This window comes from Vigna unguiculata, chromosome 4 (genome assembly GCF_004118075.2).
Source record: "Vigna unguiculata cultivar IT97K-499-35 chromosome 4, ASM411807v1, whole genome shotgun sequence".
Lineage (NCBI taxonomy): Eukaryota > Viridiplantae > Streptophyta > Magnoliopsida > Fabales > Fabaceae > Vigna > Vigna unguiculata.
The window spans coordinates 33949894-34021982 of record NC_040282.1 but is presented as its reverse complement, the minus strand read 5'-3'; the positions used below and the strand labels follow the sequence as shown (position 1 = coordinate 34021982).

The 72089-nt window shown below is 32.7% G+C and overlaps 4 protein-coding genes and 1 non-coding gene across 5 annotated transcripts; 4 read left to right on the top strand and 1 right to left on the bottom strand.

Moving 5' to 3' along the window:
- The first annotated feature begins 2638 nt into the window (after positions 1-2638).
- LOC114180235 (U-box domain-containing protein 28-like) lies at positions 2639-4156 on the top strand. Its single transcript, XM_028066521.1, has one exon. The coding sequence runs from the start codon at positions 2744-2746 to the stop codon at positions 3965-3967; it is 1224 nt and encodes a 407-aa protein (XP_027922322.1). The 5' UTR covers positions 2639-2743; the 3' UTR covers positions 3968-4156.
- A 7688-nt stretch (positions 4157-11844) lies between these two features.
- Positions 11845-23909, top strand: LOC114182366 (RNA-binding protein 1-like). The gene is made up of 6 exons (XM_028069237.1): positions 11845-12101; positions 15463-15599; positions 15727-16021; positions 16133-16194; positions 16297-16378; positions 23478-23909. Exons 1-6 carry the CDS (start codon positions 12023-12025, stop codon positions 23579-23581), a joined length of 759 nt encoding a protein of 252 aa, XP_027925038.1. The 5' UTR covers positions 11845-12022; the 3' UTR covers positions 23582-23909.
- Positions 23910-39327: 15418 nt separating this feature from the next.
- Positions 39328-41974, top strand: LOC114181454 (extensin-2-like). Its single transcript, XM_028067918.1, has 2 exons — positions 39328-40816; positions 41687-41974. The coding sequence occupies exon 1, from the start codon at positions 39340-39342 to the stop codon at positions 40786-40788; it is 1449 nt and encodes a 482-aa protein (XP_027923719.1). The 5' UTR covers positions 39328-39339; the 3' UTR covers positions 40789-40816; positions 41687-41974.
- Positions 41975-59707: 17733 nt separating this feature from the next.
- Positions 59708-59814, bottom strand: LOC114182797. The gene has a single exon (XR_003604233.1). It is a non-coding gene; the product is annotated as a small nucleolar RNA R71 (small nucleolar RNA).
- A 55-nt stretch (positions 59815-59869) lies between these two features.
- Positions 59870-64570, top strand: LOC114180792. The gene is made up of 3 exons (XM_028067083.1): positions 59870-60623; positions 60729-62102; positions 62577-64570. The coding sequence occupies exons 1-3, from the start codon at positions 59870-59872 to the stop codon at positions 64568-64570; spliced, it is 4122 nt and encodes a 1373-aa protein (XP_027922884.1).
- The last annotated feature ends 7519 nt before the right edge of the window (positions 64571-72089 follow it).

The following is a 72089-nucleotide window of genomic DNA, read 5'->3' as shown; positions in this document are numbered from 1 at the left end:
TTCCACCCTACTAAACGTCAACGATAAACCTAACTTAATGGAAAATAATTGAGAAATATTCACTATATAAATTTAATATTAATTAATTATATATACAATTGATCTGGTCAATAACCTATTCATTTAAATTATCCTGTAATATATATATATATATATATATATATATATATATATATATATATATATATATATATATATATGCATATATGGACGGCTTTGAATCCATGCGTAATTATTGATATGTAATATGTTTCTCCAAATTATTTTCAGTTTAAAGTATTTCTACTTATATATTAAAACTAATAAAGTTTACTTAATAGTTAGTCATTCTTTTCAATTCATTAATAATATTAAGATGATTTATATTAGAAAAAAAAATAACAGGACCTTGTAAAAAAACATATAATTTATTTGATACAGATTATAAATATTAAAGCAACAAATAATTTGGGTGGATAGAAGAATATATGCTCATGTTATCATCCAACAGGTTAAATATGATTTTCCAAAAATAAACGTTAATTTCAATTCACAGTGGTGCTTGACTATAATTATTTTGATTATGTCAAACAATAGTAGGTGAAGTTCTTGAGTCAAGAGTGGTTGAGGTTTTGGGTATGTTGTTTATGGAAAACTTGCTTGTGACTTTAGCCGGTTGTTACTATCGAGTTGAGAAGTTGTAAGATGAAGAAAACAAGGCTGGTCAACACAACTTTATGAAATTCCACAAAACCAGAGAGTTTTTGAGAATTCATTGACCACATTTTTTAAGGCAGGTATTCTGGCACAAGCATCACTCCCATGAACTTCTCTCTCTTATTATCATATAGACCAATTCAACTAACTCAACTTCCATTACTGTTTTGGGGTCTATTTACAGTAAGGTTGTTCTACCCAAAATAATTTAGTATTTTGAGAAATTACTCTAATATTCTTAGAGATATTATTTTAACAGTCTGAACGGTACTTAATAATTTTAGAATATAAAAAAAATTAAAATATTAAAAAAAAGTGAAAGTGTGAATAAGTAACTATGGTAGATAATAACATTCAAGTTTATATCTTTTAAGTATTTATTCCTTACTTTTATTCATTGTGTAAGAAGATTATGTGTATCTTTCTCTTTTTTATTTATTTATCATGTTATCATGATTTTCTATTTAAAAAAATCACTTTTCAACCTTTTAATGACTTGGTTTTAACTCTTATAACTATACATTAATCATTCTTTTGAAAATAGAAACAACTTAAAGGACAAGTTACATCCTTTTGTTGAAAAATATAAATATATATATTTATATACAAAGATCATAATTACTCATAATCTCTTAATTACTTCTAATCATATTTATTATTCCAAGACGTTCTGGTTTTGATTTATTTCAAATGAGCAGCAGCAAAAACAGTTTTGAGAAGCAATTAAAGTAATTTGAGTGTTAGCACAATAAAAGGCAGTCATGGGATATATCTTTATCTCTAACATTCGGTATTAGCTCATTTCCCCTAATCAAAATTAGATGCATGGGATAACACAATGGAAAAAACAAATAGAGTTATAAAACCTACTTGCTCTCTTCACTATGGCAAAGGAAAAATTAAGCTTTTTTAGCTCATCAAAACAGGAAAGTAATTAGCCGAAACAAAAGCGTTCCATTACAGAAAATGGTAAAAATTATTGTAATATTCTTATTTCTAAAAGATACTTATTCTCAAGTGGGTAATATTATTCAAAATATGCAAGTTGGTACTATATATTTAGCAATTCTAAGAAAACACTCTGTGAGACTTTGATAACTATACGTTCCCCTTTTTGCTTAGTTTTCATATACTCCTCTCTTGTAAGTAATATATATATATATATATATATAACTTCAATTTAGATGCTTTTAGATGCTAACTAACAGTATTATTTTGAATTTGGATTCTTTGGAAACTTCTTTTGTTGTTCTCTGCTGTATTTTCATAATACATTAATTATTCTTAATTTCAATATTTTAAAATATATTAAGAAAATATTTAAAATATTAATACAATGTATTTTTAATGTCTAATAGATTTTTAATGTCCAATAGATGACAACATTAAAAAAATTCAATAAAAAAAAATCAAAACTCCCATTCTTTACATCATTTTCAGGAGAGTTACCTTCTAAGCTAATTAATACCATTTCCAAATATATTCTACCCCACCTTAAAAATACTTATTGAACACATCAAACTTGGATGTCATATCCTAAACACTCTTAATATTCTCGGTTCTCAATTCAAAGCTATTTATGAAGTGTGACCATGGTTCAACCCTCGTTTCTTGGTTTAATAAATAATGAAAATGATTCATATGTGTTATCACAGAAGAAAATAGAAGAAAGAAAAGAAAATGGATGACCGTTTAAGTTAAGATGACCTAGTGAAACATCTGTACAAAACTGCACCTCAAAATTTTCAAAATATTTGAAGGATTGGTCAAACAATGAAAGATGTCGTTTTCCTCTTGAATACCACCCTTCTCACTCTGTCATATTTTTCCAGTTAGAGTCCCACTGTTATTAGAAACAAAAGTTTGACCAAAGACCACACACCCGTTTAAATGGACCACACACCCGTTTAAATGGACCACACTCTGTGTCAAGTGTGTGTATAATAATATCTCCTCTATCTTCTTAAGCTCTGTGTTGTGCTGTGTGTGAGAAACCAAAGAGAAAGAAGCAGAAGAGAAAACAAAAGCATTGCTATTAAAGGAAAGAATGGCAAAGATAAGGGAGAAGTTATACATCACCGTTCCGAGTCTCTTTCGGTGCCCAATTTCAATGGACGTGATGCAATCCCCCGTGAGCCTCTGCACCGGCGTCACATACGATCGCGCCAGCATTCAGCACTGGCTTGACTCAGGACACGACACGTGTCCCGCCACCATGCAGGTTCTTCCCTCCAAAGACTTCATTCCCAATCTCACCCTTCACCGTCTCATCCGCCTGTGGCTCCTCTCCGCCGAACCTCCCTCGCCGGATTCCTCCGCCGACAACCTGCACTCCCTCCTCCGCCAAATCCAAACCGCCGACGATGACCTCGCCGGAACCCTCTCCAAAATCGCCGAATTCGCCACAACCTCTGGCGAAAATCGTCGGAAACTTGCCTACTTTCCCGGCTTCGACGCTGCCATCGTCCGCGCGCTGGCCAGGTGCAGTTCGCGGATAGACGCGTCTGAAAACGCGATTTACCTTCTCGACTCGGTCCTCCGAGAAAACGGAAATCCAGAGAAAATCCGAAGGCTAATTTTCGACGCTCGCCAACAATGCTTTGATTCGATGATTTTCGTTTTGCGAAACGGATCTACGAAATCGAAGATTGAAACGGTTAGAGTTTTGGAGTTTCTCGCGTGCGATTTTCAGTCCTCAAAATCCATCGCGGAAACGCAAGGACTGTTGTCTTCGGTAACAGGTTTTTTGAAGGACGGTGGAGAGGAGTTACGCGATGCCGTTTTGTTGTTTCTAGGCGTCGTTTCGGTGACTCGCTCCGCGAAGGTGGAACTAGTTAATTGCGGTGTTGTCGAATTGGTTTCGAAATTTTTACGAGAGTGTTCGTCGGCGAAGACGGCGGAGAGGTGTCTGAGGGTACTGGCGGTGCTGGCCACATGCGCGGAGGGGAGGGAGGCGATGGCAGCGGAGCCTTCATGTGCAGCGGCGGTAGTGGAGAGAGTGACGAAGGCGGCGAAGGCCGCGGCGGAGGACGCAGTGGTGGTGCTGTGGAGCTTGTGCTGTTTGAGCGGTAATGTGAAGGTGAGGGATGACGTGGCAAAGCGAAACGGTGTGGCAGTGATTTTATTGGTTATGCAGAGGGGGTGGGAGGAGCACGTGAGGAGCATGTGTGTGGATTTGATTAAGGTTTTGAAGGGTGCGTGCAAGAACAACGGGTTGGGGTTGGAACTAGGAACCTATGACACCAAAACCACTCATATCAAACCTTGCTAGTGTTGTAATGTTGATGAAACCAACTTTCCTTTTTTGGTAAATAGTTGAACCATCTTTTTAGCATGCTAACAAAAGAATGTTTCGTGTTCGTTTCACTCTTTTCTTTTATTGGAAAGAAAGAAACAAAAGAACCAAAATGTATATTGGTAGAGAATAATAATATTCCAATACAACAAACAGATTTGAAATTTTGGGTTTGAAGTTAAGTTTTGCATACGAGAAAGTTTTAGCTAATCAAGAACTTACGTAAACTAAAAATATAAGTTTTTATGACCTAAAGAATGTTTTAAACTTTTGGGTCATGGAGAAAACATCTACACATTCTTTCAACCACAAATAACTTCTACAGTTTTCAATACTTTACACTAATAACACGGAAAAAAAAATGTTGTATGTTAACTTGTGTATGCATATAACAAAATAACTTGGTATTGTATTTTCTTTAAAAGATTTCATGTTCAAAGGAATTGTGAGACGTGGATTTGTAATATTCATTTGTGTTTGTTTCATGTGCTTTGAGAACGAAGGAATGAGTGAATTTGCGGAATTATTACATGATGTTGTCTCGCTTGAGATGAGGAGATTTGTGGTTGAGAATTGTATTTTTACACTAATGTCCTTAGTTTTTACAAAGTTTTATAAGTGTGAGGGAATTAATTAAATAGATTCTACATTTTTCATTAGAATCGATTCCCATTTTCGTTACAATCAATTCTTGATTGTGGTTTGCAAAATAGGGTGATCATGTTGGTGGATGCCACCAATACTTCACTTGAACAAGCGAAAAATGTCAATGACAAATTTGATAGCCTTTGCATTTCCTTATGTAGGGGCTTTGCTCTAGAAGCTTCAAAAATGAAAAAGGTAGGTGTGTTGATCATGTGTCGTAGCATTATTATTATTATATATTATAATATATATATATATATATATATATATATATATATATATATATATATATAATATTAATTTTAACTATAAGGGTAAAATAGTAATCTTACATTTTAATCTATTACAACTTAATTTTTTACCTATCACATCAATCAAATCATTCACAAACTTTCATAAACTTCACTCTCAAATCTATTCGTTTTTATCTCTAAATTTCTTAAAAGAAACAACACAAATTTTACCTTCAAATCTAACTCAAATTCATTTATTCATCCTCGTTTTGAGCAATGAGGGAGATAGAATGTTAATATAATATTGAAGGTGCAAAAGAGTACTTGGTGAAGCCAAGCCAATTTTCCCTCGTGTTGGGGTTAAGTGCATATGTATATCTTTTACAATAATCTAAAAATGCATATTTATGTGTTGAAATAATTAGTTTGGATCTAAAACTTAGTATGCTTTAATAACTTTAGATAGTTCTTTTGTTAGATTACATTTGGGTTAAATGTGTTTTTAATTTTTGAAATTTTATGTGAATTTGGACTTTGTTTTTATGTGAAACTTTGAATCACTTTCATCTTCAAACTTTATTAATGAATGGATAATGTTCTCGTCATCTAATGACGTTAAACATTTGTTGATGTGACAAACGACATTGCATAGTAAAAGTCAATGTGATTGTGTATGCTGGCATTGTGTTTTAGAAAGTACCATATGTGTCTCTCTATGGTGTCTTCACTACAAGAAAATCATGTATTATCGACCGACACAATTCATCGAAAATAACGAAAATTGGTTGGTAATTTGAGTTTATCAACGAATTATTGACGATAAAAAATTTGTTGCTAAATGGTCGTTGTTAAAATTTACCAATAGGTTGTGAAATCTGTTAGTAATTAGTGACAGCGAAACTGTTGATAGTAGGTAATTACTTATTGATTATGGTTGTTAGTAAATTCTATCGATAAATAATGAAAACCCATTTAAGGAGTTGCAACATGGATCAGTGGAAAAACGCAATCATTTTCCTTGATTGTAAATATACGATTAGGAGTAGTATATTTTGTATAGGATTAACCTTTTTTTTTGTAATGAGTCTTTTCATAAGGCCTTGTATTTGGGCTAAACATATATTTCTTTTGGGGTTTATATTTTGGCCATTGTTTAGAAGTTTGATGAATTTAATCAATTATGTAAATACTATAATCAATTAAATCAGGCAACATCTACAAATTTATAGTTTTGAGACTTTTAATGTTATTGTTTATGATCCTTGTAACTAATTGTAATAACTGTGTTTTTAACATTTTAATGCATTGGAAGTCCTTTGTAGAAATTAAAGGATAGTCCTTTCTTTACTTGGTAAGAGTTTTCTACTATAAACTTATTGGAGGAGTTTTATTTCCTAAGGTAAAATGGGTTGAAATTTAAAGTGGCCAATACAATTGGATACATGTTGTTGTGTTAAAGATTGAAGGAGACTCTCTCTTAGAGAAGAAAAACTTCAAGAAATTTTTTGTATATCTTGGTTATTGTAGAAACTCAATTGTTTCTCAAGGTGAAAATATAAGGCCATAAAAGACAAGTGAGATGGAGATTAATGAAAGGCTTCTAGCATTTATTCTTGTATGGATGTTGGTGTCTAAGGGGAACAATCATCTCAACTTTCAGAAGATGATATTTTGTTGATATATGCACCGAAGAATGACATTCAGTTGCATTGACCTACTATCTTCTCAGATGTCTTGATCAAGGCAAAAAGATTATTTACTTGTCATCTTCCTTTTTTTGTTTTTTTATGAAAAGTTTGCAGCATTATAGGATGAAGTTGGAGGGTGAAAATGCAATTATTATGTAGTCCTGAAATAAAATTGGAGAATTTTCTTTACATAAAATAGAGATGATTAAGAGAATCAGCTGATAGTCTTTTAATAACGAGGAACAAGATGTCTTTTGGACAAACAAAAGATCTTACTTAATAACTACAATGTGTTCAATAACTTGCCCAAAAATAATAAAAGTCTGTTATCCTTTTTGAACTCATTTTTATTATAAGTAATTTTTATTTATTTATAGATATAATTCAATTAATTAAAAAGTAGTTAAGTTTAAAAGATGATTAAATAAAAAAATTAATAAATTTAAATAGAAGGCTACTTCAAAAATAATTATTTTAATATAAAAAATATTTAGAGGATGAAAAATTCCTTCTATACTAGTATAGATACTCTTAGACAATATATATATATATATATATATATATATATATATATATATATATATATATATATATATATATATATATATATATATATAAAGGTTTTTTAAATTTTTATTAATTGATTTTAAAATTGTAAAATTTATTTTATTTTCTTGTATCAAAATAAAATATTTGATTAATTGTTTTGAAACATATGAAATTATTAATTATTGTTTCATTTAAATTTAAATTTAGATTCTTTATTTTAATTGATAGAATTGATTTTGAAAAAGTTGTATATTAAAGTATTACAAAATATATAAATAACTTAAAAATATTGCACCAATTTATTTTTTAAAATATGTGAATAACTTAAAAATAATAAATTAATAAAATGTTACTATTCAAATTTACGCAATAGAAAATTTTAATTATATTTATATAATAAATATATTTTAATTTTTTAATACTGTAGTAGCTCGATAAAATACTAGTTTTTTTTTATAATTACTCGTATAGTACCCAATTTGGAGCTAGTGTGTTAAATAGGTACCCGGTTTAAAAAAAGTGTCAATTGCATCCCAATTTTTTGAAAAAAGTGTTTCAATTAGGTCCCTTTCAAACGGAGCTGACTAACACCGTTAGTCAACGTGCCACGTGTAAGTTTGTGATTTTTTTTATTTTTTAATTTTTTTTAAATTTATAATTTTTTTTAATTTTTTGAAAATAAAAATAAAAATGTCAAGTGTTAAGTCCATGTGTGTGACACGTGACATTGTCAGTGCCACATGACATTGCAATGCCACATGTTAGTGTCACTATCAGATGTCATTGTGTTGATTTCGATTTAGTCCCTATATATGTCTTTTTGTTTCAATTTAGTACCTAAGTATATCTGATTCAATTTTGTCCCAAATTTTTTTAAAAATTAAAATATTTTTGTAATCCATTTTTTATAAGATTAAAAATAATTAAGTATAAATATTTTTACAAAATTAAATACTAATACTTATATTGTTTCTCTCAATTTTAGACCAAATTTATTATTTGTAAAATGTAAGGCCCATTAAAAATATTTCCATTTCTCCCTGCCCTATATTTTAAGGGGTTGTCCTGGTAAGTGGGCCTAAGGGCTAGCCCAGTAGATAAAAACCATCTTTCGTTGCCCTAAGCCTCGCTTTTCGCTCATTTTCACAGAACCTAGTTCTGCAGCCGTCAACCCCTCTGCTAGGGTTTATTCACAGTCATGTTGAGCTAAGGGAGATTGCTACTCCATGTAAGTATTCCTTCCTGTTTGTACTGGTCCCTCTTCACCTTATTGAAACTTCAATTGAGAGCCTCTGCTAACTCCATCTCCTAGTTTTGTCCCACTCTGTTTTCAGCCCTATAGTTCGTCCTTAGAAGCCGTTGTGCCCGTGGTCGTGCCGCCAGGATCTCTACTAAGCTTTTCCAGGTACGGGAAGTTAGGGTTTCGAGTTTGAGTTGTCCCTAATCTGTTTTTGGGTTGTCTTTGATCTGTTTGAACCTGCTGGATGTTTGTATGGATAAATCGCTATCTGTGGTGCGTGGGATATCTTGTATGATTGAAGGGTTTGGAAAATTGTATCTGCTGTAGGTGAATCTAGGGCGAGACCTGGTAATCTCGCCCAGGCAAGTCGGACTCGCCTAAGCGAGTCTGGCAGAGGCTCGCCCAAGCCTTTTTCGCCCAAGGTCGCCCAGGCGGCCAACTCTTTAATTTTGAGCGAGCAGACAACTCGCCCAGGCGAGAGGGGTCTCGCCTAAGCGAGATCCCGCGTTGTTTCATGTTCCTATTTTGAGCCCTCGCCTAGGCGGAGGGGGAACTCGCATGAGCGAGAGTGTCTCGCCCGAGCGAGACCCCTCAGCCTGAGCGAGGTGCTGGGCGAGACAGCGTTGTGTTTGGATGTTTGTTTATTTCTGGATGATCTATTTTGGTTGGGTATGAATGTTATGATGAGGGACATGTATATAATGGAGTGTGATGTATACGTAGCATGATTCATGAATTATAAATGATGAGTTTGGTATGAGTATTGACATGTGAGCTAAATGAGATTTGGTGTTGTTAAAGTGGCATGATAATGAGATGAGTTGAATTCTATGTACATGGATGGATTATGATAAGTTGGAATGGGTTGGATCTGGAAATTGAAAGGTAACGACTTTAAAGGTTGATATAATGAGGGTATCTTTGCATGGTGAATATTATTTGATTGTATGATCGTATTTTGTCTGTGTCAGCGCATAATTCCTTGGGGTCTCTAGGTGAGACTTTCAGGGTCGCGCTTCAGTGGTCGGGACGTAATTCCATGGCCCTTGTTAGTGGGTGTTCATGGTGGTTCCCCATCTGTATAACTAGGTAAGGATTCAAGGTAAGGTTGCATCCTGACACTCTGAGGAGTCAGTTAGTCTCACCTAGAGCGGACTGACTCATGTGGTGAGAGTAGCAGGAGGCCTGAAATTCACTAAGGGCTAACCTTGTGGTGAGGGAAAATTGATCCATCATAACACTTGTAAAAAATAGCTCGGGGGTGAGCAGAGGTATCCACTACAAGTGCAAGCATCCGCTGAATCCGACTAAGTTATACGTATCCGGATGAGTCGAGTCGAGTCGTAGTGTATTGAATGAAAGGTCATAACATGCTTGGTTGTTGTATGGATATGGGATGGTGAAATATATTTGATTGTATGATGAATATGTTGTCGGCTCTAGCTTACCCGTTTTGTTGCATGGTTGTATTGTATGTGGCTGTTCTTTCTTGCGATGATCATCAATTTGATTGATGGGAGCAGATGGGCGAGGTTCTCGTGGTCAACAAGGGAATGGTGATTCCGCTGCTTAGCCATCTGGGCTGGAGTTATTTTCTTCGTGATTTCTTTAGGGCTATGGCCCATGTATCGCTTTATGCATTTCTACTCTATACTCTTTGTTGACTTGTTTCTGATTTTCTGTTGGCATCGTGGTGTGCCCAGGTTATAGGGGTTGCGATAAGGACCCCAAGGCTACGCTACTGTACTATCGTTGCGTGACGTTTCCTTTAATTTCGTTTAATAATTAAATGGGACGTTACATATAAATGTTATACTAGTATTTTTTATTAAAAACGACTTTTTAACATATTACTTTATTAATTACTTTTTTTATTAAGTTTGTTAATTTTTATTTTTTTTCCAAAATAGAACAATGTTGTCTCTTACTAATTTTAAACCAAAATTTCTATTGGTATGAATGTTATACTAATTTTTTTTATTAAAAATGACTTAATAAAATGACTTTTACCACTAAATTTTAATATAAATATCAAATACTTAATTTTTTTAAAACTTTTATACTTAATTACTTTTAATTTTATAAAAAATGGATTTTAATTATTAAAAGATATTAGGTCAAAATTGAATCAGATACACATAAGTAGGTACTAAATTGAAACAAAAAACATATATGGGGACTAAATCGAAATCAACACAATGACATCTGATAATGATACTGACATGTGGCATTGTAATGCCACGTGACACTGACAATGCCATGTGTCACACACAGGGACTTGACACATGACATTTTTATTTTTATTTTTCAAAAAATTAAAAAAAAAATTAAAAAAAGAAGAAAAAACCACAAACTGACATGTGGTTAGGGATGTCAACGGGCGGGTAGGGTACGGGTAGTAGCTCTCCCGTACCCTACCCGCTAGATAAATATCTGCCCCGTACCCGTACCCATATCCGTCGAGTATCCATTATGCGGGTACCCGTATATTTTTTTCATACCCGCGGATATCCACGGGTACCCACGGGTATTTACAAAATTATTTAAAAAATAAATATTTAATCATAAATTCAAATAAAATAAAATAAAATACATCACTGTCATAAATTTTAAATAAATTTTAAACTAACTCAAGTCCAAATAATTATAAAAATAAATACAAAATGACGTTCAACACGATGGAAATTCTTTAATTAGTGTTTTGATCAACAAGTCCACTTTCTCCGATTGATTCCTAAAAAATAATCAAATAATAAACCTCAAATGTCACGTGCCAAATATTCTTATTTTGATTCCATCATTTGACAACAAACATACCATAAACGTCACTATCTATATATGGTTTGATGTATATGCCCAATTTCAATAAGGAGAAGAGAAAAATGTTAAGGGATGTACTTGAAAGAAAACAACGTACCAATATTTGACGTTAGAAGAATGAAGACAGAAGATAAGATGTGCAACTTAAAAAAATTAGGACAAAATGTTTTTTACTAATATATATATATATATATATATATATATATCTATAATGGTATTTTTGTGAATTAAAGTTTAACGGGTACGGGTATCCACAGATATGGATACTATGATACCCGTACCCGCTTCGTTAACATGCGGGTATCAAAAATACCCGTACACACGGGTAGCGGGTATCCATTTTTAATATCCATTTCTTATCCATTGCGGGTTTTATCCGCGGATACCTATGGGTACGAATATTTTTGACATCCCTACACGTGATGTTAGTCAACTCTATCGAAAATGAACCTAATTGAAACACTTTCTCAAAAGTTGAGATGCAATTAACATTTCTTTTAGATCGAGTACCTATTTGACACACTAACCCCAAACTGGATAATATACAAGTAATTATATATATATATATATATATATATATTTTTTTTTTTTTATTTTTTTCTTCTTTAATTCAGAGGATTAAACCCTGCGTCATCTCCACATAAAACAAAACACAGGATATAATTAGAAAAACACTTATTTGCCATTTGTCCAACTTAGAGTAGTGAAGTTCCTCAGTCTTTAGTTAGTCCCATCACACAGATCAAACTGACTCAGTTTTCTACACCAACAGCAGCAACACGCAAACTACACCTACGGTTAGGGTTTCCGCCATTCCCCAAATACCCATTTTTCAAAAATTAGGGATTCTTCGGCCATGACGGACGGCTATTGGAATCGCCAACAGGCGCTTCTCCCTCACTCCGGCATGCTCAAGCGACCGCGTTCCGAATATGGTTTTTTCTTTTTCCCTCGATTTTCTTCGTGCTGCAGTTTTGGTTATCTTTTGTGCAATTTGCCCACTTTTTCTTGAATTGTTGTGAAAGTTTGCAATTTTCTGTTTCGTTTGTAAATTATTGGTTAAATTGTTCCATTGGTCCCAAATTTCGTATGAAAATTTGAATTTGATCCCTCATTTGGAAAAAATGTTAAATAGGTCCCTAATTTTGGAAAGTTGTCTCAATGAAGCCCCTTCCGTTAAAAATGCAGAAACAGCGTTAAGAGCACAGTGACGTGGATATGGTGGACTGAAACGTGTCATTTATATTTAAATTTATTGAAAAATAGTTCAGAACCTTCAACATTTAGAAATATCCGAAGTTGGTCTTACCTTGTGGAAATTAATGTTGTCATCGAAGGGCACAAACTTCCTGGCTCCGGTGGAACGAAGCCATGTGAGAGTATTTCGACAGACTGGTAAGAGGATGAGAGCCATGTTGAACTTGAGTGTCTCTGCAGCACCCTTGGCTATGGGTATGCAGTAGCTCATGACTTGAAAAGTTGATCTGTTTCTATACTGGAAAAATTTCCAGCCAAAGAGGGTAGCAATGGTAACCCACCACAATAACAAAATCCAACCCCTTCTCCAATACTCTAATGCAATACATTGGAGGGTCCTGCGCAATCTTTGTATATCATTTCCAGACCTTGTATCAGTCATATTTTGACTCCAATTTACGCTTGCACTGCTCAGTTGTCTGCTGTAATTCATGTATCTATCTTTTTCTAGTAATAACATTTCCTCTCACTCTTACCTCGATATAACCCAGGTTTTCTGGATCTAATTCTTCCATTATTAAGGAAGCATATCCTTCAGCTTGTTCCTTTAGCTTTGATAACTTGTTTGCGGAAGCACTGAGCATTATGAGCTGTTGAATAAGATTAAAAACAGAGCGTATGAACAGACATAATATTCTCTAATTATTTTTTTCTCTTTTTCATGATTCATGAATACATCCTATTTGCGGGATGAATGTGAGGAGCAATACAGTCTTCTCCGCATTAAATTTCCAGCACAAACATCCCACACCCTCGCTTCTGTTCGAAAGTCAAGTTTCCAACACCTCTTCCTCCGATTTCAAAAAACCCTAGACGAACCCTGAATCCCAATTTCGCCCTTTCTCTTTTATTACAACCCTTTCACTTTCAGTTTTATTACACAGCTTAATTACAGCTTAATCCCAAAACCTATTACAGCTTAATTACAGTTTTATTACAACCTATTAATAACAGTAATTATTAAACCATTTCATATTTCCACGTGTACCACATTCAATATGCCACTTCACTGTTCAGTTCCGTTCACCATTTCCACGTCACTGTGCTCTTAACGCCGTTTTTGCATTTTTAACGGAAGGGGCTTTATTGAGACAACTTTCCAAAATTAGGGACCTATTTAACACTTTTTCCAAATGAGGGACCAAATTCAAATTTTCATACGAAATTTGGGACCAATGGAACAATTTAACCTAAATTATTTGTTGTTGGTTGTCGCAATTTATTTGGGCGTTAAGTGCCAATATGCTTGCGCGTTAAACGGTGCTAATTTGTTCGCTTGTTCTAGCTTATTAGGTTCTGTTGTGGTTTAATGGTGTCTGTCTTTCTTTGGTCTTTCCGTTAATTTGTGGGGTTTTTATTAACTTGCGTTGGGATCTTGGTGTTTTTGTTAGAAGACAATCGATCAATCTTCTAGTGTAGAATTTGTTAAGGTTTTGTTAATGTAGAAGACAAACGCCTTTTGGACTATAGACATTGCATAGGGTTTATACTTGGGGTGATAATTCAATTTAAGGTCTGAGATACTGTTTATTTGGATTTCCTTTTTGTTTACGATATTGGAGAGCCCAAATAAGTTGACGCCTCTCTTTTTATTTTTGTGTCTGTTTCCTTTGCTACACAGTTTTGGATTGGTTTTGGGAGAGGGGTGGGTAATACTTTTGTTCGTTAATAAATTGGACAAGAAAATGTATGTTTGTTGACGTTAATCCGGAGTGATTGGAAGGTTGCATGATAATCTCATTTGACAAAATCTCAATTGTCGAATAAACGGAATGTTATATATTAAATAAATAGTTAGTAATTACAAATTTAGTTGTAAGTTAGCTACTTTACGTATTGTAGATATAATATAAGCCACCTGGATTTCATTTTAATTGTCCTGTCATTCTATCTTGTCTTGGGCTCTCTGCCGTTTTTCTCCATGGTGTCAGAGTTCTCATTGTATCCACCGTGAAGAAATTTCCCTTTGCATTGCGGCATTGAGCTTTGAGAAAGCTCTATCACACACCCACTCATATACATACACCTTTTCTCTCATTTTCCTACATATTTATGATTGTAAACTCGCTAATTTTGTCTTCTATCTTCCATTTTTACATTATTTTCTGATCAAAATTTTGAAAATCCACATATTTCAGTTCATTTCAAAAAATAGAAAATCCAACCTTATAGCGCAACGATTGCATTTCCATTTGCTACTGGTGTTTTTTACTGTCTAGCTCTTGTGAATTCAACTTTGAAACCTTGAATTCCTCTCCTCTCTCTCTTGAATTTGGCATTGCATTTTTTCTTGGTTTATCCACTTTTCCTACCTCTGGCACCCTGGCTTTGTGAGTTTTATCTTGTTCACCATTGTGGGAAGTTGACAGGGGAGCCTCATGTAGTATACCTAGAAAGAACACGTTCTCTTTCATTGGATTGGGAAGAAGTGTATTTGTCTGTTTCCATCTTCTCATAAGAGATATTTGGATGAATGTGATTCCCTTCTATTAACCTGGTTACATTGTTGATCTTTTTTCAAATTGTTTTCTTCTAATGTTCTTTAAATTAAATTTATTGCTATACTCATTTTTCTATCCGTTGGATTAGATATGCTGATTGGTGGATTAGTTAATTTAATTTTATTATGTACAATTAGGCTTATTAGGTCCAGAAGGTTTAGTTCATGAAAGCTTGTGTCGTGTGGTACATTTTCTGTCTTTTCGTGTAGTTCTCTTTTAAAACCTTTTCTGTTTATGTCATTTTGGCTTTATTAGTTCCTTTTAGTATATTGGATCTTGATATTCTGATGGTGCATGAGTTGACAAGTAATGATATCTTTCTGCTGTGTCAGCAAATCATGATTTGGGTTTCCTAAAGCTGCACCAAAAAAGGACATTCTTCTATTCTATTCAGTCTATAGCAGTGCCAGTGTATGAATAGGAAACATATATGATGGAGAATTTTCAATATAGTGTTTACAGCTTTAGTACTCTTTGCTATAGAATTGATTTGTATCAATTATATTTTTAATGTTATTATTTTATTTTTTCATTTCAGATATGCCAGCTTCTGGTCTGTCTTCAGGTAATGAGATTCATAATTATATTGCTCGTGATGATGACCGTACTGGGCACCGAATGCTAAAGGACACAAAAACAATTGGAACTGCTTATGATCGCTACCTTCAGAGTGGGGTAACACTTCATCTTGCTGTGCTTTCTTAAATATTTCAGTGTTGGGTTTTTGGGCACTTTCACTACTGTTTTTTTGGGTCTTTCACTGTTTGCTTATGAGATCATGCATCCTGTTTTGTTTATACAGCAAGTTTCTTCATTTGCCTCTGGGGAAGCCAGTACAGTTGGTGGTATTGGGTTGGCTAGGGGTGGTGGTGGCGGATTACCAGGCCATTCACTAGCTGATCCTGCTGTTTTGGGGCGTCATGGGGGTGGTGGTCCAGATCTAGCACCAAATGGACGGGGTGTTAATTATGGTGGTCAGCTACCTGTAGATGCTGTTTCCAGGCCTGGACCTGAGACGGTACCTCTACCTCCAGATGCTTCTAGCACTTTGTATGTTGAAGGCCTCCCATCTGATAGTACAAGAAGAGAAGTGGCTCGTATCCTTTTTATTCTAATGCAATGATTGGGAATTATCTTATTGCTTTTCATTTATTTCTGAGTTACATTGATTTTAGTTCAGTTATTCAAATTCCTTGACATCACCTTAGATATTTTCCGCCCCTTTGTTGGGTACAGAGAAGTGAGACTTGTGAGCAAAGAATCCAAACATGTAAGTGTACTGTTTGCAACAGATGCTTCTTTTCATCTTTTGGTATTTAGTTTGTTGGTAAAAAGTTGATCCTCTTTGTGGTGAAATGGCTGTTCATTGCAGCGTGGTGGAGACCCTTTAATCCTTTGTTTTGTGGACTTTGCAAATCCAGCTTGTGCAGCAACTGCTATGAGTGCCTTGCAAGGTATCATTTACAATTACCTGCTGATATAAAAGTAAATTATGTTTTGGTTTTGTAACTTACATACCTGCATCATTTTAAAATGAGATGAAATGTTGATGATTGTTATGAATTAGAGAGCATTCAGGCAGAATTTGGTGTGCAAATAGAATCAAATGTGAACATTCTGCTCTATTCTTGTTTGTTCCACCCCCTAGTGAAACCAAAATGTCATCTACGCTTGAATCTTATGTTCTAATTTATATTTAAAATGCCTTCTTTTTTTGTGGAACTGAATTTGCACCTCATATCTTGTTATGCTTATATCAAAACGCGCCAAAGACAACCCATATTTCATATTTTATCCTATTCTACGCACATGTCAAACACTGCCTTTGCATGGTTAAACCTTTTGAACTAATGACTATTGTTGGGAGCATGTTCCCAGCGATAAAACTGTTAGAATATCTATAAAATATCTCAACATTATTGCATGTTAGAATATTTTATAGTTATTTGATTACCTCTTGGGAGTAGTTTCTATATTTCATTATTTTCTTTTGCTTAAGCTATAGGAAGGAGGGAGACATTGAGCTGAAACTAATTAGACAACACAGATGCTTAATTTATATTGAAAAAAAGGGAATCAACACGGTAAATAGAGGAGATTTCGTACCCTCTTATCGTAAATATGATATGGGAATAAATAAAACGTTTTTAATAAATAGACATATAGTCTAGATATTTTTTATGACAAGATTTGCGGTATAACACCCCCTAAAAGCTGAATCATTTAGGTCATATGTGCCCAACATCTTGCAAATATAAACAATCCTTGGTCTTCTTAAAGACTTGGTGAATATGTTAACCAGCTATTCACTAGAGCCAAAAAATCCAGTGATGTCATTGGACACCAATTTTTTTCTTATGAAATGGCAATCACCTCAATATGTTTGGTCCTCTCATGAAAGACAAGATTAGATGAAATGTGTAATGCCTAGTTGTCACATTTGGTGCATTTGAGAAATTTTATCAAATTTAAGCTCTTTAAGTAGTTGTTTTAGCCATTACCTTAGAAGTGACTAATGTCATTGCTTTGTATTCTGCTTCTGTACTTTATCTTGCCACGCATTTTGTTTCTTGCTTTTCCACAATAGTAAATTACCTTCAACAAGAATGCAATACTTGAAGTGGAGCGTATATGGCTTGGTGAGATTACCCAATCATCACCAAAATACCTTAATTTTACTATATCCCTTGTCTTCATAAATGAGGCTTTTTCTGAGAGCATTCTTAATATGTTTCATGATTTGTACGACTTCATCCCACTGGATTTGACAAGGAGAGTTAAAAAATTGACTTACTGTGCTCATTGTAAAGATGATGTCAGGATGAGTCACAACAATGAGGTGATGTCAGGATCAAAGTATGATTTTCCTTGATAAAGTACAAGTGTGACACCCAAAACCATTAGTGTGTCCACAATCTTAGCATTTAAACATCATTGTTTTGTCTAAATATGTCCAGAGCATATTTTCTTTGATATATGACCAAACCATCCCTGGATTGCGCAACTTCTTTACCAAGGGAGTACCTCAAGTGTCTAAGATCTTTTGCCTATAACTTTTAAGCAAGATATTATTTTAGTTGGACAATACCCTCCTTATCATTTCCTATGATAAAGATGTTCATATATACAATGAGATAGATACATCCTCAAGGATAATGACATTAAACCAGAGACCTACTTAGATAACTCGCCCTAAACAACAAATCTTGTAGGTCGCACTATGGAGACTTTCTCATCAAGATCACCATGTAGAAATGAATGTTATGTTAAGCTGAAACAGGAGTCTAGTGGTGAATTGCTATAATGTAAAAGAAAAGTCGAATAAATGTCATTTTCGCTGCAAAAGAGAAAGTGTCAGTATAATCTTCATAGATTTTGTCAGTTTCCTTTAGCAACTACATGTCCTGTTTTAAGTGTACAACCATTGACACCCAACAATTGATCTGTCAGTTGGAGGAACTAACTCCCAAACTATTATGAAGGGCACAAATCTCATCAATTGATGCTTGTTGCTACTCTGGGTGAGATGAAGCTTCATTGGGAGAATTAGGAATAGGAGTAGGAGATATTGAGGAAAAAAAAGTATAATGTGTGATGGAAACTTGATGATAGTTTAAGGTAGAGCATATATCATTTTAAATAATAATAGACTAGTCATATGTAGAGAAGACAGGGTTCAGTACGGGAGACAGAGATGGGGAAGGATCAAGCGTGACCCCCACTATATCATTATCTATCAAAGATGGGTCCCCTACTTGAATTCAATACGCTTGAACGACATTCATGTACTTGAATGGGTGTTGAAGCATATCGAGTTATGGAGAGTCATCTGGTGGTGATGGAGGAATATTAACAGTGATGAAGAAGTGATTACATATGTCGTCATTAGACGGAACAAGTCTATATTATGGAATAAACTCAAAGAGATGTTAGGAGAGAACATATCAATTAAGATAAGGAGAGAAACATTGAGACTCTTTTTGAGATCTTGGCACCTGTCTACCAATGTTATGTGTCTTTGGTATAAATCAAACATGCCTCACTACAAATAGGGATGGAAACTAGGTAGGTTTCAGTGAAGTGTGAATATTGGATAACACTGAATTTTTGATTTGTCAATTTTTATCCATTGTTCATGTTGTTCTGTAGGAGCATTTTCAACAATTGTAGTGAAATGGGATTTGTAGCCCATCCCACTTAAGCATGACCTGATTTATGAAGCCCAAGTTGAATAGTGTGACCCGTCCATCTTCTCAATACTTAACAATATGGTGAGAAAAAATGGGAGAATTTGTTCTAGATATTGATGTGGTGTTGGAAGACTTCTTATTGAAATATAGAAAAAAAAATGATAAAATAATCCAAGGAAAGTGAACAGTATTTTGGACTGTTGCTCTAATGGAGCTTCCACCATAGAGGTAGGAGTGCACAAAGGAGGCAACTTAGGCACATGTTGATTGGTTGTTAGGCGTCGATTGGAGTTGTGGTTGGAATGGGAAAGAAGATGCACATGAGGGTGTATGGACAGTTGGATAGCCTTGGCATGGTCCCAATCTTATGTTTGTTAAAGAAAATGATGGTTGTTTGAGAACTTGCTAGAACAATGCATGCAAACGGGAGATAGAAAGGTTTGCCCAAAAACAAATCCTTTGGAGATACTTAGTCTACGACCAAAACAGCTCTGGAAAAGGCTCTAGATAACACATTAAGCTATAAGAAAAAGAGAAACATTGAGTTGAAACCGTGTGTTCTGAAGGCAACATAAGGCTTTATTTACATTGAAAAAATGGAAATAGTACAGTAAATGGAGGAGATTTGGTTTCCTCTAATAATAAAGATATGATACAGGAAAAAATAAAAATGTTGTTCTTAATAATTATTAAAATATAAAATATTAGTAAATTTTATATTTAATAGTAAAAAAATCAATACAGAAAAAAAAGTAAGGAAACAATTATAAAAAGGATCATTTTAGGTAGTTTTTTTACGAACAGTAAAATAAATAAGATAGGTTATGTTGTAAGTAGGAATTCTTTTTAGTGGTTATATAATGTGTACACTAAAAGAGCACTTACAAATAGAATCCTCATTGTTAATAGTTGGTTAGGTAGTTTTTTTTTTTTTTACAAATATGAAAAATAAGACAGGTTATATTCATAAGAGTAAAACAGGTAACATAATGTGTACACTAAAGAGCAGTTACAAATAGAATCCTCATTATTCATAGCTATAGATAATCTTGATATTTTTAATTATATAAGATTTGTTCCTTATTTCAATAATTTAAGAACTTTTATATTTAATTAAGATTTAAAATTAATATTAATATAACTATGTTGGTAGTGAGGGAAGGAAATTTTCAAGAGTTCATTGTTGTTTTGGTTTGGGATAACTTAATGGGGAAGGACATGCTAGTCTCAATTTCTCTACGGTTTCCGATTTTAGTTATGAACACTTGATTTGAGAAGTTGAAGGAAAATTTATTCACATCTAAGAGTGGAAGGTTAAGGTCGAAGATTGATGACAAGGATATTTTGTGAGTCTTACTAACATATGCTTTTGATTATTGATATAACTCTAGCACGGTCATGTTTACCTTATTTAGGACAAGAAGTCTAAGAAGATTGATTGAGTAGCCTTGAGTGAACCAAAAGTTATCAGTTTGAGGTATAAGGAGTTGTGGTAAAAAGTGTTTGAGACAGAAACAAAAATGAGTGCTTTTAAAGCCTTACATGGATGTAATAATTCCAAAGGTATAGGAGAGCCTGGTATTGTTTAGCTTGCTAATTTACTTATTAAGATTTTGAGATATACAACAATGCTAGATAAAGGTATGTTCTATTATACCAGGGTATGCTTAGAATTGTGCTAATTATACAGGAGTATGGACTTAGAAGAGCCTGGTATTGTTTAGCTTGCTAATTATTAACTCTCCAATCTTAATGTAGACAACTCTCCAATCTTCCATTTTCCTACACAATAATTTCCAGAAAAATATACCTAACTCGAAAGAACACATAACACTCAACATCTTTTAATGAAATGAACACAAAACACATGAATAAAAACAAATAAGAAAGCTTAATAAGCTTAAATACTAAGTATTTATCAAGCTTATCAGAGGTGAGGATTTAAGACAATCAATTTGTTTTTATGTGATGAAGGTCTACAATAGAAACCATATCTTTTACTTTAGATTGATGGAATGTTATTGAAAAATGCTTGCATGATTTTTATTGAATTGGAAAAAGCCTATGATGGAGTGTCTAGAGAAGTGTTATGGAAGATTTTGATAAGGAAAGGATTTCACATGGTCTTACACTTAATCTATGTACAGGACATGCATGGTATGCCAACTACTAGTGTAAGAACTCCAATAGATGAGACCAAAGGATTTTCTAGTAGGCGTTAAAGTAGAGATCACGACATTGGACTGAATACTTTGTATTGGGTATCAGTTTATGCATAACAATATCTAATCAGTTATGCGAATTGCTATATCCCAATGGTTTGGGCAAGGAGAGTTCAAGAATTGGCTCACCACACTCGCATAAAAGGAAATATTGGATGAGTAACTATCAGATAGTATAGTTGTCCAACCAACCCATATATTTTCCAAGGATTCGACAAGGGCTTCCCCTAATTGGTTAGTAATTTGACATTAGGATCCATGAGAGTCTCCACCGATTTCGCACTTGATCGCCAGTTTCTTTGATGTTCAAGAGCAGGACTTCCTCTTTGAGATTATTGATACATTCTTGGATTGTGCAACTTCTATACTTAAACAAGTCTCGAAACTTCCAAGTTTTACTTTGGAAGTAGTGAGAGAGGTACTGCTTGAGGCTGATAATTCGTTTTGATCATTTGCTGTAATTTCAATATCATCCACAGACAGTGAGATAAAGTTTCCCTTTGGTGAATGGGGATGGAAGACAGAGTGGTCAACTTCACTATGAATGAAATTGAATTTTGTATAACAGTTCAAAAGTGGCCAAACCATGCTCATGGATTGTTTAAAACCATATAGCGACTTGTGAAGTTGGCATACCATATTTTGAGAACTCCCCCTGAGCAACAAAACGAAGAGATCTCTCCATTCATACATCTTCGTCGTAGTCATGCAAGAAAAGTTCCTAATATTAGATCAGAATAGCTGCCAATGACCGTCAATAATCCATTTTGGGTTAGATGATGCTTCACCTATAGGAATCAGGAATAGAAACGTAAGACAAAGGATAAAGGCAAACCTAATATAAAGGAGAAAAGCAATGATAACTAAGGTTAATATAGTGGGGGTTGGGTTGAGTCAAATACCTTTTCTCATAGAAATAGGTGAATCATGTTCAGTTGGCAGACCCAAATCCTGTTATGAAGAAAGCACTAGTGAATGGTCAACATGTCATCGTGAGTTGTCATAAGAGCTTGTACATTATTGTCATTAGGTCGTGACTGACCTTGATATGTTTGAAGGGGTTGCTACTTGGGTCTCTCCTTTGGGAACATATAGGGGAACCACAAGGTCATCTTGAGAAACAGATGGAGGTGGAATAAAAGTAGGGGTTCTGTGTTGACAGGAGACAGCATTATGTGAGAAGAATTAGAATTATCAAAATAATAAAGACTAAAAAGGGAGATATAAATAAATATGAAATATTTTGAAGGTTGGAGAGAAACAACAAGATGTCTTGTACCTGGATGTGATGTAATAGCCTAGAAGACACATTTAATGTACCTAGCCAAATGTTTGTACCTGGAGTTAAAGATGTCTTGTGATTAACACGTTGTGAGAGCTGTATCTCACTAGAAGCGTTAGGGAAGATTGCCACGGCCACGAAGGACAAGAGTTATCTTAATAAGATTCTTTTGTGCTTAACCGCCTCGATTTGTTGAGGAGAGTGTGCATAGAATGTTCCGTGAAAAATGTAATAGATTTACCAGTATGAGTAATCAAAGCGGTAGTAATAAGATTAACCCAGTATGATCTGCAGGCTGTGGGGTTCTCTGTCGGATGTGTAATGTGAGACCCATTGGCTGGGTAAGGGGACGAGGTTGGGTTTGGGGTATAGCATTGATTAGTATAGAGATCGCAGAAAATTGGATGAGTTAGTTTGGACGGACATGTGCAGAGACCGACACAGTAGCCTGTGAGTAGAGCAGTTGTATGGTTTATATTTGTTAGAAGAAAGCCAAGTAATATTTGATGAAATTGTTTTGAGAGATGAAGAGGTAATTAATATTTTAAAAGTCTGGTATTTGACATACTTGTATAGCATTGTGTGATCCATGTAGCCTATGTCAACTACTGTGTATAAGGCTTTCGTCCATCATGTAGTGATTAAAGGAAATTTATGTTCTCTAAGAATACTAAATAAATGACTAGAACCGAAAATGAATAAGATTAAAAAACCTAGAATACAGTGGCATGTGTGTGACTACTGTGGTCAGGTGTGCTCCATTAGTTGGGAAAGCTAACAGTTTCTTATACTTAACGAGTTCACATATTATGGTGCAGAAAAGTTCTTGGTGTTTGCTGACATTGTGGTTGATGTACAGGTTATAAAGTTGATGAACTCAACCCTGAGTCCAGTCACTTACGGCTTCAGTTTTCTCGGTATCCTGGTCCAAGAAGTGGACCTGCATCTCGAGGTAAAAGATGAGCTGCTTCTCATAGGCCATTTAGGTGTTATGCTCATCTGAATGTCGGTGGTTCTTTATACCATCGTATTGGGGGCGATACTCCAACTGCCATTTTATTTGTTCCCTCCGGATACAATCAGTCCTTATTAGGTCATTTGAAATGCATAAAATATTTACAGGCTGAGATCAAAGTACAATTTCAATTAGAAAAAAATCTAACAAATGTGGATTTTTAGTACATGTATTCAATTACTCTGCTGTATCATTATTTGTTAAATTTAGTATATTATTAACCGTGCTCCCCAAATCACTTTTATTGGTTATCAAACATTATCAGTTATCCTGTTACGTTTCATACCACATTGGGTGGACTGTAATTTAATGTTAGTTATTATTCCAAAAGCTTAAAATGGTGTTCCCTTTCACCGGTGCCCTTCAGGTTTCTTTCACTCCTTCTGCAGCCCCACAAACTCGATTTCAAAATCCACCTTTCCACAAGTTTGTATAGTAATTTGCTAGTTTAGACATCGCAATTGTTAACCTAAATTGGTTAAAACCTTTCAAATATTTGATCAACGACATCTGAACACGTTTATATTTGGACAAAGTCCCGATATGAGCATTGGTTAAAGGAATTTGTAACAGAATCGTTCAAGTCTCTCACTAGAAGAAACTGCATTTTTCCATGTAAGCATGAGATACTCTAGTTTTTCACCGGGGCTTTTATGCCTTGAAATGAAGTTAATTAAGCTTTACTTCGTTAGAAAAAGGACAATAGAAAATTTCGAAATCAATGACCATGGTAAATGTGCTAGACTCTGCTTATAGGTTTTGGTGGTCACTTGCTTCTGAAGTATTTTGTCATATGAAACGTGGTTTGTAAGTAACTGGGACTTTGCAAACTTTGTAGACGTTTGAGGTAGGCTATTGCTTTCTGCATCCTATAATTACTAACTGCACCTCCTACAATAAGAGGGAAAGCTTTAATCATCCTTTATAATACCTTCACCGCGGCAGGGGAGAAAAAGAGAAAATTAAAAAGAAAAAACTAATTTAAAAAATTTTATTTAGAATATATTTGATGTGTTTTGAAAAGCTATTTCCGAAATATATTTTATATAAGGATGTTCTGCAAAATTTGTTTCTATAAGTTTCCAAAATACAAATCCTGAAGTTACTTTTTTGAAAGACAAAATGATTATTTTGAAAATAAACCAGTAACATAATGCGTGCAGGAATAAATGTAAAAAATAAATTATCTCACCATAGTTTAAACTAATATTAGAAAAGTTATATGGTCATCACTTTGAAAGTTGATTTGGAAAGTTAGAATCCACTTTAGATATACTTTTAGGGTAATAATAAGAGTAAAAAATTATGAAACAAGAAAGTACATTATGAGAAGACCATAAAAGTATTTACGTTGGGAATGCTTTCTAATCAAATTCTCAACAAACAAAATTACATTTCTATTAATAATAGCACATTGATTCTTTTAAGGTAAGCTTTTTTCATTTTCTTTTTCTTTTACTGAAGCATTCTCTCCCGTATTTAATATAACACACAGTTTGGAATAAATTAATTATCTTCTATAAGATATTTTACAATTTTTAATATACTATTAGAATTTTTTTCTTTATTATCTTTATGAAGTATTCTGAATATGTGTGTTTTTATTAATTAGTGAAAAGAAAAATTTAAAAGTCAATAACACTGAAAGTAAATTTGATTTATTCATAATATCTTTTAAAATAAAAGTAAAGTTAATTAAATTAATTATCTTTTGTTGGTATATGTAACTTCATTATAAATACTTGTACGAGAGAGTTTACTATTATAAGAGCAAGAACTTGAATGAACTAGTCTTGCCGTTTCTTTTGGGTTTGTGTCCAATTCTACACTTCAAAACATTTTTTCAAATTATGAATTTATGATACTATACTCAATCATGGTGTCAATTTTTCTCTGCAAAAATTTCTATTCTGTTCATTTCATTATATTTGTTTATAAGTTTAATGATTTATTCAATTTTGTGATTGATATATTTGTTATTAAACTTTCATTGAAAATTTTAGTCAAAGAATTTGTTTTGAAAATCTAATACTGATACAATTGAATAATTTTTTGTTAGATGTCTTATTACTAACTAATCTGAATTATGATGGTCTTCACTGACCTATATAGACACATAATTAAGTATTTTTAAATGTTGTAATTTGAAAAGCTTAAGTATGTATTACGTATGTATTCATTGGATCTTGACCACATTATGCTTTAATTTGGACAATCTATTAACTTTTCTTTTGTTTTGAAAAGGGTGTTGAAAAAACATCTTTTTCTTTTTTCTTCATACAATTATATGTGTATCACACTTAATTATTAATATTACTTTAGAAACAACTTTTTTCGTACATAAATCAACACAAACATTTTTATTACAATTAAATTATAGTAGAGGAAGTTGATACAAACCTAAATTACCTAACCTAATTAGCATGAATACATTTAATCGTCAAAATTTGTCAAACCTGGCTTGCTTTGTCTTTTGTCAAAAACTTTTATTGGTAATTTAATTTTTATTATATTAGTGTAATAAAAATGTCAATCTTTTAGAAAGATTTATCGGAGAAAACCAATAAAATATAAGTTTAACTTACGTAAAAAAAATTGACACTATTTTAAACGAAAATCATATATATATATATATATATATATATACATATATATATATATATATACATATATATATATATATATACATATATATATATATATATACATATATATATATATATATATATATATATATATATATATATATATATATATATATATATATATTCTTAACATGGTAGGGTTAATTCTTTCGACAAGAGACTTTTCCATGCATTGAATGCATTTATTAATTTAGATGGATTGTAACTTTGAGGCAAATACTTTGAATAGGAATTTTTGAAGCATAGGATAAACGAAAATTATGGATACAACACTACATATCTTCAAAAATCAACAATCGATTTCACACTTAGTTTTTCTTTCATCATGATGGGGGACATAATAATTGAAGGTAGCAAACAGTAAGAGAAAATGGAAATATAAATACTTTAATTATAATAAGTATAAATATTAAAAAGTTATTTATTAGTGTAATATTCAACAAAATTTAAATGGATCTATGATACACAAATACAATTCCTCTAACGGATATGACACATATCAAATATAAATACATATTAAAAAATTGTACAATAACTTTTAAAATCATGATATGATAAATATATAATTATTAATTTATAAATTAAAATTAAAATCATATATATTAAATATTGTAAAAAAAATCTAATAAAATATTATCATTATAAAATTACTACTATTTTATAGATAAGATACTTCAATAATAAATATCAATAAAATATTTTAAAATAATAAATATTTATTTATTTATTTGTGTGTTCATTATTTTAAATTATTTTATTAATATTTATTAGTGAAGTATCTGATCTATAAATTAGTAGTAATTTTATAATAATAATATTTTATTAGATTTATAATGATAATATCAAACACATCTAAATCGAAATCAAAATATTCGTATGTATCGTTCTATGCGTTATAATTTGTTATTAGAGTATTGAAAAAATTATTTACTCATAATTATTTGCAACAGTAAAATACATATTATAGTATTAAAAATTCTTTTAGCAAACACTTTCCTTTTAAAAGAAAATACCCCTATCTGATGATCAAGGTTTTTCTGACAAATTTATCTTTAAATTATTGTAAACTATTACACTACTTTAACTTTCAACCCCAGTTACATTTTCTTTTTCTAAAACAATTGATATCATTGAATATACAATTATTCAATTATTCTCCAACTTCATGCTCACAATTGTAATAATTTTTATTTTTCTGAAAAAAATAAGAAAACACAGGAGCTACATAAAAGTATTAGAAAAAACAAAAACACACACACACACACACACATATATACATATATATATATATATATATATATATATATATATATATATATATATATATATATTGTTGGCAGGGGGAGCCTTTCTTCCATAAACGAAGAACAATTTTGATGATGTCTACTGATCTAGGATAAAACATAGCTTGGTCCAGTTAGGATATGCATTAGGAAACTAGCTTCTCTTTATCAATTGTATTTCAGGCTTGTTGTGTAGCTTTGTATATGATTAGCTCCTTGACTAATGGATTAGCTGTGAGTATTGTACTAAGTAAGTGAAAATATACTCACGATAATCGATTAGGTAATTGGCTACAGCAAAAACCTTAGTATAAAAGTTGTTTTGTAATCTGTTTTGGGTCTGGATTTTTGAGAGAGATCACGCAGTCTGCATCTGAAAAAGAGCCATCTGATAGACACAAGAGCTTCAGAAGATTCTGCAATTACCCAAGCACAGATCCAAGAATGTTTGATGGTTGACTCTACCATGATGGATCTTGCTTGATTCAAGGAGCATCAAGTCAAATCTGCACAACTTAGGTGTTTTCGTTTCTTGTTTTGTTTTCTGTATCTTTGATTACAGTAGCTTCAGTGGTTGAAGTGTGGATCTAGGTGCAATTGTGTGGATACATTGCTCCTAGGGGAAGTTCTTGATTGTTGAATCAAGTTCTTGGGTTTTGGGGTTAGAATTACATAGGTGTGCTTGTAATTCTTGGAACCTTTGTGTTTAGTGGAATCCTCCTAAGTGTATTACTTAGGAGAAGACTGGATGTAGATTCGCCTTGAATCGAACCAGTATAAATTGTGTGTTTTGATTCCTCTTCTCTCTTTTAATCCTTCTTGTTTGTTTTAAAACAGTCCATTAACCCAGAACTGTGTGTTTGATTAACTAAGCTTTAAACCTTAAAGACTCCTTCAAGATTCACATTAAACAAGTAAGAAACTCATTAATCAACACAGATCCACTTGTGGTTAAGAGTATTAGACAGATCTGTTTTAACATATATATATATATATATATATATATATATATATATATTACTTTTTTTTTTAAATTGGCAGTATATATGGGAGTGGTATCAATAATCTAAATAGAAATTGAAAGAATGGACAGTTTCAAGTCCTATTGGCTTAACTTTGTACGGTGTTGCTTTGATACCTTAGGTGTCATTGTTGTAGTTGGTGGTTGACTTTTCCTTTTCTTTTTTTTTTGCTATATTAAATTAAGGATATTTTAAGTTTTTCATATAAAATAAATAGGTTAGATTACAATTTGGGCACCTTTTCGATTTCCGAATTTCGCTCTCTGTATTTTTCTTTATTTTAGTGGCATAATTTTCTAAAATCCTGATTTTTTTAATCAAATGTTAGGTCAAAGTTCAATATACCAAAACAAACGTATATATATAAATTAAGCATTAAACCAGAACTAGAATGTTCCAAAACATTGAAATTAAAATCTTAGCAAAAAAAAAAAAAAAATCGTGGATAAAAAATTAAAAGGAATAAAAAAAGTGAAATTTAGCATAAACTACCCTCCTAGAGTCCTGGCTAATTAACTGGCCTCTTCTTCAAGCAATGTCCTAAGCCACAACTTAGAGCATGGTCATTCTTCTTCATTGAAGAAATAAGCGTGTGGGGTCTTATTTGTCCTAATGCTATTACCATTTTCCTATGTATTTTTCTTTGTGTGTGATTCCTAGATGTGACCTTCCCCAAACAAGCTAAAAAGTTGTGGATAATGCAAGAGACAAATTTCTTCTTCAAAGTAGCAATGTGTGAATGTACCCTAATGTGGTTATGAAGCCTTATTCAATAATCAAGGTATTAATTAATAATTAATTAATTCACTCCTCCACTTTGTGTTCACTAGATGCACATAACATTTTACACTTAAGAAAGTGATTAGGGTAAATGGAAAAGCCAAAACTCTAGATGAATCCTCTTTGTAATTTAACACCAAACACTTTTTTCCTTTTTTTTTTTCTTTTTTTTTGTATGTCAAAAGTATGTGCCTAATATTGATTGACCAATATTGCATTAATTATCACCATCTTTAATCAAGAGGGTTGCGTGCAAGAAAATTTGGCCAAAACTAACCACTCAAAGTAGTTAGGTTTTCTCTTTGTAACTTTGCAATATATAATATCTTCTTTAGAATGAGTTTATTTAAATACAACTTAGTTATAAGAAGAAGACAGACATAGGATATCAACTTAACTATTAAAATCATATCCTCCAACACTGACTTTATTAAAGAAACACAGAATAATTAATTAATGTGCATAGGTTTTCTTATCACAATTGTAGTCCTCGCATGTTTCTATCAATAATTTAGGCCGTAAAATTGAGCTGTATATTGCTGAAATTAATAGATTGTGATTTGAAAACAATTGAGGCAATTTGAGTTCTCTTGTACCTGATTTTGGAGGCATTATTCACATCAAAGTGGAATTTAACTGGGTAACCAAAAAAAGCAAAAAAAAAAAAAACCCTTGGATATATTAATTTATGAAGGGTGAAGAATATGAATAGAGCAAAGAAGAAGAAAAAGACTTTAATACAAAATAGTATATTTATATATATTGCAAAGTGGTCCATGTACAAAGTTATTATGCTATGATTGATGAGTGCATAAGGAAGGAAAAGTGAGGCATGAGAATAGTTGTAGCTTTCAGAATTAAGAGGTTTGGAATTTGTTTGGCAACTGTCCCAATTTGGAGGCTTAAAAAAGAATCCAAACACCAAAGGTTTATAAATTTGATGCAAAAACTACTTTGACTGTGTGTGTGTTTGGTGGATGCCAGCAGTTATTTATTTTATTATATTAATCTCTTTAATCAAACTTAGGAAATAAGATCTTCTTCATCATGCTGCTGCTGGTGCATGTCTGGAATGTGAAACAGTCTTCTGCTATGTGTTTTTTTTGTCTCTAAACTATTGGTAAAATAATTGTTTGACCCTAAACTCATTAGGGTTTCTTTATGGAGTGCCATAAACAAAATATGATTAAATATATTATCATATATGTATTATATTATTTTGTATTTTGTATTTACTATTAGTGTTTTTATTCTAATCTATTATATGTAGCCTATACGTGTTAGAGATTTATTCTCTTTGTGATGAAAACGTTTTTTTTAAAATATTATTATCAACATATATTTTTTATCATTAACATATATTTTATTAAAATTTTGTACACATTTAATTATATATAAATGAAAATTTATTTATAAAGACAATAGTTTTCTTAAACAAATGATATATAAATTAATAAATAGCAATATTCATAATATTTTACCTTATTTTGATACTTCCTAACACATGAATATATAAAAAATAATTTTAAAATAGATTACAAAACATACTAATCTAAATTAATTAAAAATAACAGATAGAATTTATTTATAGAAAATGATATTAAATGCAAAATAAAATTTATGATAACTTCCTCAGAAAGATTAATGGCTGTTGGGTAGCGTATTTTGTCAAATAAGACATGAGTAGTTGTATATGTTTATTCTCAGAGAACAAAACTCAATTTTTAATTAGTAGTATTTTTTGAATTGAAATTGTAGTCATTTTTTATAAATGTTGTACAAAAAGTCCACAGTACTTATCTACTTGTAATTAAAAAAATAATTCATCTGAAAGATTTATTATATCCACCAAAGTTATATATTATTTTCAACAGTTTGAAAGCTCTAATCACCTTCGTTCTTCTCATGTTCCATTTTGACCTACACCAATAGTACAGCGAAACAAATGTTAAATATATGCGATTTTATTGCATATGCATGTCATGTTTTATATTCTTTAATTAATTATATATATTTATATGATGTCGTGCATACATCATATATCTATATTTTGTCCTCTATAGAATTCTAACTAGGTATATCTAAGTCTCGATTTTCTCTTCTTATTTATTAAATAAAAAGCCATTGATTTATTGGTTTAAAATATTATGACCCAGTTGATTGATAACGCAATAATTACAAAAAAGAAAGACCTTCATAATTAGTAATTTTATATTTATTATAATTGTCAATTGTCCGTTTTGCTTTCATTGATGATTAGACAGTAAAGAAAGCAGAAGAAAGATGTTACACGAAATTTCGAAGTTGGTAGCTTAATATGTTGTCCAGCTATTTTCGGAGAAAATTTCTAAAGGCAATTTTTTTATTATTTAATTTCAAGTTTAAGCAAGGAAAATTAATACATTTAATCACCAAAACACTTTGGCTAAGTAAAACGTTGAAAAAAATTGTTGTATATTTTCAATGTGTGTGGTTGTTCTATGTTCTAGAAATGATATTGTATTTGCGATTAATTTTAAATGCAGGGCATCTGATATGATTAGAATTTACATCAGTTAAAATTTCGAAGTATATTGCTTAAGAACCTCTTTCTATTTCAAGACAGAAAATTAAAAAAGCTTAAAAATAAACGAAAAATTAGAACAATGAGATGTTTTATTTTTTTAAGTATATTATAAGAGATTTATCCGAAAATAAATTATTTATATTAAAAATAAAATTAATTCTATCATAAATATTAATAACATAACTAATTTGATGGGTAATATGATATATTATGAATTCATAATTGATTATTTATTTATATTTATATTATACATTCCTAGTGTGAACACAGACACGCTATGTATTTTTTTTAATATATATATATATATATATATATTAAAAAATTTATATTTTTTATTAAATTTTGTTTTGAAATTTTTTTAGGAAATATTTATAAATTTTGTTTTGAAAAAAATTTACAAAAATTACTGTCAATTTTTTTGTAAAATATTTTGTATAAACACTTTTCACAACAAATTATGTAAGAAATACTTATGAATTTTATAATTTTGTAAAAAATAATTATTTATGAAAAAATTACCTGCCAATTAAAATTCTTAAAAAAAACTGCAGGAAAAAACATTTTCTTGCAAAATCTTTTAACAGATTTGCAAGAAAATTATTATGTAATATGAAAATTTTTAATACTGGGTAACATTGATTATAACTTTGTATCTGATTCAACATATAATTAGTTAACATAATATATATATATATAACATTGATTATAACTTTGTATTCGATTCAGCATAACTAATTAACATAATTGTCAACATGAAGAAGAGAGAGTACCAGTGGGAAATCACAGTAGAATTTACCATGAAATAATTCAAATAAATGAGTTTTTAAATGTTATATGATCATTCATTTTGCACATGGACATTAAAATTATAAACAATATATGAATTATTGCATTATAGATGGAAACATATTAAAAAATATTTTGCTATAAAACTATATTTGCTGTATTATATTCAAATTTTGTAGTAATGTTGCTTTCATACAAAGAACATTATCTGAAATTGTCGTGTTCCATATGAACAATGCCTAGGATATTCATGCTCTTATAATTTGACGAAAGAGTTATTGTTGTTAGATGCATAATGGATTTTTTATACATAGACAAACTATAATTTTCATTACTAAAGTACAAGTGATACCTAAAATATATACAAGTTTATAACTTGAATTCTATAATCCCTCATAACAAGAAATTTCACCACTTAGTTAGAAACCCTCTTAAGTGTAATATTTTAAAAAAAATTGTTTTCCATATTTTTAAATGTCATTTCCAAAAATCAAGAAAATATTGATTAGCTATTTATACTTTTAATTACTCTGTATACAATTTTTAATATATATATATATATATATATATATATATATATATATATATATATTAAAAATACCTTATACCACATTGAAAAAAAAAAACCGTTATTGCATTCAAATTTCTACCATGAAACTTAGGTACTTGTTCTATATCAAACCCTATTTCTTCAAAATGGACAATCATATATACAAATATATCACAAAAAGTAGAGGCTAGTTGAATAACTTTTGATAACATTTATATCTTTTCTACCTCTATCAAACAATAGTAACTACCATAAATTATTAATCTTCCTTAGATAGAAAGCATAATATACCTAAACTTGCTATGCATAAAACAAATATAGAAACTCATTTATGAACTTTTCAGTGCATGTGAAATAATGAAGAGGAAATTTCCATCATCATTGGTGGCCTTTTCAGAACAAATTTTGTCCTCTCCATAAATTCAAAACAACATGTCCTCACAGTTCACACCACTTTTGTGATTGTATTTTATTACAGCACACACCTGTGTATGGCTTCGACACCCTTCCCACAGACATCATCAATTATTGTTGTCCAAATACACATGCTAACTACCCTACTAATTTCGAGTTTTTTTGTTCCTGACATTTTTAACTAATGATCATTTATTGCGGTTCATTAATTATCGTACCAACTCAAGATTCAAAATATTTTTAATTAAAGGGTATATGATATTAATTTATATACTATGAAATGATCTTATCTTGTCCATGAGTTTAGAAATGAGTGGTCCGTTAGCGGTTCGATATCGAGTGAAAAACTAAAATGGAAGTACATTTTAAGTCTAATTCAATCCCACAAAACTAATTTGTAAGATGAGGTTTGCACTCTATTTATATACTATGAAATGACCTTATCTCTAATCGATGTGAGACTTTCAACGTATTATTTTCAAAATTTTAATCTTGACTTAATTTAATCTTATGAAATGATTTATAAGTTATTTCTCATATGCACAATGAATTAAAAAGTTGTACTTTTATTTAAGAAAAAACTTACATATAATTATTGATGTTATTTTTCAATTATACTTAAAATTCTGTCATAATAAAAGGTTGTGGGATTCCTTGATTATAGTTGGAGCAACAATGCTTTAATTATCATAGAAAATTACTATGATAGTACAACTGATGTGAAATTGTTTGAGAAGTAAATGTAGTCATAAAATTTCAAAAGCAGTAATAACAAGACTTCTATATTTGGTCTCAACACTGGAACGTGCAACTAAATTGGGCTCAAAGAAAATACAGGCAACAAAAGTAGATCGTCTGTCATCTATATCCGAAACCCAATCAGCATCATTACAGTAGGTATGTAAAATGTAGCAACTGTTGGAGAGAACGAAGAACGATGTTGTAAATCATTAAAAAGAGAACCTTTTAATTTGGTTCTGGAACAGTGGCCATGAAGAAAAAAATATATATATAAAGAAATGATGATGATAGAATAGCCAGAAAAATAAAAAGCTGATACCAGAAAATCTATACTATAAGAATTTAGTTGATAGTTCATTACAGTCTAAGATAGACAATAACAGAGCACTAGTTGGTGTATCAACAGAATTGCATACAAAACAAAATCAAATAAAATTAGAAAAGAAAAACAGAAAGAGTTGACAACATTAACAATAAAATAGAATAAAAGAGCTTGCAAATTAAATTTGTGAAGTGAATAAAATAATTCTACTAAAATATTTACATTTGAAATGGATAACTTTATATCTATAACAATATATAAAGAGGATTCCCCTTTTGTGTCCACATTTCAAAATACCAATTTTACCCTTTAAATATAATAATTTATTAAATTTTTAAAATTGACCGTTACTTTTACAATGTTTTTATAAATTCGGCTATTTCTTCTTCTTCTCTTCTTCTTTATTTATCAATGATTATTATTTCATTTGTTCTGATATATTTCACTTTATTTTTAATAAATATAATTTTAGTTTTTATAACAACTTAATAATATTACAATATTATCACTTACTAATATAATATCACGCATATTTAAAAAATATATACACACAGGCACGATAGCGCCTGTGTTTATGCTAGTAATAATAATAATAATAATAATAATTATTATTATTATTATCTATAACAATATATAAAGGGGATTTCCATTTTTGTATTCACTTTTCAAAATACCGATTTTACCCTTTAAATATAATAATTTATTAAATTTTTAAAAATTGAGTGTTACTTTTACAAACTTTTTATAAAATCAGATGTCTCTGCTTCTTCTCTTCTTTTTATTTATCAATGATTATTCTTTTATCTGTTATGATATATTTCACTTTACTTTTAATAAATATAATTTTAATATATATATATATATATATATATATATATATATATATATATATTAACTTAATAATATCACCTACTAATATAATATCATGCATTTTAAAAAATATATACATACAAGCGCAATAGCTTTTGTGTTAAGCTAGTATTGATAATAGCAATAATAAAAGAAAATATTGAAGACATATTGCAATTGGATTTGGTTTGGGTTGATTTTGAAATGTCAAACTGTATTCAACTCAATTCTTAGAGACAAAATAAACCCAAATCCATCTAAAACCTTTTAGTTTTTTTTTTTTTCAATTTTCAGTATTTGGATCAATTCTCAGTTTTTTTTTTTAATTAATTCGGTTAACATGCCTAATACTACGTAGATTTAATAAAATATGAAGTATTTAAGTAAAATTATTAATTGAAGAATAACACCAATAACTTGAGCAAGTTTTGTTGTTTAATTTATTCCCATGACAAGTGGACAATGAAAGTAGAAAGCTTAGTTAAATTTTAGAATAGAACCATCAAAAACATTTTCAAAATCTACAAAATAATTTTGTAGTAATATGTTGTTCTCACTAATTTAGTAGTCACTTTCTTCCGCACGTCTAACCAAAAGCATAAAAACAACAATTGAAGTAGCTGGCAAATGCAGATTATTTGGTTTAGTTTCAAATATTATCGTCACCATTGACGTTGTGAACACACCAAATTCACTATAATAATTCCAAGCCTTATTTCACTATTTTTTTTTATAGTATTGTATGATTTCATCAAAGATATCAAATAGTTTGAAAACATTAAACACATTTTGTATAATTTTGAAAAGAATAATGAAAAGAAAAATAAAAAAAGTGTATACTACATTTATCTTATATTAATGCTGTTTAATTTGTGTGTCGTGCAATTTCTCTCTCTCTCTCTCTCCTTTTTTAACTCTAAACCAATGTTAAATTTAATTTAAGTTCTAATGTTTTATAAATTTGAATATTTTCATTTTAGTTTTTATTAACTTTTTTTATATTGAGTACTTTATATTTTTCAATTGATATTTATTTTCATGTGATAAAATCATGAGGATGGTGACAACAAATTCCTTCATTACTTTACAATAATGACATAGAAAATATAATGATCGTGTTATAAATATAGTTTCAATAAAAAACAATAAAAAAAATTATTGTTATGTAAACCGAAATAATATTTTGTATTGACTAAAAAATCCCATATTTCACGAGTAAATAAATAAATAAATAGCTATATCATTTACAGAAAAATTAAATAATAAAAACCCAATAAAAAATATAAGCTTTAAATCTGTTATAAATAAAAATTTAATAAAAGTATCTAAATTTATTAAATTAAGCATTCATCTCATTTTTTAGAGTTAAATATGTTTTTAGTCCCTTAATTTTCAATTTTGGAATTAGTCCATTTTGAAACTTTGGGCCAATTTAGTTCTTCATCTTTCGAAAGATGTGGAATTAGTCCTTTTAATCATAATTTCAAGTTTATTTGACATTTTAAGTGTGTTTCATAATAGTATTTGACTTAGCATTAAAACGAAAATGTGTCAAATTGTATAAAAAACTTAAATACAATCATAAAATACGTACAAAACATCAAATAAACTTAAAAAAATTTGATTAAAAGGACTAAATTCACGTATTTCGAGAAATGAATGACTAAATTGGTCTAAAATTTTAAAATAGACTAATTTTAAAATTCATTAAAAATAAAAAAAAACAAAAACATATTTAATCCTTTGTATGAGATACTTTAATTTTAATGTCATGCAAGTTTTCACGTACGCAGTGGTATATAATCTGTCCTAGAATTTGACGTAGATGTAAAACGTAAAGAAAAATTGATTGGGTTGGATTAAGAAATAACAGAAATGTGATCTAATGATTGTGGAACTTTTGAGAAGGTGCTTTTCCTGTCCCAGTTTCAGATATAATCTATACAGTCAAAAAGTTGAAGCAGATGAAGAATTTGACATGAACAAATGCTACACATTTTCTTTCCATTAAAATTTTTATTAACGTCACAGTCCATTATAAAAGTAGTAACCAATCGCACTACTTTCCATTGCAGGAATTTTTAATTTACTTTCTGTAGTTTTTTAATTTTAATATTATAATTCTTAAAGTAGAAAATATTTTCATTACATGCACAGAAAAAAATGCAGTCATACATAGGCATTTTAAAATGTTATACTACACCTAGTGAAATTGATAAAGTGATAACTATTTTGTTTATTGTTCCACATTTTTCTAAAATGATTCATCTTCAGTTAGTTTATAGTGTAGAAACATAGGTACGGGCTTGTTGACTTTTAATTTTTGCATATTTTATTGGTTTTGAGATATGGTAGTGGCCCGAACAAATAATACAACTATATCTGACCTAGACATCACCCTAATCTATACTTAATAATGACACAATATTAACTTTCATTTTTTTATTTTCTATAATCCTTATTATAAGAAAGGGAGAAAAAATAAACATAAAGAAGAAGAGGAAGATAAAATAATTTATTTGGTAAAGTTAATTTTTACAGAAAAATGAAGAGCACCAAATACGGGTCAATGTATCATTGCGCGTCTCAACATATGCAATGTTTGACCCTTATTTAATGAAACGTAATTTATCATGAATATAGTAGTTGTAGAAAAAAATTCAAAGAAATTTGTAAGCCATGGTCATATTTTGATATGAATCTTTTAGAAAAAAAAGTATAAAAACAAAATCAGTTAAAATATCCTATAGTGTAAATTAAAAATATTAGAAAATGATGACATGATACTTACACACTTATTGGGAAATGCAACAAACAATTCAACATTTTTTTTATCATGCCAGTGTGTGTCTATATATAAATAAATATAACGGATTCAACATTGTACAAAATATACTCATTAATTTTGATTGTATTATATTTTATAGATAGTTTCCATCATTCATGAACGTGCTGAGCATTTTATAAATATTTCTCTGGTATGAATTATTAAGAAAGAGAATATTAATCGGGAGTCATAGACAAATTCTTAAATTGACGTATTGCATTCAACAGTTGTGTACTTGATGCAGTAAAATGCTAAAAAGCAAAAAAGTAAAAGAGTTTTCAGACTGCATTTTCTTCGTATGCCTTTAATTCCTTTGAAAGGGAAAGCAATACCATGCAACACGTAAATATTCCTTTTGGCCTCACAATAAAAAGTGAAAAAAAATAAAAAATAAAAGATAAAAGATGCCACCTTCATCATGACACACATGTGGTCCCAGGGAAGTACTACAAGAGATTAAATGGTCACCATGGATAGAGCTTCAAATGTTTCTATATATAAAAAAAAAAAACTGTTAAAAATTAAGAGATGTGACAAATTAATTACATCAAATTACTTGACAGGGACAATGTGTTTATTAACTGCAATTACTTTGAAAATTGGGCAATGGAAAAATAATAATTGAAAGGATGGTTGGTGTCTTGTTCTTATAAAAGCATAGTCAACATTTTGAAATAATTGATTAATTAATTTAACTGCTTCTTTATAATTATTTTCTTATAGCCAGCTGTCTCTATCAAATCCAAACCCGCGTCCCACACCCAAGTTGGATTGCATTAGTCCTGAAACTCAAATTGAAGTTACTTTTGAATAGTTTCACATTGTTTTAGGAGATAAAATCTAAGTCCACCAACCAGGATAAATTAGTTGGATAAATGGGTAAAAAAGTAAGCTATATAAAGGGTATCCCTACCTTTCCTAATGGCAACACCAAAACCCAACATGGGGTCTTCAATGGCCTCTCTCACTCTCACCACTCTTGCATTAACCTTAATCTCCCTCACCTTCTCTTCTCAAACTTTGGCTGACAACTACATCTACTCATCTCCACCACCACCATCACCAAAGCCTTACTACTACCATTCTCCTCCACCACCTAAACACTCTCCTCCTCCTCCTTATTATTACCACTCTCCACCACCACCAAAGCATTCTCCTCCTCCTCCTTACTACTACCACTCTCCACCACCACCAAAGCATTCTCCTCCTCCTCCCTACTACTACCACTCTCCACCACCACCCAAGCATTCTCCTCCTCCTCCCTACTACTACCACTCACCACCACCCCCAAAACATTCACCTCCTCCTCCTTACTACTACCACTCTCCACCACCACCAAAACATTCACCTCCTCCTCCCTACTACTACCACTCTCCACCACCACCCAAGCATTCTCCTCCTCCCCCATATTACTACCACTCTCCACCACCACCAAAGCATTCACCTCCTCCCCCATATTACTACCATTCTCCACCTCCACCAAAGCACTCTCCTCCTCCTCCTTATTACTACCACTCTCCACCACCACCAAAGCATTCACCTCCTCCCCCATATTACTACCACTCTCCACCTCCACCAAAGCACTCTCCTCCTCCACCCTACTACTACCACTCTCCACCACCACCAAAGCATCCATACAAGTATTCATCTCCTCCACCACCGGTTTACAAGTATAAGTCCCCTCCTCCTCCCTACAAGTACCCATCTCCTCCTCCTCCACCATACAAGTACCCATCTCCACCACCCCCAGTTTACAAGTACAAATCTCCTCCACCCCCAGTTTACAAATACAAGTCTCCTCCTCCTCCTTACAAATACCCATCTCCTCCACCACCGCCATACAAGTACCCATCTCCACCACCACCGGTGTACAAATACAAGTCACCCCCACCACCAGTTTACAAGTACAAGTCTCCCCCTCCTCCCTACAAGTACCCATCTCCTCCTCCTCCCCCATACAAGTACCCTTCTCCCCCACCACCGGTGTATAAGTACAAGTCTCCTCCTCCACCAGTTTACAAATACAAGTCTCCACCACCACCCTACAAGTACCCTTCTCCACCACCCCCACCATACAAGTACCCATCTCCTCCACCCCCAGTGTACAAATACAAGTCACCTCCACCCCCAGTGTACAAATACAAGTCACCCCCACCACCAGTTTACAAGTATAAGTCTCCACCACCACCCTACAAGTATTCTTCTCCACCACCACCACCATACAAGTACCCCTCTCCACCACCCCCAGTTTACAAATACAAATCCCCTCCACCCCCAGTTTACAAGTACAAGTCTCCTCCTCCTCCTGTTCATTCACCACCTCCACCACACTACATCTACGCATCCCCTCCTCCTCCATATCACTACTAGATAGTGCTTTTGCGTAGTGTCCCTCGTGGTAATCTTCTTTACAAAACCTATGTTATCGTCATAATCATATAATATTTACGTTAACATTCTCTTTACATGCAATCACGTTAAGCTATTAGGTTAATAATGCTCGGCCTTAGTTGACAGTTCAGAAAGTAAACTAATAATACGAAGTATGTGATGTTATCGCTCTTATTCGTTTCGGTCGAACAAAACTTTCATTTTTTTTTTTTTTAAATTTCAAAACTTTAAATGCTTTAGGTTGTTGACCATAGTAATCGTGGCGCTTTCAACTTCCGTTTTTTTAATGAAATTTTTGAGAAGTTTAAGGCCATTGTTTTGTTTATTTCAAGTTTATTAGAAACAAATTAAGCATATTATTTTAAGCGTACTTTTATTATTCTTAAAAGATGTTAACCTTTTATCTTTTTCAAAGCTTTGATGGCGACTCACCTTTTTCAAGGGTATAAATATAACACAACCATAGTACTACAATTTCTTACTCGAATTTAACACCGTATAAAGTAATATATCGTAAATTTTTTCCATACATATAACCTTTTGCGTATATAGTTATAAATACTCTATCAACACTTACCAATTTTTCACACACAATATTATTAATTACATTAGATACAAATTTCTCTTTTTTTTTTTTATGTAGATATATCTAAAGAGTGTTAGAGATTTTGTTTTTCTTCGTATACATAAATGTTTTAAGGATAAAAATCCAAAACCAAAGGGGAAAAAAGTATATTAATAATCTAAATTACAACCATTTTTCCTGCATTAGTATATAAGGGAGAAATATTTCCTCATTTTTCTTGACATTATTGAGGGAATAAGCAGTGAAAGGGACTGTAGACTATTATGCTAACCATGTGCATGTACTTTGTAGGTTATTTATGAAGAATATGTGCCAATAAAGAACGTTGTTGATAGAAAGAAGATGCACTTTGCATTCACACAAGGAAAACAACGGAAGCAAAGTTTCCGAGCGTTTTGTCTCATAAGAAGAAAGACGTGTCAATCCTTTTCTTTTTCGTTTGTATTGTTTATCCATTATTATTGTGTTTGTATACAGTTGTAAGGCACTTCTTTTGCTTTCTGTAATTGAACATCACAAGAATGCATTTTGGTTGTGACGGAAATTTAATAATAAATAAAAAAGAATGCTTTCTCTCTCGCTCTTTGTATGTTTTATAGATAAATTATACAATTAATATATTTTTAGGGTGTTTCCAATAGTACTATAGTTTGATTTACAGATAATTAAATGGTAGTTTATATTTAATTCAACTTCTTATGCTAATAATTATGGTTTTATTATTAGATTAAATGAAGTCTTCGAAATTTAATGTTTAGAATCTTCTCATTTGGTCACGTTTAAATTTTGTGGTCACGAATAAAAAGTAGGATCAATTACAAGCATGATGACGATGCGTGGACTTGTCATCTTGTCATTGACATATTTGTCCGTATTAATTATGCATGCAATTCTTTCAACAAGAAAAGATATTATATTTAATATGAAATTTGAATATTATAACAACAAGTTAACAATAAGTATATTAAGATAGCTATTATTTGAACAGTATTGCAAAATGATGTTGTAAAAAGATTGGGATAGTGTAAATTTATAGTAATCTGTAAAAAATTATAAATGTAAAAGAGCAAACCTTTGGTTTCCCCTAAAGGGCGAATCCTTTGATCTTCTCAATTTGAAAAAATGATATCAAATAAAGCATTTTATAATTTAGGTAAAAATGATTGTGCACTCAAACTCTTTGGTACGTCGAACTTATTATGTTAAATAGATATATGTTGTTTTCTTTGACGATAGATGTGAATGAAATTGAGCCACATGTGTAGAATGACTCAAATGAATGCGAACAAGTTGTTGAAACTCCTATAACTTCAGCTGTTCATAAAAAATCTAAATCCAATTAGTTTTTATGAAATGATATTAAATAGAACAATATAATACGATATTGTTTTAAAAAGATATGTTATTACAAAACATAAGAAAGGAAATAGTGCTCGGTCCTAACCTGGGTTGAGCCAAAAAAAGTCTATAGAATAAAACACTCTCATTAAAATAGTTTTTAGAGCCAAAATATCCACAAAATGTCTTGTTGGACTTTCTTTTTGTAAATTAAAAAAATATTATTTTTTTAATATATTATAAGACTTTCAATTAGGTTAATCCGTGTTGGCTTTCAGTTTAAACAGGCCTCAATCTTTAACTAAATTGGGCAGGGTGGACTTTCAGTTCGGTTCGATCAATCTCAACCTTCGACATAGGCTAACCCATCCCATAATTCAGCTATGTCGACCCCAATCAACCTTCAGCCTAAGTCAGGTTGACTAGTCTCGACCTTTGGCCTAGGTCGCACCAGTCTTGACCTTTAGTCTGGGTCAGCTACCTCGACCTTCGGCTCAAGTCCATCCATCTCGACAATTGACCCGATTCGGGCCGTCTCGACCTTTGGCTAACAGTGGGGACGAATTTGGGTTAGGGCCGACTCGACCAAATTTCAAGCTGGACCAACTTTGTAAAATTTCATAAGGGGCATACTTGACTAAATTTCGGCTAGGGCAAACTCGACCAAATTTCATCTAGTGCCGACTAGGTCAAATTCGATCGGACCCTGGTCGTCTCGGTCAAATTTCAAATTTCATGTGAGTCGACTCGGTCAAAATTCAACAAGGGCACACTTGGACAAATTCGGTAAAATTTTGACTCAAATGATCAGAAGAAATTTGATTGGGGTTGCTCGATTGGTGGCGGACCCATGTGTACATGAGGGTGCGAAGGTGCACCCTTGGTTTTGTTAAAATTATTACTAAGTATATGAAAAAAAAAATTCCCACCTTAATCTTATATATTTGAACCCAATGGTTTTTGCTCTATGATAGACATGTGTGTAGTGTAGTTGAGATTCTACAAATACACCACTTGCCCCCACTTACTTAGGGTCTTCTATCTGCCACTAGATTCAACTGAATTCAACCAAATTTTGGTAGATACTGACTCAGCCGATGTTTGGTTGGCGCAAACTTTGTTGAATTTTGGAAAAATTTGGCCAGGGCTGACTCCACTAAAATGCGCTCGAGGCCGACTTGTCCAAATTCTTCCAAATTTTGACAATGCCAACTCGATCGAATTTTTACTAGGGCATACTTTGGCGAGTTTAGCCGAATTTCTGTCGAGGCCCGTGTCGATCATCGATGTAGACTGGCCTGTTCTGACCATCACTTTAGGTTGGCCTGTCTCAACATACAACCCAAATTGACATTGTCTCAACTTTTGGCCCTGACTGGCTTTTCTCGACCTTGGACCTAGATTGTCTAGTCTTGACCTTCGGCCTGGACCGACCCATCTTGACCCTCGTTTTGGGTTGGTTTTTCACGACCTTTCTTCCGACAGACCCTCTTGACCATCTATAAACGATTCGAGAGATCTCGTCTCAAATATTTGCCCAAAACGGCCCATCACAAACTTTTGCTTAGGCCGACCAGTCTTGGACTTTGACCGGTCTTAGACTTCAATCCAAGACGACCTGACTCAATATATGACACAAGCTGTGGTTATTGTTTTTAAGAATTAGTTAAACTCTTATAGTGGGATCAATCTCACTTTAGCCTAGGACCTTAACCCACTTGAGAGAGAGCTTTGAGAGTTTAAGCTTTCTTTCGGTCCCCTCAAGTGGGCTAAGGTTGTCCCATGGGTAATGAGTCAAGTTGACAACTCTAGGAAACAATGTAGAGAGAAGAGAGAGAAAGAGGAAAATCCAACAATAGATAATGAAGGACACCAAATTACAAATTTTTTAAGTTCTTCTTATGTGTGACAAAGATGTTCCTATAACACTCTAACATCTTCTGCCTTGTCTTCTCAAATGATCTTGCCTCACTCCTTGTTTGAGATGTCTCCTCCTTCGAAATGAGGTGTGAAATGATTTCCTCTCACTTCTTTCGAAACCATTTTCCCCACTGATGACCTTCTCCAACAAATTCGTCTCCCAAGTTGTCTCGTTTAGACCTCTCAGATAATGTCCCTGGTTCCTTCGTTGAAGGTGTTAGGCTATGCTCCCTAAAACACCACATGTGTAGTTGCATCGTTTACTTTTCGCTGGTTGTGATTCCTCTTGAAACATGACCATATAGATCCGTCCATTTATTTTGATCTTCGTTTGCACTGTACCACCATTTCCAATTTGTATTCTGACTATCACTCTCGCATACTCTAGATTGTCCAAATTAAAAGTTGATTCATAGATGGCAACCAAAGTTCAAATTTTTTCCTGCTTTTATGTTCGAAAGAGAGAGTGTAAATAAAATAGTAGCATTGTGGTATATGACACTCTTATCCCCATTCCCGTTTAAATTATTGAAATGTCATAGTTTATTAAGTAACCTTATATATATATATATATATATATATATATATATATATATATATATATATATATATATATATATATATATATATATATATATATATATTTATAGTATATTTGAAAAGTTTTCTTAAATCTCTAAAGTATTTTTCACCTTATCATATCCTTAATTATACATTTATTTTTCTTTGTTCGATTTTCTTTAATGATCTATCAAATTGTTTTTAAGACACACATTTGATTTTTTTTTAATATTTTCAATTGGTTTTTACTTTTATCAGGTATAATACCGTTTTGATATTTTTAATATAATTATTTTTGTTTTCTAACTCATTATTATACAGGTAAGTATCACTCTAATTATATAAATAATTTTCATTTACTATAATATAATAATTTAATGTAATTGCCCTGAATCTTTTTTATCACCATCCAACAAATATTAAAGTTCAAAATATGTAATATTTATGTTCAATTTTAATTATTATTAGTTTAATCTTTGTTCTTTGTGTGATTTTTGTAATATCCAAAGATAAAGTAAAATAATATATATATATATATATATATATATATATATATATATATATATATATATATATATATATATTACACGTTTAATAATAGGCATCAATTATTTTAATTATAAAAGTAATTTAAAGTTTAACATATCTTCAAAGTTTCCACTGTTATATAAAATTCAGTGACGTAAACTACAGAAAATTGTAACATCCAAAGATAAAATAAAATAATATATATATATATATATATATATATACTATATTATTATTATTATTAATAACAATATATTTATAACAATAATAATGACTAAGTATATAAATAAAGAAATTATATTTAATCAGGATTAAATAACTAATACTATATATATATATATATATATATATATATATTAATTATGTTAATAGGTATCAATTGTTTTAATTATAGAAGTAATTTAAAGGCTAACATATCTTCAAAGTTTCCATTGTTATAAAGAATTCAGTGACATTATATATATATATATATATATATATATATATATATATATATATTATAAATTTAATTTTAGCATAATTATTAGTTTGTACAGTTAATAATAATAAAAAAAAGAGTGATAAAGTTGCACATGATAAGTGCAATCCTTATCTATTCTGATGAGCATTAATGTAAAAGAAACAAATATCAATAACCAAACGTTAAAAGCCAATCTAAAGGGAATAGTGTTTACAAATATAGTTAAAATTAAACTACATGTAATCATTACATTAATACATATAAGTAGGGGTGAGAGATGAATGGGTGAAAGGGTGAAAGTGGTGAAACGTGACAAAGGAAGAAAAAAAAATAGAGAGAGGTTGTAAGGTGAAGTTCATTCAGAAATAGAAATAGGCAGTGCGAGTGCAACAAAATATATATATATATATATATATATATATATATATATATATATGTATATATATATATATACATATATATATATATATATATATATATATATATATATATATATCATCAAAGTCTCAGTACAACCTTGGTATAATTTCCACAATAACTAAGGTAAGGGGAGGAGACATTTATCATTTTTTTTATTTTGATTATTTTTATCTATTCACAATTATTTTTATCTCTAAAGTGAGGTGTCCCTAACCTCATTCTAATTTATATTTTGTTCTCGTTCCTATTTATTTATTTATATTCATCTCCAGTTATGCACTGATCCTATTTACTCAATTTATATTTACTCTCATTTACTTATTTATATTTATCTCCAGTTATGTATTGGTCTTTTTTATTTATTTTTATTTATTTTAATTATTCATTTATCCTATTTATTTATTTATTTATATAATTATATGGTTTAATATTGAAATAAAATTTATGATAAATAAGGATTTGATTATTGTAGTTGGAGGTATGACCTTGAGGATTTAAATGAGTTAGTATTACTCAAGATGAGATGTTCTTGAGTTACTTTGTTGGCCATGAACTCAGTTATCCTGACTAGTCACTATAAAATTAATCAATATCTTTATAAAAATATAATAAAAATCCAGTTTTATGGATTTGAGAGAATTTTCACTTCATTTTATTTTATTATGATATGCTGTATTTTTGTATGTGATATTTGTCTCACTTCCCTATTTTATGATTGTGTGTGAAAAACAAAATTTTGTAACCATATCATAGATGGTTGCTCCCAACATGCCTGGTCCCTTCTTCGCCAACATTGTGGCTGTTTTTCCGGGGAATGCGTGACAAACCAATGCAGTGAATAATTCTGTAACATTTCAGGGAACGAGAAACTCTACCATTACTTTTCTCTCTGCTTCGAATGCGCCAATTGTCACCGAAGGACAAATCGGAGTTACCTTTTATTTACTCCTAACAATCCAAGTGAACCCTATCCATAACATTTTCCCTCCACCTGTTTGAAATCCAGTATATGAGGGAAAAACTGTAAATAAATAATACTTTTTTCCCTTCTAGTATAGGAAATATAAAAATATAGTAAACGGTGTAGATATAAGATACATACAGTATTGTAAATATATATAGGTATATATATATATATATATATATATATATATATATATATATATATAAATGTGAATATTTTAAATATAATTATATATCAGTGTATAATTTTGCCTCTAAATTTTTATAAGTATATTGTAGAAAATAATAATAACTAAATAAATAAATAAATAGAAAAAAATTTATCCTCACAATTTTGATCAAGTTTTTTTGATCAAGTTATGTATTATAAATTTTTTAGTATATAAAAAAGAGATGTCATTTGAACTTAAAAATTTGAAGTAAATAGACATTTAAAATATTTTTTAATTTAAATATTTATTTTTCTCTTATTATTTTTTAAATATTTGTTAATTTTTTCAACTAAGTTTTATTAACATTTGCAAATTTAATAAATGTATTGATTCTCACAAAATTTTATTTGGTATTCCAATTTTAAATGTATACAATTATCATTTTTTTACTTCTAAATATTTGATATTAAAGTAACAAGAATATCATATTTTTAATATTAAAAATTTAAAAATTTTATATTTCCTTTACCGTAATTTTTTATTATTTTATAAAAATTAATTAATTAATATTGAAATAATAAGAAATTAGGTACGAATATAGGTACAAGTACAAGTATATATCCGTTAACTGATGGGGATGGGAATGGATAAAAGAATTTAATACTCGTTTGATTTAAGTATGAGGATGTAAATGAATTTTTTCTTTAGGGATGAATATGAGATAAGGAAACGCCTTGTTGTCCGCTTTGTTGCCATCCCTACATGTGACATTTGACGCGTGATATTAATCCATAATTAGTCATGATTAATTGGTAATAAAATCTTGAAATATTTCTTAAAATTTATTTTGAGGTTTTCTTGAAATTTTCATGAGGATTAAATTCAATTTCAAAATTAGCATAGGCATTGGAGGTATTTAATGGGATAAAAAGGTAAAATTTATAAAAATAAAAGCTATTACTAAAATGATGATCATAATATCAATAAAATAACATGATATTGTTACTATTTCTTTAATAACATTCTCTTAAGGAATATTTTGTTCTCAATGGTAAATAAAAACTAAGAAGATGAGATATTGATATAAAATTCGTTTAGCTCTTGTGTTGATTTCTAATATCTAAAAAGACATTGAGAAAAAAAAGTAATAAGATAAAAGAAGGAGAATATTAAGACTAGTACTATTGTTGTTTGATAAGATACATATGTGCAATACTGAAAGTAGATTATGAAGAATTATATGACTCAGTTTGTTAGAATTTCTTATGTTATATGGTACAAAGATTAGGATTGTGTGGGAAATGGATTAGGTGGATAAAGGGTTGTTTAGCATCATCAACAATATCAGTCTTAGTCAATAGTAGTCCAACACAAGAATTCAATCCAAAAAGAGGCCTTACACAAGGAGACCTTTTAACACCTTCTTTACTAATAATAGTTGCAGAAGGCTTAGTAGGGATGGTTAGACAAGCATAGAAAAAAACTTTTTCAAGGAGTACAAGTACGGAGAAAAGAGACCACAATGTATAAGCATAATGGTAATAAAGACTATACTAAGATGTTTTAAGTTAATGTAAGGGCTTAGTGTGACGATTTTTTTTTATTTAATTATTATTATTATTGTCTACATTATACTTATAAAATTTAAAGGCAAAATTATACGATGATATCTAATTATACTTAAAATATTCACACACACACACACACACACATATATATATATATATATATATATATATATATATATATATATACATATTTACAATACTGTATGCATCTTATATCTACACCGTTTAGTACATCTTATATTTCTTACACTAGAAGAAGAATAAGTGTTATTTATTTACAGTTTCCCCCTCATATACTGGTTTTCAAACAAGTGGAAGGAAAGGTTATGGATGGGGTTTACTTGAACTGTTGGGGGTAAATAGAAGGTAACTCCGATTTGTCCTTCGATGACAATTGGCACATTTGGAGCAGAGAGAAAAGTAATGGTGGAGTTTTCCGTTCCCTGAAATGTTACAGACTTATTCACTACATTGGTTTGTCATGCTTTCCCCGGAAAACAGCCAGAATTTCGACGAAGAAGGGATCGGGCATGTTGGGAGCGGCCATCTATGATGAGGTTATAACATTTTGTTTTTCACACATAATCATAAAATAGGGAAGTGAGACAAAGATCACAAAAAAAATATAACATATCATAATAAGATAAAATGAAATGAAAATTCTCCCAAATCCATAAAACTGGATTTTATGATACTTTATAAAGATATTGATTAATTTTGTAGTGACTAGTAAGGATAAATGAGCTCATGACCAACAAAGTAACTCAAGAACATCTCATCTTGAGTAATACTAACTCGTTTAAATCCCCAATGTCATACCTCCAACTACAATAATCAAATCTTTATTTATCATAAATTTTATTTCAATGAATAATTAAAATAAATATAAATAAATAGAAAGGACCATTACGGAACTGGAGATAAATATAAATAAGTAATTGAGAATAAATATAAATTGAATAAATAGGACTAGTGCATAACTGGAGATGAATATAATTAAAGAAATAAATAGGAACGAGAACTAAATATAAATTAGAATGAGGTTACGGACACCTCACTTAAAAGGTAAATATAAAAAAAAATAATTATAAGGAGATAAGAAAAATAAAAGTTAAAAGATAGAATGATAAATGTCTCATTCCCTTACCTTAGAGATTGAAAAAGGTCTGAATAAATGCACGATTCAACTCTTATTTTTCCTTTGAGTCTCATCATTACATTTCCCTTATTCTGATGTGCCTCTCTAACTCTCAGATATCTTTTTTTTTCTCTTGTTGCTTTTCCTCGTATGGCTTTCAGTGCACCATCTCTCTATATAGAGGCTTGAAGATTCACTCATTAAATTCCTTTCTTAGATTTGCAGTACAGGAATGAAATCTTATTAATTGAAATTCTATCTCTTTCTGAATGTTATCCTTGCCCCATTTATTCTAAAGATAAACTTGTATTATATATATACATATACTTTAAAATGTAAACGTAATCTATTATTATACGATGTTTATAACATTATCATATATATATATATATATATATATATATTATTTAATATCATAATGTTATAAATTTTATATATAAAAATATATGTATGTGTAATATTTAAACGTGTATATATATATATAACTGAAAGAAGGAAAAAATAACTATTTAACGATTTTTTTTTCATATTGAAAACATTGTGGTATAAATTTTGAGATGTTACACTTACAATGAATTTTCATAAGAGTAAAACTGAAGGAATGGGTGTAAAGGAGAGTGAAATAAAAACTAAACTTTTGGTAGCCAATGATCAACAAAATAAAAACTAGGCTAACAAAATGGGAGGGTCGGCAATATTTGCAGGAAGATTATGTCTAATTAAATGTGTAATAACAACATTACCTTTGTATTATATGTCACTATATATGGCGCATGTTTATGTGTGTGAAGAGATTATGAGAATACAAAGGAAGTTCTTGTGAAGATAGAAATATAGCTTGGTTTCAATGGGGAAAGTTGTGTCATGATAAAGAATAAGGTGGAGTAGGGATTAATGATATCAAATTATCTAATATAGCTTAACCAGGGAAATGGAAGTGGAGATTAGGCAAAAAAAGTTGGGCTATGGAAGGTTATAATAGAATCCAAGTATGGATGATGGTGAAGTCTTAATAATGAATGAAGTTGTAAAGGTGAATCTTGGTGGTGGAGAGACCTAAGAAAAAGTTGTGGATATACAAAACAATGTTGGTTTGGCAGGAATGTGAAATGGAAGATTGGATCAGAAACTATGATAAAATTTTGGGAGGATAGATGACTCGAGGAAATGACATTAGAACGCTTATATCCTAGAGTATATACAAAATTCAAATATGAAACAAGTAACATTGGAGGAGGTAGGAGAATGAAGCCAAAACAAGTGAGAGTGGGACATGAGTTAGAGGAGACAATGGTTTGAATGGAAAAAACCACAATTACTAATACTAATGACACAAATTTCCAAAATCTCACCGAGTAAGGAAAGGAAGGACACCTGGGTATGGGATGAAGAAGATGATGACTTCTATACAATTAAAGATGCTTATAACAAGGTGCAAGACACGGGAAATAAGGAAGAAGATATACTTTTTACAAAATTATAGGCTATAAAGGCATTATCCATTGCCCAATATGTTGTATAGAGGACTACACTAAATAGACTAACAACTAAGGATAGCTTAAAGCATGGAGGATATAGGCTGGATATAATAACTAATCACTTGTTTTTTGAATGTAAGATAACTGCAACAGTATGGAGCATGTGAAATCTTTGGCTAGGTGTTAATAATGTACATCATAATCAAGCAAGAATACATTTCCAACACTTTCATCTCATGAGCTAAATAAACAAGGAAATATGATTTTAGGGGATGTGGATAACTATTATATGAAGTATATGGAACTAGAAAAATAGTATTGTGTTAAGAAAGCTCAGACCTGATGAGGAGGAAATCTATGGCCTAGATGAAAACTTGGGCATGGATAAGGAGAAAAAGTAAAAAATAAAAAAAAAATCAATTTTTCCATACCCTGATTGGTATTTATCTCCTGTCCATTGCATAAAATCATTGATATGAAATGCTTAAACAAAATAGGAAAGGGATCGTTTGAAAAAGGAAGATGGACGGGTAATTTTTAACAAAAGTTGCACGAATGGTAGTAGATTTGGAAAAAGGGAAACTACATGAACATAAAAAGACAAAATAAAACACTCTAAAATTTGGAAAAAAGGAAACCACCCCACATTTGGCGGCTAAAAGTAGGTCAGCCGATTCACCTCACATAAAAAATGTGAACTAATTTCTCTAGCTCATCTCGCATAATGTTTGGCCTACGACTTTGCAAGTCAACCCGCATGAGAAATGATTTACTTTTGTATTTTTTTTCACCAAGGTCTAGGATTTTAGTAACCTTATTTTTATTTAATTAACTTAGTAAAAAAAATTCTATAAGGTTATTTCTTAAAAAAAACAATATTCAAATTTTATAATTTCTAATTTTGAAGTACAAGTATTTTAAAAATAAAAATGACATTGATCTAGATTAAAATAAGGAAAGAAACGCGAACAATAGAATTGATTTTTGATGGATAGAGAAAAAACTCTATAAGAAACACAAAAAGTGTATTGGGTTGGTGCTACTGAATTTTAGAGTAAGTCAGTGCGGGCTATGTGGACCAATGCGGGCCGACTCGTTGTTGGCCTGCATGAGCTACAGATTAAGCAGAGTAGACCTAAGTAAATCAATGAACTAAAATATTTAGCCTCCTCTGTACCTTGGGCCTGCATATTGGTATGTCTGACCCACCTCGTATTGTTAATTTAAGCTATTTTGAAACTTTTTTGCATATATGATTCCAAAACATTCAAAATTTTTGCAAATGGTTTTTCTAGTATTACTATTTTAGTTTCATTCCATCATTTTCAAAACTAAATAATAAAATACATTTGAATTTCTTCTTTACGTTTGTTCAAGTCAATTTCCTTTCAATATCAACATACTATTTCTTTTCAAAATATGTTTTATATAAGTGTTTAGTTTATATGAATTAAAGAGATTTTATATAATATTTTCATCCCACTCAAACAAATCATTGAGGTGGTCACTCGATTCATAATTTTTATTTATTTTTAATTAAATTACTTAATCAATTTTTCATCAAAATCAATAATACATTAATATAATATATTAATTATAATCATAACAAATTGGAAAGCGATTTGAACTATTTTAATGTCCTGAGAAAAAGTTTGTGTGTTTTTTCTCCGTTTTCCTAACATATTTGGACCCCAATAACGATCATTATTGAGACGTGACAAATGCACTGTCATGCAATATTTTCTTTATAACTATTTCTGGGACTTCACCCTTTGGGTACTGAGAATTGGGTTTATTATGATCTTTCATTTTCATTGATTCTATTTTGCAAATGAAATGAACTTCGTGTGCACGTTTTTTGCTTTCTTATATTCTAGAAAGAGTTTTTTTTTTTTCTTTTAACTTTCTATTTCTATTTCATATATGAAACAATAAAATGGTAAAAGGGATTAATATCTTAAATTACTTTTTTTTTAAATTAAAAGGTTTATAAATTATTGGTAAAGGTTTATTTCTTTTTTATTAATTTACTAAAATTTTAAAAATTAAAGTTATCTCCTTTTCCTTTTGTCTTTTCTTTCATTTTCCAACTCTCAGATCATGATTTTCAATCAAATTATTCTTGTCTATTTTTTATAAACTGGTGGTGTAATCCATCACAATAGACCAAATTGATTCATTTTGTTATCTTTAGTTATGATGATGCAAAGTTTATTTATGTTTTTTATTAAATTAGAAAAATATTTTTGTAAAAGGTTAGAGCACCCAACTACTCTATTTTATATTTATTTATTTTTGCTGATAAAAAAGAAGAAGTTAGAAACATATATTTAAAACATAAAACCCAACATTGTTTCTGCTATTATTTTTTCCTTTTACCAAATCTGAGATGCTTGCAAACACAATCTTGTTTTTTTTCTTTTTCTATCAAATTCATTTTTTCTTCCTAACATTCTAACATTGAAAAGTAGAAGCCAAAGATATTCAAACAAATGTACATGATTAATTGTATAATTTAATATGGAACATCTACGAAAGCTCGATTAGAAGATTTGTTAGGTCGAATATTGATAACGAAGCATAATATGAGAAATAAAAGAAATAATGTTATAATATTGTTTGTACTAACTACGAATGCTGACTCCATCAAGCAAATTAATCATAAAGAAAAATTTGAGAACATTTTGGTCTTTTGTTAGTAAAATGAAGCAGTTAGCTTCTTTTATTGAAATAAATATTACATTTTCGGATACATTATATTACTTAGAAAAGTCAGTGTGAACAACCAAAGTATATGTCAAGAATTTATTCTTCATCTACTGGAATTGGTTTCACACAGCCTTAGACAAGTCTAAATGACAAGTTTCACGTTAAGTAGTATAAGATCGATAATCGGTGGAACTTTTATATATTGATAGCTACTTTTTAAAGGGTGATTTTTCAAATGATAAAGCACTAATGTGAAATTGTATTACTTTTGGTGTGTACTTATTCATTTTTTATTTTCTTATTACTTGTATATATACAATAGAAAAACGATAAAGGAAGCAACATTTAGGGAACTAGGAAGATGAAAAGATAACCCATGAATGTGGAGTGATCTAAGGAGGGAGTGATTTAAATAGGAGATACTATAGGTTTCTATATTTTGACGGAAGAATTTGAAGAAAATACATTAAACACGAAGAGGAAGGATGAATAGACTTAGAAAGATGATGAATGCAAATATATAATGTTAAGTCGGTCTAAAAAAATTACAAAAGATATAAGTGAAGAAGTTAAGTTGTATGATTTCTTTTTGAAAAATCAATGTTTTATTATTTGCTCATTTCTTTTCACGGAGAGTGATAATTATGAGGGATACTTTGTGCAATAGAGGATAGAGATAGGAAAGTGTGCAAAAATAGAGGAATAAATATATCATGACCTAGCATAGTATATCTAGAAAAACATCATTTTTAACAATTTAGACTTTTGGATTTGAATAATAAATAAAATAGGATTTGGATTTGTATGTGGGAGATAATTATATAAAACATATGAAATCAAAAGAATATATTTAGAAATGTGGAACAAACACAATGTATATACAATATAAGGTTAGAATGTCTTTATGGGGTACACGGCTTGGTCGAGTACATGTCGGTTCTCTAAGACGATATGCACACGGTCCATAATAACAGATCGAGATGAGACCATTGTCACCACTACCATTCAGAACAACTAAGTCTAAGGTTAATTGCCCTAATCCAATTATCAAGTAATTAATGACTTAGACCAAAGCACAACCAGGTAAGACCTATGAATATTGGTATAAAAGGCACATTTTACGAAGTACATTGATTACTATTCATTAGCATTTACACTTTTACATATTAGATTGATTTTGGCATCAGTGTGTCTTTTGCAGGCATATCCCCCTCCTGTGGGATGTTTAAGAACGATTATTTTGAGAGATCGAGGACATGGACCCCTTGAAGTTGTGGCAGTTAAAGCATTTTAGGAGACTTTACAAGATATACCTCACTCTTGCAAGAACAATTGGCACCCACCGAGGGACCGACATATATTTTGAAAGGAAGAAGCAATGATGGTGTCTACTAGGAGCAAAGTGGTATGAGCAAGAGGGGTTGGGCCCTCAACTGATATACTCGCTATCCTTGAATTGCAAGCGAAGATGCAAAAAAAATTCGTTGACTATAAGAAGTAGAATGTTGAGGAAATAGATAACCCGAGAGAAGAAAAAGCAAGGTTGAAGAGGAAGATTGAAGTTCAAATGCAAGCCAAGGGAAAAGAAAAAGAGGTTGATGATGTTATGCACGTAGGGCGAGAATTCTGTCGAGAGGCAAGGCCGTTAATGAAACAAAAGAAGAAAGTGAATATAACCCAATCCCAAAAACTAGGGGTGTAACCAACAACTTCTCAACACCAAGAAGTAACCACAAACATCCTTTCATTGATGGAATTATCGAAAACCCCTTCCCAAGCAATGGAAAGCTCCTATAATATGTTATGACAATAGCTCGAACCCAGACAAGTATGTGTCTGTGTACACGAATAAGAACAAGCTTTACTAAATTGATGATGTCGTCATGTGCAAGGCATTCTCTTCCACTCTAAGAGAACCAGCTCTAGATTGGTTCACCAACCTACCACAATTCTCTATTGATTGTTTCGATACACTGACTTCATCCTTCACAACACACTTTGAGACCAGCCGCCAACATGAAATTACCTCCCTTTCCCTCCTTAACATAAGACAAGAACATGGTGAGTCTTTGAGAACTTTTATTTACAGATTTGGCATAGTCGCCCTCAAGATTAAGAATTTGAACCTTGAAATCATATTACAGTATATGATTAACAACTTGCAAGTAGAGTCGTTTATTGATGAGCTACGCATGAACCCTCTTGCCAACATCAATGAGTTGAGGCAGTAAGTCGCCAAGTTCGTGCGAGTAAAAGATATAAGAAAGTACAAAGATAACATTAAAGTTGATACCGCACCAGTTGAAAAGAAAGAAATCGACAAGGTACTCGCACCTATAAATAATGTTTTCCCACGATCAATACATGAAATATCATAGAGGTATATGAAGAGGATGCCCACAATCTTGTTTACAGACCCATATCAAGATTACCCAATGGTCATTACAATAGAAATGAAGAATTTTACATTAGGGTAGTTCAGTAAAAATACTCTACAGGAAAACATATAAGAAGCTGAGGTATTGACTTCCACACCACCTTTGGAGTAGGAAACTTGACCAAGACCATACATGTCTGATATCTGGTTATTGATGCGCACACATCCTATAATGTTTTATGATAAGTGCCAAAATTCAGTAAAGATTCATGACAAAATCTGGCACTTATGCTTTTAATGGATGCTCATTTCATATTGATTCTTCCTAAATCTAAGTTTCAATCACATGCTTCCAAGTGTTGATTTAAAGAAATCATTTGATCCTATTTTGTGTGTTTTTCAGGAAAGATCAAAGAGAATTCAAGAAGAGTGAAGGAGAAAGCAAGAAAGGAAGAAAATTGGAAAAATATGCTGTCAAGGTCGCTCAAAATTTAAGAACTCTCGCTTAAGCCAAAGCCACAACCGCCATTCTCGCTTAAGCGACGCAAACTCTCGCTTAAGCGAGAGTTCGTGCAATCAAAACCCTCCTTTGCCGCCATTCTCGCCCAAGCGAGTTCAGAGGCCGCCATTCTCGCCTAAGCGAGATCCTTTCTTCAGCTTGAAGTACTCTGCTCGCTTAAGCGAGATGTTGGCTTCAGCACATCTCGCCCAAGCGAGAGGCTTTCTTCAGGATGAAGAATGCAGTCTCGCTCAAGCGAGACTTTGGTAGCTTGAGCGAGACTTCGTGGGTATATATATTTGGAGGTTCAGAATTGCGAAAACAGCTTGGAATGGTGGAGAGAAAAACTGCAGAATTGCTGGAGCTGTGACCACGAGCTACAGAGTTCACATTTTCTTCTTCTTCTTCTTTAGCTCTTAGGATTTTGATAGCTACCATGAGTGGCTAATCTCTTTCCGTGGGATTGAATGTAATCTACTCGAACTTGGATGTAATCTGGTGATATTTATATATAGCATTTCTGTTTTACTCAGTATTGGTATTATTGTTCTACTCTTAATGCTTACTTCTATCTGATCAATAGATGTTTTGATTTTGATTTTTAGATCTGACTGAAAAGTATTTCTGAAAATCTGATTTGAACAATGATACTTGATATACTGTGATGCTAGGAATAGATCTCAATATATCAATTGCTTTTAACACTCGATTGTAATGCTGGATAGTTTGTTGAATATGTGAGGAATCAATATTCAGGAAACTAATCTTATGAATTTTATACACGAGGGATCGGTATAAATGATTTTTGAGTGTGCATCAATATTGGTATTTTCAGATGTTATATATTATATTCATCCAGATTACAGACAAGGGAGATAGATGAAATTCAATCCCAGTTTCTTTTACTGTATTTTTCTAAACTTTTCCGCTTTTACTGTATTAATTTTATGCAAAAGTTAATGTCAAATCAAATTTAAAATCTTTGTATATATATGCTGATCGAGATAATTAATTATTTTAACTGAACCCGTTCCTCGTGGGTTCGACACTCTTACTTCAAATCATTATACTACAGTTGACTTTTGGTACGCTTGCCAAGAGCCCAACATTTTACTAGGTCAGTCTTCGTTAAACTTCTTGGGAGCAATAGTCTCCACCCACCATCTTGCCATGAGGTTCTCATTAGCTTCAGGGGATATAATAATAGTGCATGGAGATTAAAAGACGGCTAAAGAATGTTGTATAGCCTGTTTGAAATTACCTTTCCCTCCACTAAATACTAACAATGTCGAAAAGGTTCAAGTAAGCAACGTGGCCATGGGAGGAGTGGACCTCGATCCGTGAATAAATATTGATGCACGGATAGAGCTTGTTGGAGAAACCATAGCCTTTCCCTTGCAAGAAGAGGGACAAGATCTAAAGATTGGATTGATTGATACAAATGGAGAAAAAGCCACCGACAAAGCCCAACAAGTATACTACAGTTGACTTTTGGTACGCTTGCCAAGAGCCCAACAAGTATTTTTGGCGCCGCTGCCGGGGAACGGTGTTCTTTTGAAATTTCTAGTTATCTCATCCAGCTTTGTGTATATTTTTCTTTATTAGATAGCTTATTAAATTTTTCCTTTGTACTAATCCTTGCTTGAGCTGTTTGATTTATGCTCTTAAGAGGTCAGGTTCCTGAAGATCGATTAGCATTTGACCCGGAGATAGAAAAGACAGCTAGAAGGAACAGAGGCAAAAGCAAAAAGAAGCAAGGAAAGACAAGGGAAGAATCTGCCAGTACTTCCATCACACCTCAATCAGAAAACATGGAGAATCAAAGACCAGCTCCAACCAGGAAGACACTTGGAGACTATGCTATGCAACAAGGGCCAAGATATTTTTCTAGCATAGCAATACCATCCACCACTAAAACTCTGGAGATGAAGCCAGCTTTCCTCAGCTTGATCAGTTCTCATCAATTCACTGGAATGGATAATGAAGATCCATACACTCACCTTTCTACATTCTATGAATTGATAGGAACCATGGGCTTTCAAGAAGGAGATCTTGAGCATGTATACATGCGGTTGTTTCCTTTTTCTTTGGCAGGTAAAGCAAAGGAATGGCTTAAGTCACATCCAAATCAGAGTTTGAACAGTTGGAAGGATGTTGAGGAGAAATTCTTGAACAGATTCTTTCCACCATCTCGCTACATCAAAGCCAAAGCTGATATTTCAACGTTTAGGCAAGGACCAGATGAGCCATTCTGTGAAGCCTGGTAGCGGTTCAATTCCTTATTGAGGAAATGCCCAAATCACGGATTTGAGGATATTGCTCAGTTGAACATATTCTGTAATGGTCTGAGGCCTGACACCAAGATGATATTAGATGCAGCAGCAGGTGGAACAATGATGAGTGTAGATGCGGAGCAAGCAACAAGAATAATTGAGGCATTGGCATCCACAGATCATCAAGCTCAACATAATAGGCAGACTGTTCAGAGGAAGGGAGTGCTTGATCTTAGTACTACAGATGCGATCTTAGCTCAGAATAAGATTCTGACTCAACAGATTGAAGCACTGACAAAGCAAATGTCTAAATTACCAGAGCAGTTGCAAGTTGTGCAATCTTCTCCTAGTCAACAACCCATGAGATGTGACTTCTGTGGAGGAGATCATCCAAATGGTCATTGTTCTTATCAGAGTAGCTCACAAGGAGAAGTTCAATATGTGAGCAACCAAGGAAGACCAGGAAATTTCTCCAACAATAACAACTTTTCAGGGTGGAGAAACAATCCAAATCAGAATTTTGGATGGAAGCAAGATGCTGGTCCTTCAAACAGACAACCTCCTTATCAACAACAACAACAACATTATCCTTCGGTGCATGACAGAACATCTAAACTGGAGGATACTTTAGAAAAGTTTATGCAAGCTTCTTTGACTAATCAGAAAAATACAGAAGCTTCAATCAGAAATCTCGAAACACAGGTTGGACAGTTGGCGAAACAATTATCAGATCAGCAGACAAGTCAATTTTCAGCCAACACTCAGACTAATCCCAAGGAGCAGTGTAAATCTATTACCACCCGAAGTGGTAAAGTTGTGGGAAGAGGGATTGGAGACAACCTGGGTGTAGAGGAGGAGGTGTTGGAGGAAAAAGAGAGAGAGAATGAAAAAAATGAGTGTGAGGGAGAGGAAGAACAAAATAAAAGAGAGTTTGTAAATAAGAGAGAAGAAAAGGAAGAAAAAAATAAAAGTGAGGAGAAAAAGAGGGAGAAGGGTGAGAAACAGGTGCCTCAGTTGAAGAGCCTACCATACCCTCAAAATCCCTCCAAAAAAGACAAGGAAAGGCAGTTTGCAAGATTCATGGACATTTTCAAGCGACTGCAGATTAACATCCCTTTTGTGGAAGCTATGGAGCAGATGCCGACATATGCAAAATTCATGAAAGAGCTCCTAACAAAAAAGAGAAGATTCTCTGAAGAGACAGTGGAGCTTGAAGCAGGGTGTAGTGCTATAATTCAGAAATCATTACCTCAGAAATCTAAAGACCCTGGGAGCTTCACTATTCCAGTTACAATCGGGACATTACCAGTGGGAAAGGCATTGCTTGATCTGGGTGCCAGTATAAATTTGATGCCTTTGTCTATAGGAGATCTGGAAGTGAGGCCTACACGGATGACATTACAGCTAGCTGACAGATCCATGAAGTATCCTTATGGTGTGGCAGAGGATGTCTTGGTTAAGGTTGACAAATTCATGTTCCCAGTTGATTTTGTAGTAATGGATATTGAGGAAGACACTGAAGTTCCTCTAATACTGGGAAGACCTTTCATGAAGACGGCCAAGGTCATTATTGACGTCGATGATGGCAAATTGAAGGTCAGGGTGCAAGATGATGAAGTCAACTTTAATGTATTTGAAGCAATGCAGCACCCGAAGGACAAGCAACAATGCTTCAGGATGGATGTGATAGATGAACTTTTTCTGTCATCCAGGAAGCAATTAGCAAAGGCAAGCCCATTGGAAAAAGCTTTGATTGGTGCTTGTGATGATCTGGAGGAAGATGAAGAAAAGGAAGTTGATGAATACATGACACATCTAAATTCAGCAAAAGAAATTGCATCAAATGATATACAACCTGAGAAATTGCAGCAAGAAAATAGAACTGAAAGTCAGAAGCTGGAGCTAAAGGTATTACCTCCTCATTTAAAATATGTTTTTCTTGCAGATGGAGGTAATAAACCAGTGGTGATCAGTAATGCTTTAACGGCTTCTGAAGAGGAAAAGCTGATTTCAGTTCTTAAAGCCAACGAGGGTGCAATAGGTTGGACTTTATCTGACCTTAAAGGAATTAGTCCATCCTACTGTATGCACAGAATTCATATGGAGCAAGACTACAAGCCTGTAGCACAGCCTCAGCGGCGATTGAATCCAACCATGAAAGAGGTGGTCAAGAAAGAAGTAATGAAGTTACTTGATGCAGGTATGATCTATCCAATCTCCGACAGTGCCTGGGTCAGCCCGGTCCAGGTAGTTCCAAAAAAGGGAGGTATGACTGTTATTTGTAATGATAAAAATGAATTAATTCCTACTAGAACAGTCACAGGTTGGAGAATGTGTATAGATTATAGAAAATTAAATCAGGCCACTAGGAAAGATCATTTTCCTTTACCTTTTATGGATCAAATGCTAGAAAGGTTAGCAGGGCAAGCTTTCTATTGTTTTCTGGATGGATATTCTGGTTATAATCAAATTGCAGTGGATCCAGAAGACCAAGAAAAAACTGCTTTTACTTGTCCCTTTGGTGTGTTTGCTTACAGGAAAATGCCGTTTGGATTGTGTAACGCACCAGCAACCTTTCAACGATGCATGCTTGCAATTTTCTCGGACTTGGTGGAAAAATGCATAGAAGTCTTTATGGACGACTTCTCTGTATTTGGGGCTTCATTTGATCAATGCCTGGAAAACTTAAACACCGTACTGAAGCGGTGTGTTGATACTAATCTCGTTTTGAATTGGGAAAAGTGCCATTTTATGGTAACTGAAGGTGTGGTGCTGGGTCACAAAATCTCTGCTAAAGGTATTGAAGTTGATAAAGCTAAAGTGGAGATCATTGAAAAGCTGCCACCACCCAAAAACGTAAAGGGTATCAGGAGTTTTCTAGGCCATGCTGGATTCTACAGACGATTCATCAAAGATTTCTCCAAAATTGCCAAACCACTCAGCAATCTGCTCAACAAGGATACACCTTTTAATTTTGATGTTGAATGTTTGCATGCATTTGAATTGTTAAAACAAAAATTGGTTTCAGCTCCTGTGATAATTGCTCCTGATTGGAATTTAGGCTTTGAGTTAATGTGTGATGCAAGTGACTATGCCATAGGAGCAGTTTTAGGACAGAGGAAATCCAAAGTTTTTCATGCTATACACTATGCTAGCAAAGTCCTTAATGAAGCTCAAATTAATTATGCAACAACTGAAAAGGAATTGCTAGCTATAGTTTATGCATTGGAAAAATTTAGAGCATATTTGATTGGTTCATCTGTCACTGTATATACTGATCATGCTGCAATTAAATATTTGTTAACCAAATCTGATTCAAAACCAAGACTAATTAGATGGATCTTATTGTTGCAGGAATTTGATTTGGTGATCAAGGATAAAAAGGGAAGTGAAAACTTTGTAGCTGATCATTTGTCTAGATTGGTGAATACTGAGGTGACCAACACTCAATCAGAGGTGCAGGAGGAGTTTCCTGATGAAAAATTGATGATGGTGCAAGAAAGGCCATGGTTTGCTGACATGGCAAATTTCAAAGCTGCAGGGGTTATACCTGAAGATCTTAATTGGCACCAGAAGAGGAAATTCCTGAGAGATGCACACCAATATGTGTGGGATGATCCTCATTTGTTCAAAATTGGAGCTGATCAATTGTTGAGAAGGTGTGTATCCAATGATGAGGCAAAAAACATTCTGTGGCACTGTTATAGTTCCCCATATGGAGGGCATTTTAATGGAGAGAGGACAGCTGCAAAAGTCCTCCAATCTGGATTTTATTGGCCCACCTTATTCAAAGACGCACACAAATATGTGCAACACTGCAATAGCTGTCAGAGAATAGGGGGGATCTCAAAAAGACATGAAATGCCACTGAATATCATTTTAGAGGTTGAGGCTTTTGATTGTTGGGGAATCGACTTTGTGGGACCACTGCCATCTTCTTTCTCAAATGAATACATTTTGGTGGCAGTTGATTATGTGACAAAGTGGGTTGAAGCAGTAGCAGCTCCTAAGGCCGATGCCAAAACTGTAATCAAATTTCTCAAGCGGAACATCTTTTGCAGGTTTGGTACTCCAAGAGTGTTGATTAGTGATGGTGGTTCACACTTTTGCAATGCTCAACTTCAGAAATGTTTGGAACATTATGGAGTGCGGCATAAAATTGCATCACCTTATCATCCACAGACCAATGGACAAGCGGAGGTGTCAAACAGGGAAATCAAGCGTATTCTAGAGAAGACTGTGGCATCTTCAAGAAAAGATTGGTCAATGAAGTTGGATGATGCACTCTGGGCATACAGAACTGCTTATAAATCTCCCACAGGTTTATTCCCATTCCAGCTGGTATATGGTAAGTCATGTCACTTACCGGTTGAACTAGAACACAAGGCATTCTGGGCCTTGAAATTCTTGAATTTTGATCCAAAGGCAGCAGGAGAAAAGAGAAAACTACAGCTGCAAGAATTGGAAGAAATGAGACTCAGCGCTTATGAGTCCTCTAAGCTCTACAAGGAAAAGATGAAAGCTTATCATGACAAGAAAATTCTCAAAAGAGAATTTTATCTTGGTCAATCAGTGTTATTGTTCAATTCCAGGTTGAGGCTATTCCCTGGAAAGCTAAAATCAAAGTGGTCAGGACCATTTCTTGTCAAGAATGTGAGACCTTATGGAGCCATTGAACTAGAGGATCCTGAATCTAAAAGGAGCTGGGTTGTAAACGGGCAAAGGTTGAAGCCCTATCTTGGTGGTGAGATTGATAGGCTCGCCACAATCATTCAACTTGATGAACCTTAATTTAAACAGGCGTCAGGCTCGTGACGTTAAACAAGCGCTTCCTGGGAGGCAACCCAGTGTTTTAATTATGTTTTTGCACTTTAATTTCATCTTGTGTGATTAAATATGTTTGTGTATGTAAGTATGTATTTGTGTTTAAAGTTCTATGTTTATGTGTAAAAAGGTGAATTTTAGCATCCAATCATCTCAATAAGGCAAACCATGCAATTTTGGTTGTTTTCAAACAAAACTGGTATTTTAAGCATGGGAATGAGTTTTGGTGCCAGAATTGAGATCATCAAATGCTAAAAAGTGCCTTGTTTTGGCCAAATTGTGAAATTTGAGTTTAAAAGCTTGATTTTGAGTTTGTTGATGTGAAACCTTTTGGAATGATAAAGAATTGATTGAAGTATGGTTTGGTGTGTGTTTATGAGTTAATTGGATTGAAAGGATCATGAATTGAGTGTGTGAAAGTTGAGCAAAAATTTGAGAAGTGGCAAAATCAGAATTTTCCAAAACTGCACAAAATCTCGCCCAAGCTAAACATGTCTCGCCTGGGCGAGATATGCAGAACCTGAGCCATCCAGTTTTTCTGATATACTCGCTTAAGCGAGTAGAGGCTCGCTTGGGCGAGAATGCCCTGCACCAGGGGTGATTTGAGCGACAAAGCCTCGCCTGGGCGAGACTTTTTAATTTTTCCTCTCACGCTCATCTCGCTTAAGCGAGAATGTCTCGCTTAAGCGAGAATTCGCGTTTAAGTGAGGTTCAGGGGCAGAATTCACTCACTTTTCTTTCCCCAAACCCTTGCTCGCCCAGAATTTTCCCCTCCTCAGCTTGAGCGCGCCTTCACTCACTCAATTTTCTGCATTTTAACTCACAAATTTGGTCTCCTCTGCTAATTTCACTTCAAGGTAAGTTCTACTTCTCATTCTCTTCATTTTCACCAAGCATGGTCACGGTTTTGCATGCTCCAAACCCTAGGAGAGTGCCCATGTTCTGTTTGCTGCATTTTGTGTTATATTGTGAGTTTTAATATGAATTGATGCTGTAGCAGAATAATGTGGGTTGTTTATGCACGAATTGGTTCAAAAATTTCATATTTTAAGAGTGCATTCAAGCTGTTTGACAAAATGTGTGACTTAATTTCGTATTGGTTGGTCTTTTAAGTTGTGAAAACTGAATTGGTCATGTTTTTGGTGGGTTAATTCTCATACTTGCAGGTCCATGGCTAGAACAAAGAGCACAGCTAGACTTCCCGCTGCTGAACCTAGCAAAGGGAAAAGGAGAAGACGTGCAAGTAGCTCTTCTCCTGAAAGGCCAATAATCAACCGTTTTAGGGACCCCGAAAGAGAAGAACGTTATGAAAAGATAAAGAACTGGGTCTTTATCAAGGAAAGAAAGGTGGTTCTACTTCCAGATGAATATGATCCTTTCTTGAATGGCCTTATCAGGAGAAACTGGATGAAGTTGGCTGATCCACTTCCCAAATTTGACCCAGAAATTGTCAGGGAATTTTATGCAAATGCTTACTCTGAGGACAATCCTGGTGAAAAAAGATCTAAAGTTAGGGGGAGGTGGATAAACTATGATAGAGCAGCCATCAGTGAGTTTCTTGGTAACCCACTACCTTTACAACCAGGGCAACGCTGTGACTTCACAACAAGAAGGAGGAGTCATGAACCTTATGATGAAAATGAAGTGGCCCTCCTTATATGCGCTGCAAATCGATCCTATCAAGTCGGACCCACTGGAAATCCTCTCAGAATTCTAAGAAGGGATATGAAAACCTTGGCCCAAGTCTGGACCACATTTTTACTTGCAAACATAGTGCCTATTGGTCATGTGTCAGACTTGAACGTGCCTAGATGTCATCTCCTTTATTGCATAATGAGGGAGGATCTCACTGTTGACATCGCTACGATTATATCTGAAGAGATCCACAAATTTGTGAGATACGAAGTCAACAGTAGGAATGACAAGGCCAAAGGTGCTTTGGGTTTTCCGGCCTTGATCACAGCTCTTTGCCAGGAACAAGGGGTGGAGGTAGACCTAACTGAGAAGATAAGACCTGCAATTACCAAGAGATTCATTGAACATTATTGTACTCACCTAGAGGACTTGGAGCAGCAAGAAGAGCCCCAGCTGGACCAACAAGCTGAAGATCAACCAGCTGCAGAACAACCAGCAATGGAAGAACAGCAAACAGGGCCCACACAGCAACCTCAACTCAACATGAATAATGAGTTGCTTGAGCAGATGAGATATCTGAGGTTGCAGATGGAGCACACTCATCAGCAAAATGCTTCCATTCATAGAGGACAACTCCATCTTCAGGAGTACCTCCACCAGAATGTCCGCGGACCATACCCAGGCATGACTCCACCAGAATTTTTCACTTATCTACAGTGGCCTAGGGACAGTCCTATTTTCCTAGGGGGAGGTGGACCTGTTGCAGGTGAGGGACCATCAGGAGCTGCTGACACAGATGGAGCAGACATTGAGGATGAGATTGATTTTGGAGGAGATTGATCCACATCACCATTCCACCCGTCAAACTCTATAAATACGGTTTCATTGTTCTTTTTCTTTTAGTATTTTGCAGTATTTATGTAATTACTACTATTTTGCTTTAGTTGTTTTGGCTAGAATGTTATATTTTCTAGTTGATTAACTGTTTAACTTTACTTTTTGGCTCAGTATTTTGTGCATAATACTTAGAAACAGCTAAAATTTTTTGGGAATCATTTTGAAAATCTTTCTTGAGAAAATTGGTTAAAAAGAAATCTGATTTCAGTAAGTATCCTGAGTCTTGAACAACTGAGTGAACTGAACACAGAGGTGAAAAAAGGAAATTTTTGTTGAATTCATAATTAGACAAAATTAGGATATTAGTGCTGTATAGTTAGTCAAGATAATCAGTTGTAACAACAAGTGAGATACCAAGGAAATAAACCAGAAAACCCAGTGAGTGTGTGAATCCTTAAACAGTTTGAGTGTTTCCACTGTTTGTTGACAAATTGATATTGCTTGAGTTTTCATTTAATAACATCACATTTGAAGCATGGAAATGATTAAGGCAATTTTGTTGAATTTATAACTCAGTGCCAAATAGCCAACCTGTAAATAATCATCCTTTGTTGATAGCCCATTTGAGCCTAATTGTTTGAATTATGCACCTTAACCTTAACTTGAATTATTATCCTTTCCCTTTGCACACTTAGGGATAGAGAGCATAGGTGCATGTTTCAACTGTAAGGGTAATTGGTTGGTAGAATTGAACTTAAGGAAGAGAAGGGCTGAGTATCATAATTCACTCTTTAGTATTGTGTAGGAATGTATATGCACGTAGGGCGAGAATTCTGTCGAGAGGCAAGGCCGTTAATGAAACAAAAGAAGAAAGTGAATATAACCCAATCCCAAAAACTAGGGGTGTAACCAACAACTTCTCAACACCAAGAAGTAACCACAAACATCCTTTCATTGATGGAATTATCGAAAACCCCTTCCCAAGCAATGGAAAGCTCCTATAATATGTTATGACAATAGCTCGAACCCAGACAAGTATGTGTCTGTGTACACGAATAAGAACAAGCTTTACTAAATTGATGATGTCGTCATGTGCAAGGCATTCTCTTCCACTATAAGAGAACCAACTCTAGATTGGTTCACCAACCTACCACAATTCTCTATTGATTGTTTCGATACACTGACTTCATCCTTCACAACACACTTTGAGACCAGCCGCCAACATGAAATTACCTCCCTTTCCCTCCTTAACATAAGACAAGAACATGGTGAGTCTTTGAGAACTTTTATTTACAGATTTGGCATAGTCGCCCTCAAGATTAAGAATTTGAACCTTGAAATCATATTACAGTATATGATTAACAACTTGCAAGTAGAGTCGTTTATTGATGAGCTACGCATGAACCCTCTTGCCAACATCAATGAGTTGAGGCAGTAAGTCGCCAAGTTCGTGCGAGTAAAAGATATAAGAAAGTACAAAGATAACATTAAAGTTGATACCGCACCAGTTGAAAAGAAAGAAATCGACAAGGTACTCGCACCTATAAATAATGTTTTCCCACGATCAATACATGAAATATCATAGAGGTATATGAAGAGGATGCCCACAATCTTGTTTACAGACCCATATCAAGATTACCCAATGGTCATTACAATAGAAATGAAGAATTTTACATTAGGGTAGTTCAGTAAAAATACTCTACAGGAAAACATATAAGAAGCTGAGGTATTGACTTCCACACCACCTTTGGAGTAGGAAACTTGACCAAGACCATACATGTCTGATATCTGGTTATTGATGCGCACACATCCTATAATGTTTTATGATAAGTGCCAAAATTCAGTAAAGATTCATGACAAAATCTGGCACTTATGCTTTTAATGGATGCTCATTTCATATTGATTCTTCCTAAATCTAAGTTTCAATCACATGCTTCCAAGTGTTGATTTAAAGAAATCATTTGATCCTATTTTGTGTGTTTTTCAGGAAAGATCAAAGAGAATTCAAGAAGAGTGAAGGAGAAAGCAAGAAAGGAAGAAAATTGGAAAAATATGCTGTCAAGGTCGCTCAAAATTTAAGAACTCTCGCTTAAGCCAAAGCCACAACCGCCATTCTCGCTTAAGCGACGCAAACTCTCGCTTAAGCGAGAGTTCGTGCAATCAAAACCCTCCTTTGCCGCCATTCTCGCCCAAGCGAGTTCAGAGGCCGCCATTCTCGCCTAAGCGAGATCCTTTCTTCAGCTTGAAGTACTCTGCTCGCTTAAGCGAGATGTTGGCTTCAGCACATCTCGCCCAAGCGAGAGGCTTTCTTCAGGATGAAGAATGCAGTCTCGCTCAAGCGAGACTTTGGTAGCTTGAGCGAGACTTCGTGGGTATATATATTTGGAGGTTCAGAATTGCGAAAACAGCTTGGAATGGTGGAGAGAAAAACTGCAGAATTGCTGGAGCTGTGACCACGAGCTACAGAGTTCACATTTTCTTCTTCTTCTTCTTTAGCTCTTAGGATTTTGATAGCTACCATGAGTGGCTAATCTCTTTCCGTGGGATTGAATGTAATCTACTCGAACTTGGATGTAATCTGGTGATATTTATATATAGCATTTCTGTTTTACTCAGTATTGGTATTATTGTTCTACTCTTAATGCTTACTTCTATCTGATCAATAGATGTTTTGATTTTGATTTTTAGATCTGACTGAAAAGTATTTCTGAAAATCTGATTTGAACAATGATACTTGATATACTGTGATGCTAGGAATAGATCTCAATATATCAATTGCTTTTAACACTCGATTGTAATGCTGGATAGTTTGTTGAATATGTGAGGAATCAATATTCAGGAAACTAATCTTATGAATTTTATACACGAGGGATCGGTATAAATGATTTTTGAGTGTGCATCAATATTGGTATTTTCAGATGTTATATATTATATTCATCCAGATTACAGACAAGGGAGATAGATGAAATTCAATCCCAGTTTCTTTTACTGTATTTTTCTAAACTTTTCCGCTTTTACTGTATTAATTTTATGCAAAAGTTAATGTCAAATCAAATTTAAAATCTTTGTATATATATGCTGATCGAGATAATTAATTATTTTAACTGAACCCGTTCCTCGTGGGTTCGACACTCTTACTTCAAATCATTATACTACAGTTGACTTTTGGTACGCTTGCCAAGAGCCCAACATTTTACTAGGTCAGTCTTCGTTAAACTTCTTGGGAGCAATAGTCTCCACCCACCATCTTGCCATGAGGTTCTCATTAGCTTCAGGGGATATAATAATAGTGCATGGAGATTAAAAGACGGCTAAAGAATGTTGTATAGCCTGTTTGAAATTACCTTTCCCTCCACTAAATACTAACAATGTCGAAAAGGTTCAAGTAAGCAACGTGGCCATGGGAGGAGTGGACCTCGATCCGTGAATAAATATTGATGCACGGATAGAGCTTGTTGGAGAAACCATAGCCTTTCCCTTGCAAGAAGAGGGACAAGATCTAAAGATTGGATTGATTGATACAAATGGAGAAAAAGCCACCGACAAAGCTTTAAGCGTCAATGTTGACTTGTTCGTATGGACAACGACTGATTTCCTAAGAGTCGACCCTAGAATAGCGTCATGTCATCTATCCGTTTTCAAAGAAGCGAAACTAATTTTGCAAATGAAAAGATAGTTGGAAGAATAAAGGAGACAAGTTACGAAGGTTGAAGTTGTCAAATTGTTAAAATCCTGATTTGTGAAGGAAGTGAGGTATACAACATGGCCTTCTAATATCATACTGGTTAAAACATCAAGTGAAAAATGACGATGTGCGTAAACTATACAGACCTCAACAAGGCGTGTCCCAAGGATGCATACCACTTACATAACATTGACTGTTTAGTACATGGTGTCGCCAACCAGAACATTATGAGCTTTTTGGACACCTACTCAAGCTATAATCATATTCTCATGATAAAATGAAAATCACTTTAATTATAGAGAAGGCCAATTATTACTATGAAGTCATGTCCTTTGATATAAACAACGTTGGAGCAACACACAAAAGATTGATGGATAAGGTGTTTAGCCACTTATTTCCTTAGCTTGATAAAGACATCCTCTTCAGCACCCACCTTCGTAGCGTGTTGAGCCATATAACCTGTAAAACAATACAAAATTTTCATATTAGCCAAATCATACAAGTCATGGACAAAGTTAAACTTCCACACATGTTAATAGTCGAGTTAGGGGAAAGGTAACAATGCACTATCTTTCGTCAGGTATCTTTTTTGGAAGCTGCTCCAACACCTCAACTATTTGCCTACTATCAATGGACTAATAACCTTTGGAAATTTCCTCATAACTATAACGGTCAACTGTCCAATAAAATGGGAATTTTGGCCTACTGTTGTTATAATAAAAGTGCGACCTCTCAGTCGAGGTCATGACTACCTTAAAAAATCCATCTTTAAACCTCTTAAAAGATTGAGAAAATTCATCAAGAACATATGACTTTGACCTACCCACGAATGACAACCATCTAACCGGACCCTTGGGTCGAGTAATGTAAAAATAAAGGAAACTCTCAAGGGTAGGGATTAGATATGAAGCCTAGCAAATAAGCTTGAAAACTTGCAGACTACCCCTAACTATTGGGATGAAGTTGCATAAGAGCAACATTTAAGAGATGAAGAATACCCATGGTGAGCTCATCAAAAGGGAATCAAACATGAAACTGAATAAAAAAGTTCATATATACAAAAAAAGAAAAAAACTCGTCTTCGTCCCCTTTTTACGGCCATGGCACACACTGTCTTTACCGCTTACCTTCTAAAGAGAGACGATGTCAGGACTCACTCCCCGTCAAAGATATATATATATATATATATATATATATATATATATATATATATATATATATATATATATATATATATATTGTTTAACTAAGAAGTTATTAATCGTGACCACCTAAATTAAAAGATGCAAGTTGAACCCCTTCATGGACCCACTTTTACCCGGTCCTCTT

Bases quoted from the DNA above. Each gene is read 5' to 3' on its own strand.
- LOC114181454 (XM_028067918.1), top strand. From the start codon at position 39,340: ATGGCAACACCAAAACCCAACATGGGGTCTTCAATGGCCTCTCTCACT.
- LOC114180792 (XM_028067083.1), top strand. From the start codon at position 59,870: ATGATATTAGATGCAGCAGCAGGTGGAACAATGATGAGTGTAGATGCG. The intron at 60,624-60,728 runs GTGTAGAGGAGG...ATAAGAGAGAAG, and splicing joins AGGGATTGGAGACAACCTGG to AAAAGGAAGAAAAAAATAAA. The intron at 62,103-62,576 runs GTTGGAGAATGT...TCTCTGCTAAAG, and splicing joins TCCTACTAGAACAGTCACAG to GTATTGAAGTTGATAAAGCT.
- LOC114180235 (XM_028066521.1), top strand. From the start codon at position 2,744: ATGGCAAAGATAAGGGAGAAGTTATACATCACCGTTCCGAGTCTCTTT.
- LOC114182366 (XM_028069237.1), top strand. From the start codon at position 12,023: ATGACGGACGGCTATTGGAATCGCCAACAGGCGCTTCTCCCTCACTCC. The intron at 12,102-15,462 runs GTTTTTTCTTTT...TTTTCATTTCAG, and splicing joins GCGACCGCGTTCCGAATATG to ATATGCCAGCTTCTGGTCTG. The intron at 16,195-16,296 runs GTAAGTGTACTG...TGTTCATTGCAG, and splicing joins TGAGCAAAGAATCCAAACAT to CGTGGTGGAGACCCTTTAAT.